Here is a 72,089-nt window from a genome sequence, read left to right on the forward strand (position 1 = left end):
CTAAAAACCAAAAACTCAAAAGATGATCCTATTATGTTTGGGCGTTTATTTATGTGCTTTCAAGCTTTGAGGGATGGTTTTGTTAAGGTGTAACGGCCCATTTTTCTGTGTCTCAAATAGTAAGTTTACCGCTGTGTGAATAGTACCAACAGTCCGGAAGTCGGTATTATTTTGGTCCGGAAAAATTACTATATATGTTTTATATTTTCTTTAATATTTTTGGAGTATGCATACATGATTTTTATGGGTAGAAAGTAAGTAATGAATATTTTTGGAGAATTTAGATAATTAGTGAGTAGTGAATTATGGTGTTATATTAATTAAGGAAATGGGAAAAATTATTTTTATGGAGTAAATTTGAGATGGTGTTATATTAATTAAGGAAATAAGAGGAATTATTTTTAAGGATTAAATTTGAGAATTTTGTGGAGATAAATAATAATTTAAAGAAAATTAATTGGAGAATAATTTTTAGCCATTGGATGAGATTACTAATGACTTAATCTTAGCCTTCCAATGTTGAGAAAAGACTAAAATACCCTTGTTGCTCAATTATTTGAGCAACCACTTTCCCTTCTTCTTCTTCTCTTCAACGTGAATTTCTTTCTTTCTTCTCTTCCTTGGCCGAAACTTACCCTCTCATTTCTTCCCTTATTGTTTTCAATTTCTCATAAGAAATCACTCTAACTAGACCATATGAACTCAATCCAAGACCTTCCTCTTGAAGATTTATGGTTATTCATTGTATTGGAGCTTAAGGATTTGAAGAATTTTTGAGTTTTAGCTAAAGTTCAAGTAAGTAGATTTTGTGATTTTGAGGTTGATTTATAGAATTAATTAGGGATTTTGGATCCTTTCATTCTCATAGTATTTTTCTATGCCTTTTGGTTTGGGTTTTGAGTTTATTTGAGGATTTTCTTTTGTTAGTACAAGGTGAACTATCTAAGTTGGAGAAACTCAAGACTAAAGTTTGATTTGATGATTTTTGGGTGTTCCAAGCTTGATTTTGAGGTAAGTGTTCAAAAACACTCTTACCTTGTTTAAATTTTTAATTTTGTGAAGTTTATACTAATTTGTGAAAATTGGAAATTTTATATGAAATGAGTTGATTATTGAACTTTGGTGGTATAAATGTGTTCTTGGGAGATTTCTAAGCATGCCTATATAGTGAATTGATGAGGAAAATATTTTCTTCTTCATTTTCCAAGAGTGGCAAAACCTATTGATGAATAAGGCCTTAAGTTTTCTTGTTGTTCTTTGTTGGTTTATGCTCTTAAGATGATATTTGATGAGGATTTAGTATGTGGTAGAAATCTCTACCTTGTATTTGACTTAAGTAAGCTGAAATTGGGAAAGAGTGTTATTGGGTGTGATTAAAGACTATTTTTCGATCCTTTTTGTTTTCCATTGATGTCTAAGTCCTTCATGAAAGTTGTAGGTCTACTTCTTAGTTTTCCAACCCATCCTCTTGTGTCCAATTTGGATATCTATAGCTCAACTTATGACTGAAACACCCAAACTGACTCTATTATGACAGGCCACATGCATCATGAGTGAGTGCCCATTTTGACCACTATACTGACAAGATTATGTTCTGAGTTCTCCATGAGAGTTGTTACCCTGTGTCTTGAGACTTCTCTGGTTTTCAATTGGTTCAATTTGAGTGTTTGGTTAAAGAAGAATTCAATAAACATTAGACTTGGTTCTGCTGAATCAAGTCTGGACTGTTGGTCTATGTTCCTAGCTTTTGTTTGCTACCTTACAGATTGATCTAGGCTGTGGTCCCTTCATAATATTTGTATTATTTTGTCGTATCTTTCTAGTGAATCTAATTTCATTCAATTTGGAGCCCTATAACTCAAGTTATGTCTTAATAACACAGCAAAGGTCAAATATATCTTCATGCTGAAAATTTTTCTATGTCTTGAATCACATGTTTATTTGGATAAAAGTATGTATGAATCAGGTGTGAGGAAGTTTCTTTTGATTATTTGTATGTTTTAGGATTTAGTTGACAAAAATAAGACATAAGTTTGAAAAGTGTTGTTGTAGATATGTCTAAATGGATATAAATTGAAAAAGTGTGGCATTGGTTTCGGTAATGCATGATGAGAGTTGAAATGGGTATTTAAGGTCTACGTGCTTTGAATTGTTAATAAGGAAAGTATGATTTTATATGATAAATTTCATTATGACTTTAACAAAGTTTTAAAAGAAAAGGAATTTATGAGAAATTTCATATATTAAGTAATTATGTTTAAATATGAAGTTTTCATGAGTCACTTAAGTTTTAAAGTAAGCTTACATGTATGATTTCCTATGATAAGAAATTTTCTATGTTAAGTAATTATGTTTAAGTATGAATTTTTCATGAGTTCCTGACGTTCTAAAGTAAGCTTACATTATGAATTTAAGAAGACTAAAGAATAAGACAAGTTTTATGAGAAGTGTTATGAATTAAGAATTAAAACAAGGATTTTGGGCTCTAATATACTTGGTGTGAATTTGATGCGTGATTTGATTTTATTATGTATGATGAGCATGCTCGGCATTTGATGCCATTATGATAAGAAGCTATGATCATATGCTAGGCACGTGGGTGTCTTATGTTAGGGCGGACACGCTCTATATGTTATGAAAAGGTTGGCCACCTAAGGCCATTATGAATAAGTTATGAAAACCTATCTGCTTCTCTTTCTCCTAAATGTATGCGAGCCCCTTGGAAAATATTTGTAAGGCAATTAAATGAATGAGATCATATTATTTTAGTAAACCTTACTTTGGAAATTAATGATTATGTTATCAAATGAATTTTCAAAGCATGATATTTTTGTACATGGTTTTATAAATAAATAGTGTATATATTGGTATAATAAATGTTCAAGTAATGAATTTATGATTTGAAAGAATTAAATTATTTATGTTATTAATTATAAGTTTATTTGATATTCTAAGTAAAGAACTTTCTTTGCTATAAATGTAAATGTATGTTGAAATTTAATGATTCTATGATTGTAAATGATTTTATGAAATTTGTGTTTTAAGTAAGTTGCCATCGCAACTTCAGTAAGTATGTGAATTATGAGAACCACTGAGTTTTATACTCAGCGCGTCGATTTTTGTCATGCGTAGATTGAAGATCATGGTTGCTACTTGAAGATTAGAAGAGTAGTATCAAAGTAGAAGTGACTAATTTGGTAGTAGTAGATTGAGATTTATGTAATTAAGAATTATGACATGTATAATTATTACATTTTCGGAGATTTTGTTATTTGAATTATAACTGAAGCATGTATTTATCAATTATGTTGGTGTATATATTTGGAGATAAGCATAAGGTTTATTAAATGATTGAATATAAATTATTTTAAGATAGTTGGTATGATTAGTTCATTAAGACTTGATATATATAATGAATGCATTTAATTGATGATCATTAAAATGCTATTGAGGGTTTCTATAGTTATGAAGGTATAGAAGTGTTATTGTGTTATGATGATTATTTGGAGATGTTGGGAGAGTTCAGAGTTTAATTGGGAGTATTTTGTATTCACATGTTTGGCGAGTTCAGTTTTTAAAGGGAAACTCTTGCAGTTTTTATGTAGGATTTTTCTCAATCTATTAAAAGAAAAATTATTACTCGCTAAACTTGTGAATACTCAATTACTTCTAATTCATAATCTGAATTTATGATTTATATGTTAAGTTAAGACGGTGTCTTCGACACAGAATGTGGCATCCGCTGTTGGGTCTCTCGGGACTGGGCGGTGGGTGTTACATTTAGTGGTATCAGAGCATAGGTTTAGGCGGTTCTAGGTCTATATGTGTATATATGTAGGAATTTATCTATTTTGAAGTGAGAGTATGAGTAATTTAAGTTAAAGACATGCCATATTAGTTTGAATTGGAAACAACCAGCCATTGGAGAATGGTGTCATGGTAAGCGGAGTATATATTGAGGTTACTACTGATGATTAATTGTTATATCATTTTAGACCATTTGAATGAATTATTCATGGAGGAAATTCTTAGGGAATAACAGATAGGGATTCGATGTAGTGGTTATTGGAGATGAAATATTATTGAAGCGTTAAGGATTTGTGTACTTTTCTTGAGTTGATATGAGTTCTAAATGTTATAAGTATATTTGAGATTTATTTCGAAATTGATTTGTATCCATGATATTGATAGCTTGGGAGATTGTGAAAAGGTTTGTTAATTTTGAATTCATAAGAAGCATATTTTTTTTATGTGTTGCTTATGGATAAATGATTTTACTATGAGGATTTTTCCCTTCTATTGAATACTTTGGATATAGAAAAAAAAAATTAAGTAAATTTTCAAGTGTGATTGTATAAGGTTTTGATAAACGAAAATATTATTTTTATAAATGGAAATGAATCACTTGTATAGATTCATGAACTGTGAAGTGTATTGGTTTACAAATTAAACATGAAAATGACATTTATATATAATTTAAGCGTGTAAGATGAAGTGTAACTTGTATTGTTGTGTGCACAAGAAGATATGTTAAGTTATGCATGATTAAGATTATAAGTATTAAGGTGAAGTTAACTGATGAAAGTATGCTATGTTTATTTAATACTTGTTGAATGTGAAATGCATACATAAAATGCATGAATATGTGTATATGTGCCTGTAGAAGGAGTATGGTGAGAATGAGTGCTAGTATTATCTAATAAGAGAATTAAATGATTCCGATCTAAGGACAATAGAACCTATTTAATTAGAGTATTGATTTTAGTATATGTATTTGATGAAGTTAAATTTATTATGACTATTGAGATAAGCATTTTTCTTTAAAGAATATATATGTTAATTGGTGTAGTTACATAAATGATATTTATACGGTTTAAATGATGAATGATTTGATGTGATTTGCTATAATAATGGGTGATGAGTATTTTTCACAAGAAATACTGTTGGTTGAATGAAACATTATTTAAAGCCATTTATGAGAAGTGATTTCTATTTATGAGAAATAATTACTATTTGGTGGAGTAAAGTATATTGTCGTATTCATCAGGGATAATATAAATTACTATGGTTATAAGAAAAGTAAATTGTGATTCTTAGGAAGAAATAAATTACTTAAATCTTTATGAGCCTAGTAGTGGATCTTGTATGAATTGTGGTAGCTTATGGTTTAATATGATATAAGTATGAATTAAATTCAATGAGATTTAGCCCTTTGATGTTTAAAGTATTTAGTGAATTCGAGATGGTATGTAAGTTATAAATAAAGATTTTTGTTTAATGAGAGATTCTATGATCCGAGAAAAAGTAAACGACTCCTACAAAGAAATTAAGATAATTATGTTATATAACTATTGGACCATGATGGTTAAGTGAATTAATGAATGACTTCGAATATGGAGAGATAGTTATCAAACTATTGAATTGATGGTGTCCCAAGAAATTAGATAAGTAAGTATGGATCTAGTCATGTTATTGTATGAATATTAAGAAAAGAATCAATGACCGAAATGTGAAGGAGTATGAATTAGTATGATTGAAATGAGATGAGAGTCATTATTTAGAGTTTTTGAAAAATTAGGAATCATGGTTATTAAGATTTGATGGCAATAGAAATAATGATGCATCATAGTATTTACATGATAACAATTTCTATACTTTGGGATTTTATGAATATGTAAAAAAAAATTGTGGTTCATGTTGATCTCACTATGCTTCTACGAGAATAAATTTTAAGCCAAAATGATAAAGAGTTTATAAGTGATCATTGTAAGATAGAAAAGATTGGTTAATAGTTAATAGAAGTATTTACAAGTCATAGAAGGTTTATGGATTTATGTGAGATATCTATGATTAAAAAAAAAAAAAGTGGAACTGCTATGATTTAGTGAGCTCTATTTGGATGGAACTACCAAATCATTAGGGATAAATGGTCAAGTTGAGATAGTCTATATGGCACATTGCGTGATTTGCATAACTTTGTGATTTTGTTTTTATGTATTGAGATTTGGACCTTTGGTTTAATTTTTTTTCTTGAGTAGAGCTTGCAAGTATGCATGTATGACTAGATATATATATATGCATGATAGTGTTTGAGATTAAGTATCATGATGGACTGAAGTTATTAACACTGTTATGAGAATAAGCTATATAATCTCAGGATATGTTCATAAAATCTCATCATGCTTTATGAGAATTCACTTTATGCAAATCTTTGAATGTGATATTTAAATTAAATTAATATCACCTTACTATATTTATATGTATAGACCTTTGATATTGAATTTAAGTGTATGATACTCCATGAACTTAAACTTTATAAATTGTACATGTCTTGCTATGTGTCTTATATGATAATATGTTTGGTATGTGAGTTATATAGGTCATTGGATTGAGTGCTAGATAGAATAAGAGACGTTTATGGATTTTTCTTGTTAGGGAATTAAAAAGGATATTAAGGATTTAATCGGTTTGTATGCATAATAAGTTTATGCTATAATTATGAGATTAAAATTTTTAAATATGGAATGTTTAAATTTGCTATTATGGGTGTTCATTTGGAAGAATCACGTATACAATATAAGGATAGTAAGTGATAGTTGATTAAGGAAGAATAAATTAAATCGGAAAAATATTATGAGATTTGTAATTGCTTAATTCAAGCGAATTTCGAGGACAAAATTCTTTAAGGGGGGTAGAACTATAACTCTCTATTTTTCTGTGTCTGAAATAGTAAGTTTACTGGTGTGTGAATAGTACCATCAGTCCGGAAGTCGGTATTATTTTGGTCCGGAAAAATTACTATATATGTTTTATATTTTCTTTAATATTTTTGGAGGATGCATACATGATTTTTATGGGTAGAAAGTAAGTAATGAATATTTTCGGAGAATTTAGATAATTAGTGAATAGTGAATTATGGTGTTATATTAATTAAGGAAATGAGAAAAATTATTTTTATGTAGTAAATTTGAGATGGTATTATATTAATTAAGGAAATAAGAGGAATTATTTTTAAGGATTAAATTTGAGAATTTTGTGGAGATAAATAATAATTTAAAGGAAATTAATTGGAGAATAATTTTTAGCCATTGGATGAGATTACTAATGACTTAATCTTAGCCATCCAATGTTGAGAAAAGACTAAAATACCCTTGTTGCTCAATTATTTGAGCAACCACTTTACCTTCTTTTTCTTCTTTTCAACGTGAATTTCTTTCTTTCTTCTCTTCCTTGGCCGAAACTTACCCTCTCATTTCTTCCCTTATTGTTTTCAATTTCTCACAAGAAATCACTCTAACTAGACCATATGAACTCAGTCCAAGACCTTCCTCTTGAAGATTTATGGTTATTCATTGTATTGGAGCTTAAGGATTTGAAGAATTTTTGAGTTTTAGATAAAGTTCAAGTAAGTAGATTTTGTGATTTTGAGGTTGATTTATAGAATTAATTAGGGATTTTGGATCCTTTCATTCTCATAGTATTTTTCTATGTCCTTTGGTTTGGGTTTTGAGTTTATTTGAGGATTTTCTTTTGTTAGTACAAGGTGAACTATCTAAGTTGGAGAAACTCAAGACTAAAGTTTGATTTGATGATTTTTGGGTGTTCCAAGCTTGATTTTAATGTAAGTGTTCAAAAACACTCTTACCTTGTTTAAATTTTTGATTTTGTGAAGTTTATACTAACTTGTGAAAATTGGAAATTTTATATGAAATGAGTTGATTATTGAACTTTGGTGGTATAAATGTGTTCTTAGGAGATTTCTAAGCATGCCCATATAGTGAATTGATGAGGAAAATATTTTCTTCTTCATTTTCCAAGAGTGGCAGAACCTATTGATAAATAAGGCCTTAAGTTTTCTTGTTATTCTTTGTTGGTTTATGCTCTTAAGATTATATTTGATGAGGATTTAGTATGTGGTAGAAATCTCTACCTTGTATTTAATTTAAGTAAGCTGAAATTGGGAAAGAGTGTTATTGGGTGTGATTAAGGACTATTTTTTGATCATTTTTATTTTCCATTGATGTCTAAGTCCTTCATGAAAGTTGTAGGTCTACTTCTTAGCTTTCCAACCCATCCTCTTGTGTCCAATTTGGATATATATAGCTCAACTTATGGCTGAAACACCCAAACTGACTCTGTTATGATGGGCTACATGCATCATGAGTTGAGTGCCCATTTTGACCACTATAATGACAAGATTATGTTCTGTGTTCTCCATGAGAGTTGTTGCCCTGTGTCTTGAGACTTCTCTGGTTTTGGATTGGTTTAATTTGAGTGTTTGGTTAAGGAAGAATTTAATAAACATTGGACTTGGTTATGCTGAATCAAGTCTGGACTGTTGGTCTGTGTTCCTAGCTTTTGTTTGATACCTTACAGATTGATGATCATTAAAATGCTATTGAGGGTTTCTATAGTTATGAAGGTATAAAAGTGTTGTTGTGTTATGATGATTATTTAGAGATGTTGGGAGAGTTTGGAGTTTAATTGGGAGTGTTTTGTATTCACATGTTTGGCGAGTTCAGTTTTTAAAGGGAAACTCTTGCCGTTTTTATGTAGGATTTTTCTTAATCTATTAAAAAAAAATTTATTACTCGCTAAACTTGTAAATACTCAATTACTTCTAATTCATAATCTGAATTTATGATTTATATGTTAAGTTAAGACGGTGTCTTCGGCACCGAATGTGGCATCCACTGTTGGGTCTCTCGAGACTGGGCGGTGGGTGTTACATAAGGGATGCATCTTAATCGACCTTGATGGTTGGCACCTAAAAGGTCCCTATGGTGGTTTTTTTTATGTGTTGTCACTCTTGATGGTAACAGGGGGGTCCTACCACTTGCATGGGCAATAGTGGAATTAGAGTGTAGTGCTTCATGGGGATTTTTTGATGGAATGTCTATATCAATGTATTGGGCCAGGCATAGAGGACCGTCCATGGACCTTCATGTCGGATAGATAGAAGGTAACACCTTTTAATACTTTCACTTTATAGGCATGTGTTTTTTAGAGTGATGTGCATTTGTTGCTTTTATACTATGTCTGCCATTATGCAATAAAACTTATTTTAATATTATGTCATTTTAAACAGGGATTGCTAGGTGCAGTAGCAACTTACTTTCTTGATGCATGTGTTGACGCGTAATTTTATGCCCCCGCCTAACCCGGTGATGATATGAGGATAAGGGATAAAGAATCACGATCAACCAGAAGTGTTTTAACCAAAAATTGAATCGGACTGGTCCAAAGGGGTTTGACCCGTGTTAGGGTTGCGTCACGCAGCTATCACCTGCATGACGGCACTCATAGTTGCGTCACGCAACTCTAACCAAGCTGACACCTCTAGCGCGCGCCCGTGTAATGGCCTGCACTATTTGTATGGATACGCGGCAACTGTACGAAAAGTAAGTTGCGTCACGCAGCTTGCGGTTCCATCACGCAGCTACTACCTGCGTGACGCGGCTACTACCTGCGTGATGCAACTTTGTTCTGTTGCCCTACCCATATAAATACAACATTTTGTCTTAAAAACGGGACTTTTGCTCTCATTTTCTCTGGACTTCAATATTTAGGCAGAAACACTTGATTTACGGCTAGGGTTTCTTCCCCAAGAACTCAAGTGATTAACCTTGAGGAAGATCAAGCCATTAGATACATAGATTTAAAATTAAAAACACAAAAAAGAAACATAAGAAGAGAAAAAGAGAGAAAAGGAAAAAGAAACGTTTATTGTGCAAAACTTGATAACAAACACCTCTGGGATCATGAGGCAGTGTCCCTGAATCAATCAAAGCGCATGCAATCCTCGAATCTGAGGGTTAGGTAATCACTTTAACCTTCTCTTTTCATTTTTAGTCTTTTATTTGTTAAAAAATCTCATTTTCATAGTATTTAGTTAGTTTGTTATTGGTTAAACGTCATTTTGCCCATTTCTGAACATTTTTGAGTTGTGTTAAACTATTGTTAACAAAAAGAACACGTAAAAAGAGTAGTTTGAAAGGTAGTTACGGACCAGAGCAGCTGCGTGACGCAGCTACTACCTGCGTGACGCAACTGTTCATGTCCAAAAGATCTTATCCTGGACTGGACCACTCGCGTGACGCAACTGTTCGTGCGCACAGTCTTTATTTCGTTTTTACATTTTTATTTAATATTATGTTCTGAATAAATAATCAATACATCTGGAGATTTTGATAAAGTCACGAACAGTTCCGTCGCGTAACTAAGAGTTCCGTCACGCGACTGTTCTTCATAGAACAGCTGCGTGACGCAAATGCTTTAAAATTCCAGGATAATAACTAAGAGTTCCGTCACACGACTGTTCTTCATAGAACAGCTGCGTGACGCAACTGTCTTAAATTCCCAGAATACTTTTCTTATCTTATTTTAATTTCATGTCATTAAGTAAATGTTTAATGTTAATTCGGAAAATGATCAATAATGGGCAAATTATGTTCTAATCAAATCAAATCAATTAATTTACTATGATTATAAGATTTTAGGATTTATTGTTTATTGTTGATTATATTATTAAATCTGGTTTGTGGCCCGCCTTTAACCATAAGGCAAGAGCGAGTCTTTTAATAATATTTGCTATATTGTGGATGGATGGTGAATGTGATGATTAATTTATTATGAATGCAATGAATGAACCTAATTGAGACGATTAATTAATTTTCCACATAGAACTTGGTTCGGTTTATTCGGGTTAGGTTTAATTAAATAATTTGGCTTTTCTAAAATAAAATAAATTAGAAATCGTAGGTTAAAAGAGGCCGATTTTCCGGGCGTCGGCTTCCAATGGGCCAACGTACCCAATTCCCTTACCTAGAATCGTACTTAGTGCGCCTGACCAGTTTTTCAAATAATTAGCCTTAAATAAAAAAAAATGGGTTAAATGGAGTCATTTTATAAATTAAAATTAGAAACGGTCCCATTGCCGAAATAATGGGTGGCGACTAAAATAATTTATAAGACCGATTTATCAGCACTGCGATCCCAAAAGGTTTTAACACCACTTTCAATAAAAACAAATAAAAATAGTTTTCCGAGATCCTTTTCCGGGGTTTTAAGGGATCTCAACTCTCTCAAAAAATGCATGAATGGGGAGAGGGGCGAAAATAGCATGCCATAAAGGTTCTATTGTAGGCATATCCTAATGAACTTTAGAAATGAATTTCCTGGTTTGGGATTGAGAAAAGAATTCTGGGCTCCAGCAAAATCAACATATAGTTAGGCTTTTAGGTTGCATATGGGTAATATTTAGAAAAAAAATTGATAGTAAACCACATGCATGGATCTTAAAAATTCCCCTAACACAATGGTGCAGTTATGCATTTTGGCTTGAGGCTAGAAGTGAACATGTTTCCAATAATATGATAGAATCTTTTAACTCATGGGTTGGTGGTCTTAGAGCAATGCCTATCGTGAATTTATTGGACACATTAAGGCAAAAATGTATGGTACAGTTGCACAAAAAGTTTGGAAAAGGACCAACTTGGCAAGGGAAATCAACTCCTACCTACTTAGATGATATTAAGAAGATAATGAGACAGGGTAGGTTGCGTAGAATTGTACCCAGTAGCAATGATGAGTTTGAGGTGAAAGAAGGTGCATTTACATTTGCTGTAGATTTAGGAAGAAAAAGCTGTAGCTGCAACTGGTGGAACATTTGTAGGTTACCTTGTAAGCATGCAAAATGCTTTATATAGGCTACAAGAGAGCAAACATTGAGGACTATTGTGATCCATATTTCACAATTGACACTTATATTAAAGCATATAGTGGTGTAATCCATCCAATTCCTCACTAAAACTATGAACCAATTTTTGAGAATGATCATATTTTATCACATGAGATAAAGAAAAAAGTAGGAAGACCAAAAAATAGAAGGATTAGGCAAGAAGGAAAGGGACCTGCAAGTACAAAAAGCACTAAGACAGGGATTGTTAGGTGCAAGAAATGCAATGCATTAGGCCACAATCAAAGGACCTGTCAGCCTGCAACAACAACTCAACAGGTGATTAATACCCTAACATCCCTTTACTCAGATTTGCTCTATACATGGCTTTCATTAAATTAATGATATTGTCATTTCTTTTTTTTTAGCAGAGAAAAAGAACTCGAGGAGAAAGGAATGAAGCAAAAGTTGGTGGATCAAGCTTCTCAGCAATGTCATCTTGAAGATGAATCTGCAAGTGGTTTTGGGATGTTGGAACATTTTTTGCTTTTTGTTTTATATTTGAAAGCAACTTTGAGTGAATTTATGAAACCCTTTGCTTTGTTATTACAAAAGAACTTGAAATCTCAGAGGATATAATAGTATAGCTACTGAGTCTTATTTTTTGGGTCACATATGAAGTGGCATTTGTGATTAGAAATTTGCTAGTGATGTTGTGAATTTCTAATGGAAAATACATGTTAGAACAATATATGACACAATTGCAATATTTATGAAATGAAATGTAAACAAGTTTTTGTCATATCCCTGACCTGGTCAGTATTGTCCGCTTTAGGCTTTGCAACCCTCACGGATTTGTCCCTCAGGCAGGCTTTGCAACCCGCCCAAAAGCGCGCTAACCAAGTTAGAAGCTACCCCTCTTATGTATAGATCGTTTACCCCGTCCTTAACCGATGTGGGATTTGCCTAAGGTGTGCTGGCCTTGCCACATAAGTTGGGATCTGGGGGAATGTGTCATACGATCTAAAATCCTCAATCAATGAGGCTAGAGTCGGGCTCCCCTCTGAATTATAATTTCTATCTAAATTTATGCTTTCAATGCTTTGTCCATATCACTTATATTGCCATGCATTTTAAGTATGATCATGCACGACAATCTAACATTCATGAAAATAAATATTTTGATTAAATTGATTAAAATCAAAATTAATGTTTCGCACGCACGAAACTGAAAAAATAGTCCCCGAACCCAATGATTTGAGGCTAGTGCATTTTATTCTTTTGACAAATTAAATGGAGTCATACATAGGGTGTTTCCCTTATATTTTTCCCCAAAACAAAAACAAAGTAAAGTGGCGACTCAAACACATCCGAAAGTGTTCTAAGAACCAAACAAAGAAACAATAAGAGTTCTTTCGGTCTGTGAGAAATCGAACAATGAGCCTTTCTGGATCAACTTGTCATTCAAGCGTTCCCATAGCGCTCTGGAGGGGCCTCAAAAATGTAAACTTTCTGTTTTTTCTTGTTTATGGTCTTTGTTTTCTTTCCTATTTGTCATTCTCCTCCTCCTCCTCCTCCTTCTCCTCCTCTACTACCATCAATAACAACCATTCTTGGATCACTATCAACTACTGCATCAACAACGGTCTTAATAACAGTTAGCATTAAGACATGAACTGTTGTAGAAGCTTGAAGAAAGTTGTGCTTGACATGGCAAGTTTGAGAAAATCATTAACAATATTATTAAAACCATTCAAGAATAAGGTAAATGACAAGCCATTTCTTAGAGTATTTTACTCTCTGTCCAATGTTAGTCAATATATCATAACTTTGAGAAAGAAATAATGAGATGAAAGTTAAGCTATTTAATTGGTAGTTTTTGAGTGCAGAAGAAGAATCCTGTTATACTATTTGTAGGGGATTGTCATAAATTTTTAAGACTTATTCTCCAAGGGATAACCTAAAAAGTCATATAGGATTTAATGGATTAAAGTTTTCCAAGTTAGATAAGGTGAATTTTCTTATTTGTTAAGGGTATTGATGGGTTTTACCTTTAGACTTCTAGTTATAGTCTTTGTGTTGGAATAAGTCAACGATTTAATCTAATTTAACAAAAAAAAAAAATAACTCGTTGGTTGGACTGTGGTACATATAATATAGATTTTTTTCCAAATTAATATACGACACTTATTTTTTAAGTGGAATTTGGAGTTACGAAAATTTATAAAGGTGAGAATAAATTATATATAGGTTGAAATAATTTAATAAGAATGATTAATTGTAGATTAATCTTAGTTATTTGAATCCTTTACTTAAAAAAAGTAGATCTTAGTTATTTGAATTCATATATAAATAGATAGCTAGCTTTAGATAAATTATTGTTTCCATTTTAGAAAGCTATATTCTGTTGGTCCATAAATATAAATCATTTAAAATTTTTATACCATGATTAAAAATTAATAAAATTTTTAATTATTTTTAATTTAGAAAAATTTTTGATTTCTTAATTGTCGTATAAAAATTTTAAATGGTTTATATTTCTGGATAATACATACCTAAGATGGAAAGATTTCATACCTTCCAATAGTAAATGGCACAAGCACTTGTCGAGTCACTTTCACCTCCCCACAATCATTCAACCATTGCAACTTATAAGGCTTAGGATGCTTGAGACAAGTTAAGTTCAGTTTGTTTACCATGTTTATACTAGCAACATTAGTGCAACTACCCCCATCAATAATAAGAGTACACACCTTTCCACTAATCAAACATCTAGCGTGAAGTATGTTCTCACATTGCTCAAGGCTTTCTTCTTTAACATGCATATTCAAAGCACGTCTAGCAACCAAAGCTTCATCATGTTCAGGAAGTATTAAATTTTTTGAATCATCATCATTATCATCAATTAAATTAGGCATATCATCACAATCACTACCTTCAGATTCAGAACTAACATTCCCATCATCTTTAACAATCATAACCCTTTTATTAGGACATTGAGATGCATAATGCCCTTTCCCCAAACATTTAAAACATTTAATTTCTCTAGAAGGGGTTGTAGAGTTAGAAGTACCTTTGTTGCTTTTAAATGGAGTTTGGACAGCTTCTTTACCTTTTGAAGTTGAATCTGTCCTTTGAGAATTAGAACCTCTAAATTCCTTCTTCTCACCTTCTTTAGGCCATTTAGATCCCCATGTGTTGCTAGAATAGTTGTTGGTAGATCTCCCCTTTTCTGTCTTTCAAGTTTCATGGCCATATCTACCATCTCCTCCAAGCTATCATACCTATACATCTCTAAAGCATCAGCAATGTCTTTATTTAGACCTCCAAGGAATCGTGACATGGTGATTTGCTCCTCTTCTTCTATCTTGGCTCTAGCTATGCAAATCTCCGCCTCCTTGTAGTACTCTTCCACACTCCTTCCTCCTTGCACCATTCTAGCTAATTTATTGTGTAAATCCCTAAAGTAATGAGTAGAGACAAATTTTTGATGCATTAGTTCTTTCATGATCTCCCATGGTGGTACAGGTCACATCCCTTTCCTCCTTCTTTTTAATAACAATTGTTCCCATCAAAACATAGCATAACCTTTGAATTCAACAGCAACAAGATGGGATTTCTTTTCTTGAGAATAGTTATGGCATTCAAAGATTTGTTCTACTTTTCTCTCCCATTCAAGGAATTCAGCATTGTTGTTGCCTTTGAATTCTGGAATCCTCATCTTAATTGATCCCAAGTCTCCATCAATTTTATTGAAATTGGTTTCTATAGTATCTTCATCATCATGAACTTGAAATCTAGTTTGTGGACGAGCTCTTGTTGTATTAGAGTTTTGTGAAGCTCTTATCTCTTGTAATTCCTCCTTCATGTCTTGGAAAAGATTATTGAAGGTTCTAAACTGTCCATGAATTGCTTCCATGAAAACTCTCATTTGAGGATCGTTAATTGGACTTCCATCTCCAGATTTGCCTGAACTCAATGTTAATATTCAAAGAGAAAACACTAAAATTTGAGTTATTGGTAAATCACTCCCTCACGTGTTTACACTCTTTAATCACTCCTTGCAATTCTTCCAATTGAACTTCAGAATCTTAGCCAACCAATTCAACTCAAAAGCACGTTTACAATCAAGGAATAAAAACTTAACAATGAAAAGCAAGCACAAATTCTAGAAAGAAGACTCAAAACGAGATGGATAGTAGCACAAGAACATAAACAATGCACTACTTTAATTATCAATTAGAGTGTAGTAAACAAGCAAACACACCCTAACAATGTAATAGAAGCAATAGAAAGTTTAAACGAAAATAAAGAAACTAGAATTTAAAAGACAATTACTGGATATAATGTATGAATTTAGCTTACTACAAAGCAAACCAAATATGGACCTAATTAATTCTACCCAAACAAAGCAAGCAATCAAAGAAAACCAAAAGAAAATAATTTTCTTACTAGGGTCAGAATCGAGCACGGGCGTGCTAGATGGAGCACGGGCATGCGTTTAAGGCCTAGTCCAATAAGTGGAAGTCAGGAACTAGCAAGGGTGTGCTTGAGGTGAAGCACGGGCGTGCTGCCTTGTTTCCTTTTTCAATGCAACCCAATTTAAGTAAGATTCTTAGATTTGACAAGGATTGTAGTAGATTTGCTTAATCTCAAAAGATATGGTCAACTAATTCTTGTTATCTTATCCACAAGTAGTTAAGATTAGGTTTTATCACAAGATTATAGTGGATAACTAAATCCCATAAAATATGGTCAAATCCCTTAGGATTAGGAACAATCCCACAAAATATGGTCAAATCTTCTAAGGATTAGGAATAATCCCACAAAATATGGTCAAATCCCACAAAATAAGGTAAAAATCCCTAAAGATTAGGATCAAATCCCTTGGATTCAGGAACAAAATCAAGATCCACACAAGCAAATTTCAATGGTGGACGAAATTTTTTTTTTCTATACTTTTTTTTTTAGTCAACAAGATCTAAGATCTAAACTTCCAGATTTGAACAAGTACGAAATTTATGAAATTTAATTGAAGTAAAACGAATTGAACTAATCAAACATGAAAAACAAACACAAAAGAAACAAGATGAAAAAGAAAACAAACACAAGAACAAGAAGAACAAGAAAACAAATAAACACAAACCCTAGAACTAAGATAAATAAGAATTTACCTTAATCTTTGGCTCTGATACCAAACTGACGCGGAACCCTATGGAAATATATTCCATGAACTCTATGACAAGTTTTGGAAGAGATCAAAGATCTAGAATAAACTCCCCTCTATGGCACCCAAAGCTTAAAGAAGCAAGAACACCAATAATAGAGTAAAAGAATAAGATAAACGCCACAAAGAATTGATAAGTTTACCTTGATTCTTGATGCAATTAGAAGAATGCAATCTCACACTCTCTAAAAACATGAACACGCCAAAGGCATGAAAAAAAAAAAGATCTCTCTTTTATTAATTGATTGAATAATGTGTCAATAATTACAAAATAACAAGCTATTTATACTAATCTAAGAGGTCCAGATCCTTAGAGGATTTAGAGTTAGCTAAGGAGTAGGATTTAGCAAATCTAAACCAACTAAGGATATGACTAACAAAGTCATAACAACTTAAGGATTTGGATATCTAGTCCAAATCTACTAAAGATTGACTAAATCTAAACAAAATGAGGCTAACTAATCAAGGGTGGCCGAAATATTGGAGGCCCAACCCATTAACAAAGCAAAAAACTCAAAATAAGCTAACTAACTTAATGAGAGGCAGAGACTAGCACGGTCTTGGGTGTGCTATTTGGCACAGGCGTGCTTCAATGTAGGAGTTCCCTCGCGAGAGGCAGAGGCAAGCATGGTCTGGGGTGTGCTATTTGGCACGGGCGTGCTTCAAGATAGTTGTTTTCCTCAGCAAGTCAGACGAGGGCATGGCCTGGGTGTGCCACCTTGCACGGGCGTGCTAACTAATTCAGGTTCCCACTCAACATGTGCTTCTATTAATGTGAGAAACTTAGGTGTTCCTTCAAGTTCTTCATAGCACTCGTTGAAAGCAAGGTCATGGAGCTCTTGTGTGATTTGTTCTTGAATGTATAAGGACATGGTTGCTCCATACTTCTTTGCACGGCTCCTTGTAATTGGTCCACTACGAAGCACTAATGGATTGCCATTGATGTGGTCCTTGTTTCCTTGAGTTCCATAGGTGGTTGGTGGTAGTGGATCCGTATCACGACTGTCCAACGGTTAGAAAGTCATAACTGTCTTTTCCATATTCAAATTCAACCCTTCTCCTTCCCAAGGCATTCAAGCCTGCAAAAACTGCAAACACCCTTTTAAAACCAATCAAATCTTTTTTTTTTTCAACTTCCCCATTAACTATTCAACCCTATCTTTCCCTAAAAATGTCTATATAAGAGTTTCTATTCCTCTTTCAAAATCCCCAACTCTATCAGTATAATAAAACTCCTAACCAACCCACTTTTCTTTGTTTTCAACAACAATCCTTCATCAACTCATCACTATGTTGTTCAAACAAAAGGCCAAAAAGAATAAAGAAGGTTCTTCTTCTTCTGCTCCAGCAAAACGAGATTTGGCTTCAAGGTAGAAGGCCCCATTCCCTATCTATACTATAGAGGAGGCTGAACGCTTCACCGGCCTTGCCAAATCCAATTTCACAGGTATGTACCTTCTTGACAATAACTTTTTTGCAGAATACTGGTATTTTAGAAAAAAATCCAAGAATATCTGAAACCCCTTAACTTTGAAATATTTAGTCAATTAAAAATTCCTGAGAATGCTAACTTGAGTTTGGAATTATTGACTACACCATTGAATGGGTTGATGACACTGAAATGGCCATTAAATTTAGAGTAGATGGAGAGGATTTAACTTTGGATTATGATAAAATGCATCAATGGCTAGGATTCCTCAAAAATGGAATTGCTTCTAAATCGAAAGGTTGGAATGCTACTTCCGTTTGGGAAATGCTAACGGGGCAATCATCTTTTAATCCTCACAATGCTGGTAACAAATGGTTTAAAGATGAGAGTATTTTATACCTACATAAATATTTGTGTTACACTTTGTTCGGACAAGTGGAAGCCTCCAGAGTCCAAACAAAGGATTTGTTTTTATTGGAAACTATCTTGCAGGGAAAACGAGTAGATGTTACAGGCATAATGCTAGATACACTCTAAAACGCATCTCGTTATCAAGGCAAAGTTATGTTAGGGATTGGTAGCATGGCACCTATTTTAACATATGCTGCCCGTATGCCTATTCCACCCTATCGTGCCCAGCCTACAGATATTTTCAGGTATATGGATGGTACTTTCTTAAAGAAAACTGGACTAGTCGATGAAGTGAAAACTGGCAACACAGTGGTTTATCGTTGGAAGTTATGGGAAAGAAGAGTCGGGCAAGGTGATAGAGATGAAGGAACCTCTTGTGCGCATGAACAAAGGCAACGGAAAAGCAAGTCACCGGTAACACCTTCTCCTCAAGCGAACGAAGAGGATGAAGAAATCGCTAGATGGAAGCAAGTTTTGAGTAAAGTGGATGCATTACAGTAATCCCAGAAAAATTTGCAGGTAACCGTTTTTTACATGGGACAACAATTGCACAATATCCAGAAAGACCACAAGAGTATGGCACGGAACTGGATGAAATATTTTCAAAAGCAGAATATCGAATTCACTCCGTCACCTCCAGGTTCTCCGAAAGCATAAGGTTTTTCTGCACCTATTTATTTTTATTTAAGTTCTATTTATGTTATGTGTTTTATGCATGTGAATTGCGTGTTATATGCATATCTCCTCTCACAATGCGGACATTGTGTCTTTCAAGTGTGGGGGAGTCATATCTTCATTTCACTCATCTTTAAAAAAAAAAAAAAAAAATTTGACAATTAAAAAAGTCAACTTCTTTGCCTTAGTTCAATGTTTTAGTCTCTACATGTTGATTTGCTTATATTTTACTTGTTGAAATAGAAGTCTTGAATAATATACCATGATTAAGAGATTTAAATGATTATATATTATGAACTTAGGTATTAAGGTATTACATATGACATATGAATTTTTTTTTTTAGCAAATGTTAATCTTTAGTTTAATTATCTAGACATTATTTTTGGCTTAAGAGAAGCATGAATCCTAACTTGAATAAGAAGTAGGAAGAAAAGGGAAACTAAAGCCATAATACTTGTATGTTTCAAGTCAATAAAGGATGAGGGTATTTTAAGAGAAAAAAATAAGATAGAGGGAATAACGGAAATCCGTTCTAAAAAGTGGTACGGAGCATAAAATGCAACCACTTATCATTTATATTCCCACATATATCTATATCATTCGTAAAAAAAAAAAAAAAAAAGTGTGGTATGGAGCATAAAATGCAACCACTTTGTGAGAATAGAACTAGATTACCTAAAAAAGCCTTGAGATGAGAAACAATACATGTGTGCTTACATTATCCTAAGTACTTCCTATTTTGCATTCTAAGGAAGGAGGATTGTCTATCTCATGCTTTAAGTTTGACTAGATTTTTTATACTTTAGATTCTGTTTGCTAGATTGAAATTTCAGATGTCATATTCATTTATACTACTTGGTTCATAAACACATCAATCTCTTATCTATGGTAGATTACTTAAGAAATCCAAATCAATGAGTAAAAATAAACATGATCAACGTGAGTTCAAAAGAAAAGATGAATGTTTTTGCTTAGGGACAAGCAAAGAGTTAAGTGTGGGGGAATTGATAGCCTTGCAAAGCAGGGCAATTCTGTTATGTTATTTTCACATAATTTGCATGATTGCATGTTGTTTTTTATACATTTTAAGTTCTCTCGTGTTGTTTTTGTTTTAAAGTGATTGTAGGAATAAAATATGAGCAAAGGAATGAAAAGGCTTGCTTTTATAGAAAAAGAGGACCAAAAGTTGACTAAGTATGGAAGAATCTGCCTAGCAAAATTCGCGATGCGAATGAGATCGTGCTGGAAAGGAAGGCATCAAATACAAATCGCGAGCGTGACATTCAACTGCGCGAGCGCGAAAAGCACTCCAGAAGAGGCAGAGACTTTATAAGCAAAGATCGCAAGCACGACCTTGAAACTCGCGAGCGCGAGTCGTGTTTCCAGGAGACGTCAATTGCCACCTTTCACTAGAAAATCATGTCTTTCCATGAACAGATCCGAGTTTCTTCCATCAGAAGTCAGTTGAAGCACCTTTTGGCTAGCCAACCACCTTCATAACTGCCATCATCTTCCTCTTCTATAAATTGAAGTCCAAATCAAGAGGAACATATGCACTATGCATTATGCAATATCCATCACGCAATAAGCAAAATGTAGTATTAGAATACAATAGAAAATAATAAAGTAGTACTTAGAAATAAGATGACGAGAGTCACTTACTATTGTTTGTGCAAAGAACATCCAAGAGTTCGTTGAGGTGTGACGCCCTCTGGAGGCTTGAGTTTGATTACTTCTATCTTTCTCTTATTTTATTAAAGACTCTTTGCATGTTGTGCTTCATAATTTTCTATGCAAAGTAACAATATTATTTGGTTTCATTCAGTATAAGTTTCTTTAAGTTATCTTTTGGTCTTTGTTTAACCAAGCTTACTTAATTATATTCTCAGAAAGAAATAATTCAGTAAGGATTAAAGAGATAGAATTCATTTAGTTGGGTTTGCATGTGAATCCTTAACTTGGTTTGTCAAAGTTAAGTCTAACTTATTGAAATAATCAAAAAATAAGAATTAGGTTTAATATTTGACAAAGTAAGGCATTTGTTGTATGTAGAGATACATATAATAAATAGAGTAATTCGGTACCGAGAGGTTGTATTATACTTTACCATATGTGATTAAAGAATCATTTATTGCATGTTACACGTTTTGCTATAGAAAAAGAAAATCTAATGCATGATCAATTCTTCTAAGTATTCTACTATATCTTTATCTATAGAATTAAGTAGTATATTTAATTATAGTTTAAATAGGATTATAGTTTAATTATTTTATGTTTTATTGCTGTAAACATAAGTGTTAAGGATAAGTAGTAGAGTGGACATAACCCGTTCCTCGTGGGATCGATCTTTTTACTACTATGTTGCGATACATATACTTGCGGGTAACTCAAAGAGATGCAACAGATGGGATGATGTAGAACTTATATCTTCCTGCCTTATTTGTTGTTTAGTTAAAATATTAATAATTAGGGATGGAAGACGGTTAGATTTTTAAGGGTACTCGACCCATAAAAATCCATTTAAAACAGGTTTGAATATGAGTGTGCGTGGATCGGGCGAGATGGAAATTACATAATACCTAGTCCCATCTCAAAATACCGGAACATAGAAAATTTATGTATATAGCCCATCTCATTCAGTCTCGTTTTTTGGAACGAGAGGAGATGACATGGGATTCCGGTCTACAGGACAGGACAGAATGGATCAGCTCAGGAATCAATCAGGATTTTTTTAGTCTTACTAAATTATTTTTTTCATTACAAAAGATAAAATTACTACGCTCATAAATTACAATTACAAAACTCACATATAAATTTGAGATAAAAAAGAATAAACCAAATAATTAATTCAATCATCGTTGATTTACTATTAAAATTATAATAGAAGGTTCACTAATAATTACTTTCAATTTAATAAGAGCATTAAATATAATATAATAAAATAAATAATTAAAAAATTTTATATAATTTAACTTTATATGTAACTAATTATTATTTTTTTATTATTTCTTTTGAACTGTTTTAAATTTGATACTCACTCGATTTAACCCTGAATATTATCTAAATAAATAATAATATAATTAACCATAACCAATAATCTAATAATCAAAAATTACTATTATTATTTTCTCTTTTATTATTTAATCTTTTCATTTTTTTTTTGTTTAACAAAAAAAATTTATCTAGAAAGATTTACTTAATACATGTAGTAACACAACATAGGAAAAATCTATATGTTTAATTAATTAATTCATTTTATATTTAGAAAAATGCATCATATTATTATTACCTTAACAAGTAATTGGTGTTATAAAAAAATGCTAAAAAAATAAAAGGATGAAATGATTTTTATGGACATGAGTTGAAATTCATAAAAAAAAAATGAAGCACTTAGAGTTTAAAGAAAAAATATTTAATATAATAAATTAAATGCATATTGAACTCAATATTTTATTAAAACTAAAATAAATTAAAGCTAAAATCAAAACTCCAAATCCTAATATCATTAAATACTAAAAGAATTAATTACTTAAAAATATAGAACTTTAAAATTGATTCTTTATTCTCATTTTTTCTTTTCTAGTCTCACAGTTTATTTTCATTTCATCGACCAAGGCTCGCTGAGTATTAATTATCATGGACTTGGTAAGGTACTATAAATACAGTGAATTTTCCTAGGTATATTTTACCACCCCAACTCATTTAAACCGAATTTGTGCATTAATTAAGTGGGTGTAAAATTAGTGCGAGCCTTATAATTTTAAACGGGTATGAATATGGTTATTTAAAAAAATAAAAATTTAATCCGATTGGAGATAGATGTGTGTGTCAAAATTTTTAAATGGTTTGAATGTGAATAGTGTTAATTTTACCCATACTCACTCCACTTTCATTCCTATCAAAGATTAATTAATGATTTATGCGTTTATAATTTTATTTTGTTAACTTTAGTCTACAGATATAAATATATTTTTCTATTTTATATTTGAATATACAAGTATATTCAGATTAATGAAAATTACAAGAGAGATATTTATTTCATTTTACCTTATAACATGATATCATATTATGTTGTTTTACTCAAATAATTTTTCTAATGATTTAAATCCATTTATGTTTATGTTTCATTAAATTCAATTTTTGGGATTTTTATCATAATTCTTCAATCGGCTTGTTTCTTAACTGATTTTATGAATTAAAATTCTGGTTAGTCACATAATTCAATTGATTTCGATATATCCATCACAAGTCTGTTTTGAATTAATTATTCTTAATTTTTAGGGTTTCATTCAAAATATCTAATTTAAAACCAGTGATCATTTTAGTCAATTTTTTTTAAATTTCACGAGCCCTTCCCACGTGCCATAAATGACCTACGAATAGGAAGAACCCTAGAACAAAATGAGATTCAATAGCTGTAATGTCCTACTTCGGTTTTCCTATCGATGATCAATACATGGTGTAATCTACTGATAACCCAACATAATAGCTGTAAAAAGATTAAAGATCTCCAGGAATAGAGATCCAAAAAAGATTAAGGATGCCATCAGGTTAGAGAATTCTAGGGAAGAATTTATTACATCAGCAAGTTTGTCGCAGAACTCTCATCATTTCAAGCTTTTAAAGAAGAATTAACTAGTGATTTGGAACAAGCTTTTGATAAAATTAAAGAATATATGGTAACCTCCGATTCTGCGACCCCTGAATCCAGATAGAACTCTAATTTTATATTTCACAAGAGAAAAAAAAAAAAAAAGCCTAAGGAGCAATGCTAGCGCAAGCAAATTAAAAAAAAATGTAGAATTTGTAGAATTACTTATTAAAAATTTAAGAAATTGAAATGTTTTCAAAAAATTTTAATGAATTTTAAAAAAATTAAAAAGTATCATTAATGGTATTAATTCTAACTCCATCAATGTTTATAATGATATTTAAAAAATAATTCTTAAATAAAATAATTACATTTTAGAAGTTTTGTACGCCAACAAATTTACTTTTCCTTTTATAGATAAACTAGTAGTCCTTCCACACTTTACTTGCGGATATTGTTTAAATGATAATTATCATTATACTTTATGGTAATTTGAAACCTTTTGATGTGGATGACAAAATAAAATTATTTTATTATTCTAGCCAAATTTAAAATTTTAAAGTATATTTCTTTTGAATAATTATGATTTAAAAATCAAAATTTTATTATAATAAATAATTATTTTAAGAATCCATATCTAATGTATTTGTACTTATTAATGAACAATAAAAAATAATCTTTTTAGATACTTTCAAAAGGATTAACATATGGATATACGTATAATCTCATGAATCAATTTATAATTTTAATGATTATTTTACATGATCATTTCACAAATATGAGGTTAAAATTTTTACTTTCCAAAAACATCTTAACAAATTTTACAATTAATATATACAATATCACTTATTTTTAAATAGATAATCTGAAATCTAAGCATAAGCCAAACAAATATTAAAAATATAAATAAAAAAGTTCATTAAAGTTTGCCTTGAATTGAAATAGGTTGAGAAGTACCGTCATTTCCCTGCACAAAACAAAATACAAACATCAATTCTTTCATAAAACTTTTCCTATTTCACACTTACATGATCACACTAGAAAGCAAACTTTAATTTTAATTTCATTAAAAAGAATAGCACCAAAAAAATGAATTTTATTGTAACGCCTCAAAATCACGGGTCTTAATTAGTGGCATTTGCAGATCACCATCAATGGTTAGAAAAGTGGCGTATGATTTTTGACCCGTAGATAACATTTATTATTTTGTGTCTATGTGATTTATTTAGTATGAAACCCATGCATTCAACTGGGAGTTGGATTTAAATAATATTATTTAAAAAGATTCCATATGCATGCCAGTGACATTTTGTAATATTGAAAATATGAATATTATTGCAATTCTACATACTTGTGGTATTGTTGTAATATTGAAAATAGGATATTATTGAAATTTTTTACAAGCCAGTGATATTTTGATAATTTGAGTGCATAAGGTTATAGTTGTAAATAAGGGTATAGAGATGTGGAGATAATAATTATTAGAAGATGAATTTAAATGGTGATTAAAAAGAAACTCAAAGTGGAGAAAAAGTGCACAGGAGTTTTTAATGAAAAAGAATAAGGTCGTTGGATTAAAATCAGATTTAATCCTAACTCTTGATTTGATTAGAGAATATGATGTGTTTGCAAAGAAAATCCTAGCCATCACATTTCTTCCATCTTGGCCAAACACATCAAAGTTGCCTTCTCCACCATTTTTTTCTTCTTCTTCTACTTCAAATCATCATCTAAACCCTATTACATGAAGATAACTGATAAACATATGAACTGTTGAGTTTCAATATCAATAATATGCAACAGAATAAGATAATTATAACAAAATAATTGTACCAACAGAGATCTGTTTAAATGATTAAAATAATAAAATTATTTAGAAGAATACCTCTTTTGCTGATTCTTCGAAACTTCGATCTACGCGGCTAGGTTGTCTCAAACCATAAGCCGTCCAAGTGTCCGGCCTCTAGTAGTATCCACACGAATAGACAATCGAAAAACTCTAAAACTATTTTATAGGGTTGAGAGATTAGAGTGTATGATGGTGCTATCTTATACTCTATATTTAGTTTTGTGGCTATGAGCAACAACTAACAGTTAGACTGTATCTTAAACTTTATATATGAAAACTCTAAGTCATAGATAAACTAATTATAATTATTTATTTAAACCTTTTAAATAAATAAATTATAACTAAACTATATATTTGCCTATTTATTTATTTAAACAATTCAAATAAATAAATCATAATACATATAGTAATAGGATTTTCAATTTAATCAATTATATTTATTTATTTAACTATTTAAATAAATAAATCATAGTTAAAATATTAGGTTTATTTAACATAAAATTTATCTTAATAAATTTTAGACATAAATCAATGAAGTCAATATTTAATAATTTAGGTAAAATTGTAATTAAATATAAATTATAATTTTGCCCTTAATGTCCCAAAACTAATTTATCATCAAGTCATACTTGATTCGATTTCTCGTTTTCACTTTCTCATACACATTCTTATGTTTGTGACCTTAGGTTCCGAATATGTTGGCAACAAATATAAATTTAATTAATTAATTAATATTTGAAGGTCAAGTACATTGTCTAGCAACATGTCAAGACTACTCAAATATTTGAAAAGTCAAAGTGGTTTAACTTAACCTTTCAGTGCATGATTTATCTGTAAAAACTTTAATGCTACCTAGATCGTTTTGTCCAAAAATTATTTAATAGAAAAACTGTTAGCAGAAGCGTACCTTAATCCATAGCTATCGATTACCTCGTTGCGGCAATTCGATTCTCACCGTAACAGTAGATATATGTTTCTTCACTCTGGCCTTTTGTCCGTAAGTTCTCTCTTAATGGTTAGAGAATTATCAACAGCAACGGGAGTTTACTTTTCACGTTCTCTCAAACAACCTATCACCACTATGTGTTTGAGGTAGCCGTCACACTCTCTTAACCTACGGTGTTGATTTCCTTGATCTTTTATAAGGCAAAGGAAGGGTATTAAAACCCTAACTGGTCCTCATCCCATTAAACCCAATAACTATCATCTTGGGCCACCTTAATTAGAACCAACCCTTTAATTACATGGGCCACATAGATTATTAAAATAATCTAACAATCTCCCACTTGGCCTATGTGCTTTTCTTGAATTATTATATTAGCTTTAATTAGAATTGAAGTGATTGGATTATGGCGGTCACAAGTCATTAATCGACATGATTCCTTCCATATATCACAGACCATCTCAATTCATAAATCCTTAATTAAGAAATGATGCAACAAATAATACATTGTTACAATCAACATTATTGTTATCTCACTTAAACCATTCTTGTATACATTTATAATGTGGATAACAAATAAATAAGCAAAACACATCTTTAATTGAATTCCAAAGTGTTACAATAATATGAGCAAAATAACCATATGTATTTATATATATATATATATATATATATATATATATATATATATATATACAAGTTTGAATATCATGCTAACAAGGACTTATCCATAACACCCATCCTTTCAACATGGCCAGTGAAGATTTTGGGTGGTAATCCTTTAGTTAGCGGATTCGCTATCATCAGATCAGTACCGATATGCTCAATTGACACCTTGTGTTTTTGCACTTCTTCTTTCACAGATAGGTATTTTAAATCCATGTACTTTGCACCCTTAGAATACCTATCATTCTTAGAGAAGAAAACAGCTACAGAATTATCACAGTAAATTCTCAATGGTCTAGCTATACTGTTGACAATGCCTAGACCTGAGACAAAGTTCTGCAACCACAATGCGTGAATAGTGGCCTCAAAGCGTGCCACAAATTCAACCTCCATTGTGGAAGTAGCAATGACAGACTACTTTCCACTTTTCCATGAAACTGCTCCTCCAGCTAGACCAAATGTAGGTTTTCTCGAATCTACACAACTGGCATAGTCTGAATCCGAGTATCCCACCACTTCGAGATGGGTGGACTTTCTACAGGTGAGTATATGATTCTTAGTGCCTTGTAAATATCTAAGTACTTTCTTTACAGCTTTCCAATGGTCCATCTTGGGATTACTTTGATATCGCCCTAACATTTCGACAGCAAAACTAATATCCAGTCGAGTACATGTTTGAACATACATTAAGCTCCTAACTACTAATGCATAGGGAATAGACTCCATCTCTTTACGTTCCAAATCATTTTTAGGACATTGCATTTCGCTGAACCTATCTGCTTTCTGAATTGGAACTGTTCCTGCGGAGCACTTTTCCATTCTAAATCTCTCTAAAACCTTGTCAATATAAACTCTTTGAGACAATCCTAACAATCCTTGTGACTTATCATGGAATATTTCTATTCCTATCACATAGAATGCCTCACTCATATCTTTCATTTCAAAGTTCTTAGAGAGAAAACCCTTTACATCATGTAACAAGCCAATATCATTTGCAGCAAGAAGGATGTCGTCAACATGCAGGACTAACATAATGAACTTGCTCCCACTGACATTCATATAGATACACCGATCAACAGTATTTTCTGTAAACCCATATGAAGTGATGGTATTATTGAACTTAAGATACCATTTACGAGAAGCTTGCTTCATGATAGCCTCACAAAGCGGGCAATTTTTGTTATATTATTTTCATATAATTTGCATGATTGCATGTTATTTTTATACACTTTACGTTTGCTCATGGTGTTTTTATTTTAAAGTGATTTTAGGAATACAATTTGAGTAAAGGAATGAAAAGGGCTTGCTTTTATAGAAAAAGAGGACCAAAAAGTTGACTAAGTATGGAAGAATTTGCCTAGCAGACTTCACGACGCGAATGAGGTCGCTTTGGAAAAGAAGAACTGACAAAGTCGCGAGTGCTACCTAAAGTCGCGAGCGCAACCTATGTACCAGAAGACTCAGAAGGCATCAAAACACAAGTCGCGAGCGCGAGAAGCACTCTAGAGAGTCAGAAAGTTTAAAAGCAAATATCGCGAGCGCGACATTAAACTGCGCGAGCGCGAGAAGAACTCAAGAGAGGCAGAGAGTTTTTAAGCACAAGTCGTGAGCGAGACCCTGAAACTCGCGAGCGCGAGTTGTGTTTCCAGGAGACGTTAATTGCTGCCCTTTCACCAGGAAATCATGTCTTCCCATGCATAGGTCGGGACTATTCCCAAGAGAAGTCACCTGAAGCACCTCTTGGCCAACCAATCACCATCATAACAAACATCATTCTCCTCTTCTATAAATAGCAATCTAAGTGAAGGCAGAAAACATTCAGATACAGATTTGAGAAAAAGAAATCATTAAGAAATACTCAGAAAAGAGAAAGTTAGCAGTAGACAAGTGTGATAGTAGTACTTAGAAGTAAGTTGATGAGAGTCACTTATTATTGTTTGTGCCAAGAACATCAAGAAGTTCCTCGAGGTGTGATGCCCTCCGGAGGCTTGAGTTTGATTATTTCTTTCTCTTATTTTTAAAGACTTGTTGTATGTTGTTCTTCATTACTTTTCTATACAAAGCAACAATATCAATTGGTTTCATTCAATAAAAGTTCTTTAAGTTATCTTTTGATCTTTGTTTAATCAAGTTTACTAGATTATATTCTCAGAAAGAAATAGTTTAGTAAAGATCAAAGAGATAAAGTTCACTTAGTTGAATTTACATATGCACATTTCACTTGTTTTATCAAAGTTAAATCTATCTTATTGAAATAATCAAAGAATAAGCACTAGGTTTAATATTTAACAAGATAAGGTATTTATTATAAGTAGAAATACATATAATAGATAGAGTAATTCTATACCGAGAGGTTGAATTATATTTTACTATATGTGATTAAAGAATTATTTATTGTATGTTACATGCTTTGATATAGAAGAAGAAAATCCTGTGCATGATCAATTTTTCTAAGTATACTACTACACACTTATCTATAGAATTAAGTAATAATTAGTTTTAATATAACTAGAAATATAGTTAAATCATTTCACATTTGTATTTTTGTAAACATAAAATTAAGAATAAAGTAGTAAAATAGACTTAACCCGTTCCTCGTGGGATCGATCTTTTTATTACTAGGTTGCGATTCGTATACTTGCGGGCACTCAAAAGAGACGCAACAAGTTTTTGGCGCCATTGCCAAGGAACGGTGTTCTGACATTTAACGAAATATTCTTATATGTGATTTACAGCTTATTTTATTTAAAATACTCACTTACTTTTGATTCAAAATTTTGCAGGAGCACATAAATTAAATAACTTATATGCTAAGTACAAGATCTTCGAACAGTGAATTAGAGGATTATCAGCCTGAGATTGAACAGTTTCTTTCAAGACAAAAAAAGAAAAAGAAGAGAAGAAATTCAAGAATTATGGCTGAGGGAAATCCACCACAGAGGTTGATGGATTACGTTACTCCAAGTCTAAATGGTTCACAAAAAGGAGTAGTGCGTCCACCGGTAAATGCTAACCAGTTTGAGATTAAACCTGCTTTATTACAAATGATCCAAATAGTGTCCAATTTTACGGATTACCGAATGAGGATCCTAACTCTCACATAGCCAGTTTTCTTGAGATATGTGATACATTTAAAATGAATTCAGTGCCAGCAGATGCTATTAAGCTACGTCTATTTCCTTTCACTTTGAAAGATAAGGCAAAAGCTTGGTTGAATTCATTGCCACCAAATTCTATCACTACTTGGGAACAACTAGCCCAAGCATTCTTGTCTAAATACTTCCCATTAGTAAAAACCGCTAAGCTTATCAAAGAAATAACCTCATTCACCCAAAATGAAAATGAATCCCTATATGAGGCATGGGATTGTAATAAAGAACTTCAACGAGTTTGCCCACACCATGGCCTTCCCTAAAATATATTGATTCAAACCTTCTACAATGGGGTTACTCCTTCTACAAGAGGAACTATAGATGCTATGGCAGGAGGATCATTAATGAAGAAGACTACTAATGATGCAATTGAGTTACTGGAGGAGATGGCTAACAATAATAGCATATGGCAAACCGAAAAGGCTTAGGTAAGTCATTCCACTGTTAATCATGAGTCATCTTCTACTTTTTCTTCAAAGAATTCTATTAAGAAAGTTCATGAATTAGATCCCTTAACTATGATGCAAGCACAAATTTCTACTTTATCATATAAAATTGATAACTTGAATGTGAATAAATCAACATATCTTATTTGTGAAAATTGTGGTCAAAATGGGCATATATCGAATGAATGTAATTATAAGCATCCGGTTATGGAGGAACAAGTGAATTATGTTCAAGGACAAGTTTGCGGACCATACTCGAATAATTATAATGCTGAAAATCGTAATTATCCTAATTCTTTTTAGAGAAACCATGATAATCAAGATAGGGGAAATCAAGCTAATCAATCTTAAGATAGACTAGGACCATTGATTAGTAAAATTGATAGATTCTTGGATGGAATCAACTAGAAAATGAGCAGTCAAGATGATAGTTTTAAATGGTTAGAATCAAAGTTTGACAAGCTATTCAAAAACCATTCGTCATCCATACATAACTTGGAGGTACAAGTAGGGCAACTTGCTAATGCTATTTCCTCACGTGAAGTGGGAAATCTCCCTAATAATACAGAAAAGAATCTTAGGGAAAATGTAAGTGCCATTGCTTTACGAAGTGCAAAAATAGTAGATAAAATAGTTCCTTCGGGTATTGATGCTAATATTTTAAATAATGAAACTGTGGAGTCGGTTTGTAAATCGAGCATTGAAGTAATGTTGCAGGATCAAAAGAACAGGAAAAGGAAAGGATAAGGAAAAGGATAATGTCAAAGCTTATCAACCTAGGCCATCTTTTCCACAAAGGCTAAAGAAGCAAGATCAAGATGAGCAGTTCTTAAACTTTATTGATAAATTGAAACATTTGCATATTAACATGTCACTCATGGAAGCTATTACACAAAGTCCAAACTACGGGAAGTTTCTTAAAGATTTGATCTCAAAGAAACGTAGTTGGGAAGATGTGTCAACATTTACCCTGACTGAGGATTGTAGTTCCATAATCTCAAGTAAATTACCTACTAAACTCAAGGATCCAGGAAGCTTTACTATACCATGCAAGTTAGGTAAAGTAGGTTTTCCTAGATTTCTTTGTGATTTAGGAGCAAGTATTAACTTGATGCCATTATCTCTTTTTAAGAAATTGGGTTTAGAAGATGAAGTTAAATGAACTAATATGGTTTTACAACTTGCTGACCAATCTATTAAAAGACCCTATGGTATTATTGAAGATGTACTTGTTAAAGTTGACAAGTTTATTTTTCCAACTGATTTTGTCATACTTGATTTTGTTTATGATAAAAATTGTCCTCTTATTTCAGGAAGACCATTCATGAACACAGGGAGGGCATTAATTGATGTTTCAGAAGGAAAATTAGTCCTTAGGATAGGTGATGATATCATTGAATTTCATTTAGATAAAGCCATGAAATATCCTATGGATGAAGGTAATTGCATGAGAATTGACATAGTTGATGCATGTGTACAGGAAATATTTGCATTGGAAAATGATGATAAATATGAAGATGATAGTATAAATAATGAAGGAGAGGATTTTATAAATTTAAGACCTGAAATGTTACTTAGAGAACATGAGCCTTTGCCTCCATCAATTGAAAGTTCACCAATAGTAGACCTTAAAGAGTTACCTAATCATCTACGATATGCTTTCTTAGGTAAAGATCACACCCTTCCCATAATTATTTCTAACAAATTAACTATAGATCAAGAAAATGACTTGTTAAAAATTGTTAGAAATAAGATTAAGAGTATAGGATGGCAAATTTCTGACCTTAAAGGGATAAATCCAAATCGAGTCATGCATTACATCAATCTTGAAGATGGGCATATACCTAGGCAGAAAAACAAAGGAGACTTAATCCTAATATGAAAGAAGTAGTGAAGAAAGAAATTATAAAGTTGCTATATGCAGGAATAATATACCCAATTTTAGATAGCCAATGGGTTATTCCAATTCAATGTGTTCCTAAAAAGGGAGGAATGACTGTAGTAAAAAACGAAAATGGTGAACTAATTCCTACTAGGACCACTATGGGTTGGAGGGTATGTATTGATTATAGGAAACTCAATTCAGCTACAAGGAAAGATCATTTTCCATTACCATTTATAGATCAAATGTTAGAAAGAATTGCTGGTCATGCCTTCTATTGTTTTCTCGATGGATATTCTGGATATTTTCAGATTTATATATTTCCAAATGACCAAGAGAAAACCACATTTACTTGTCCATTTGGTACATTTGCATATAGACGCATGCCTTTTGGATTATGTAATGCACCCGCAACATTTCAACGTTGCATGACCAAAATTTTTAATGATTACATAGAGGAAATTATGGATGTATTCATGGATGATTTTTCTGTTTATGGTGATTCATTTGAAAGTTGTTTGAAAAATTTGGACCTAGTGTTGTCAAGATGTGAAAGTGTTAATTTGGTTTTAAATTGGGAGAAATGCCACTTTATGGTTGATGAAGGCGTTGTTTTAGGGCACAAAATAAGTAAGGAAGGAATCCAAACAGATAGGGCAAAGATATAAGTCATAGAAAAGTGACCTCCTCCTACTACGTTTAAGGGTATTAGGTCTTTTCTAGGCCGTGCAGGATTTTATAGGAGGTTTATAAAGAATTTCTCTATCATTGCTAAACCTTTAACTAACTTACTTGTTAAAGATGCATCCTTTGATTTTTCTCCAGATTGTTTGAAAGCCTTTAACACTTTGAAGAATGCATTAGTAAGTGCACCTATTATGGCAAAACCTAATTGGGGATTACCATTTGAAATAATGAGTGATGCTAGTGATGTTGCTGTTGGTTGTGTTTTAGGACAAAGACATGATAAGAAATTGCATGTGATATACTATGCTAGCCATGTTCTAACTAGTACGCAAATAAATTATACAACTACTGAGAAAGAAATGTTGGCTGTGGTATATGCATGTGATAAGTTTAAATCATATTTGTTAGGAGCCAAAGTCATAATCTATACTGATCATTCTACATTGAAATACCTATTTGCTAAGAAAGATGCAAAACCACGTCTTATTATATGGGTATTATTATTGCAAGAATTTGACATTGAGATTAGAGACAAAAAGGGTTTTGAAAATTTAGTTGCTGATCATTTATCACGTCTGGAAAATGAAGAAGGTCCAATAGGAGAATTCACAGTTTGTGAACCCTCCCCCGAAGGCAAAATTATGCTAGAACGAGGTATGCTCACGTGTGTGTTTTATGAAGTCGCCACCTAGTTTATTTTTATAACAGAAAACTAAGAAAGAACCCTAAATGACTCCAATTTTAATTAACCTAAGTCTAGATTAATTATCCCAAAGTTTAAGGCACAATCTACGAACCCGAGGTGGATCCCGAGACTATGTCATGCTGATTAACTAACCTAAGAGGTAATGCTTTGCAAGGTAATTTGATGCAATTGGACCAATAAAGTGTTTTGGTGGTTTCGACTTGCCGCTCGGGGTTAAATCCCGAACGTGCCTACGTACTCTCATTTGAATGAGAGATCAAAGTCGACGTAGTTCGATAGGCCTTTTTTAAAGGGCTTTGAATGGGTATCCTTAATGCATGAGTGTGTGCATGCTTCGTGCATTTTGTTTAGGCATTTTGCCAAAGAATTGATTGATTTGATTAGGCGTTTGTTGCCAAAAGTGTTGATTTAAAGCTTTTAGCCAAAAAGATTGATTTAGGCAATTTGTTGCCAAAAGTTGATGTGATTTAGGCGATTTGTTTCCCAAAAGTGATTATTTGAAGGCTTTTAGCCAAAATGGGTTGATTTAGGCAATTTGTTTGCCAAAAGTGTTGATTGGGCGATTGTCGCCAAAATTAATTGATCGGGCAATTTATTGCCAAAAATTGATATTTGGGCTTTTTGTCGCCAAAATGGTTGATTGGGCAATTTATTGCCAAAAATTGATGTTTGGGCTTTTTGTTGCCAAAAATTGATGTTTGGGCTTTTTGTTGCCAAAATGGTTGATTTAAGCAATTTGTTTGCCAAAATGATTGATTTAAGGCTTTTAGCCAAAAAATTGATTAATTCAAGGCATTTTGCCAAAGCTTCGATTTAAGCGATTTGTCGCTAAAAATGGCTAATCTTATTTATAGGCAATTTGTTTGCCAAAAAGTGATCAATTGAATTGCAATATAAGCAATTTATTGCCAAAAAAACGTGGTTAATTAAGGCTATTTAGCCACAATTATTGATTAATTGGACTTAAGTCGGACTGTTCGAAATAAAGGCGATTATACCGTAGTCATTAATTGACCAGATACTTTAGCCAATATTGTCTGATTTAGGCTTTAACACCACGATTATTAATTAACCGGGCATTTAAGCTTAATCATATTTAATTGAGGCAGTTTATTTGCCAAATTGATGACGTGAATGCATTTATGCAGTAGTTTAATTCAGAATTGGAGTAGAAGAGAATATGCACAGGATGCTGAAATTAAATGGGCAGAGTTTCGTTATTACTTGAGTTAATCGGCGGCCGCTTCTTAGCTTCAGCTTGAAAATTCCAGATTAAGCTCCTCGTTTGGGGAATATTTAATTAAAATTAATTCAATCAAGTGACCAGATATCACAACAGCAGAGTAATAAAAGCCTACACTAAATGCAGAAAAGCAGTAAAAGAACCGCAAGGAGCGTAGGGGAGAAGAGAGCGTCTGTCAACACAGACCGAGTGCCTAAAAATGACGAATCGGGGCTGTATTTATAGGAAAACCCGAGCTGGAGGGCGGGTGCCGCCGCCGTGGAGGGCAGGCACCGCCGCCTTAGACGGCGGCTGCCGCCACCGCGGCCGGCGGACTTGCTAGTTTTTTCGTTCCAAAAGATTTTTCGGGAGTTCCGTACCTCCAAAAAATATTCCGGGACCAGTTCTGCGATCCTCTTAATTTTTCGGACGTTTCAAGTACCATATTGGCATACTTTCAGTGAACTTTTTCGAATGGCCTCCGGTTCGGCCGGACTGTTTGCAGTTCGGGAAAACAGGCTTTTTGAGCCTCAAATTTGAGTATTCACAGTTGCCCCCCACCGGCAACCATAAAAATGATTTATGGGCGTCGGTGGTTGTCTGAAAAATAAATTTTGAAGGCGAAAATCGGACGTGTCCAGAAGACCCGCCTTTTGGCTATTTCCTTATAAATAGCTGAAGTTTCACTTCTACATTCATTTTAAACTTTCCAACTCAAAGATCTCTCTCAAAATTCTCTCAATTTCGAAAGCTTCAAAGCTTCCTTCCTCCATGGTTTCCTCAGATCTTAGCGACGAGGATTTTCTGGAGTCTCTGGGGATTTCCCTCGACGAAGTCAATGTCACGGCGGACGCTGACACTCACGCCTCCGTAACTGGCGTCTACGCCCAGGTAAGCTCCCTTTCACTTTTATTTGTTTATTTGTTATTTTTTCTTTTTTTTTTTGGGCCTTAGGGGCCAAAATGTGAATTTTTAGGCCTTAGGGACCAAAATGTGAACTTTTGGGCCTTTGTGGCTAAATTGGGCATTTTTTGGGCCTTTGGGGCCAAATTGGGAATTTTTGGGCCTTAGGGGCCAAAATGTGAACTTTTGGGCCTTTGGGGCCAAATTGGAAATTTTTGGACCTTAGGGGCCAAAATGTGAACTTTTGGGCCGTTGTGGCCAAATTGCGAACTTTTGGGCCTTTGGGGCCAAATTGGGAATTTTTGGGCCTTTGTGGCCAAATTATGAACTTTTGGGCCTTTGGGGCCAAATTGGGAATTTCTGGGCCTTAGGGGCCAAAATGTGAACTTTTGGGCCGTTGTGGCCAAATTGTGAACTTTTGGGCCTTTGGGGCCAAATTGGGAATTTTTGGGCCTTAGGGGCCAAAATGTGAACTTTTTTTTTTTATGTTTCTGCACTTACTGTTTTATTAGCATGCATGCTAGGATAGAATTAAGATATTACCCTTAGTAAGGAACCAAGGAGTAACTCTTAGACTGCTTTACCTTTTAGAATCCACACATTAGATTGGACGTAAGCGAGACCTCTGTTGCTGAAATCCTGGTCGAGATACTCGACCACAACAACTCGGTCGGAGCCATTATCAGTCCCTCTCATCTGGACTTTTTAAGACATCTTGAGATGGCTCGGCACAATTACAAGGACTTACTGGGCGCGTTGGCCGAGAGATGGTGGGACACCACCAATACTTTCCATTTCCCTTGGGGTGAGATGACAATGACCCCCATTGATTTTTCGGTGATCTCCGGGATTCCTTTTGACATTCGGCGATCGAGCTGTATAATGACTGGAGGACTGAGGTCTCTCCTGATCGGATGGTTGAGCTGATAGGGATCGACCTGCCCTGGATTGTCGGGCCAAGCTCTACTACTCCAGTTTTGAGCGTTTCTAAACGTTGGTTATCCCTCCAGGCCCCCGACATTTATGCTAGATACAGGCAGGGAGAGCTGACGGCTACTCAGGTGGCCAGATTCACTTTGTTGCTGCTGTTCGCTTCGACCTTCTGGTCCAACAGGAAGGATAATTTTAATCCTTCCATCTTGAAGAGTTTGGAAAATCTGGCCCATCTTGAGGAGTACGACTGGGCCGGTGCTATTCTGAGCCGCATGTATGATGACATGTGTGATATGAGTCGGGGCCACTGTAAACTCAGCGAGACCTACTACTTTTGGGAGGTAATGTAAAGAACATTCTCCTTTTTTGTGTCTTTCTGTTTATTTATTGATTTTTCCTCACTGATTCTTGCTTCTGTTTTGCAGACTTGGGCATTTGAGTACTTTCCTTACACTTGCCCGGAGCTGATTCATGCTGATCTTGGATTAGGGCTGGTACCTTTGGCTTGGAGGTGGTACCGAACAAACCTCCAAACTGTTCAACACAGAAAGTCGTTAAGGGACCTGCGGACCTTCTTCGATACTTGCACCGTGGAGAAGGTAATTGTCTTGTAATTTTTTTTAAGTATGTGAAAATAAAAAGAATTTATTAACACATTTGCTTCTTTCATAGGTTGAGGCAGGGGCGATGAATGCCCGTCTTCAAAGTTGGATTGAGGCTAACCCCCATTTCAAGCGATCAGAGGCCTTGTCTCGGCGGAGGGTTGTCTTGTCACATCCCGTCTTGAGAAGCTATTATCTGGGTGAGAGAGTAGACTTTCAGATCATAGGCTGCCGCTCCATCCCTCATCCCCCTCCCGAGGACATGTGAGCGGGAAAGCAGATGACGCTTACCGACGCTCATATTGAGGGCTTCCCACATGTGGGGTTCATTCTGGGAGGAAATTATGATGAGTTCTGCAAGATGTTTCTGATGCAGCCTATCGGATCTCGGTTTGATGATTTTCAGGCACCTTCCTAGCCTCCTAACACACATTCTTCTCGGGCTTCAGGCCCCTCGACCAGGACTCCAAGGAGGAGGCCCCAGACTGATCCTTATTCTTCCACTCCGGTTGAGGGCCCGTCTTAGGCTGGGCCTAGTCGCCCGTCAGGTCCTTCCAGGGCTCCCCGGGCCATCTCAGAGGCTACCGGGTCGTGTCATCCAAGCCTGGCCAACCTACGTCTTCCATACAGCATTTCCTACCATACTCTTGTCGGCACTCTAGCTTTTCGGAAGGTCTCCCTGGAGAATGTGGATCGCTTGGATCTTCCTCCCGAGGACATTAATGAGGTAATGACTGATAAATCTCTCACAAAAAGGATTCATAAGAGATTTGATATTGACTTGTGTTTTTTGTATGATTTCCAGGTTCCTAACGGCTTGGTCAGTCAGATGATGGAGCTGATGCTTGGGATGCAGCAAGAACTTTCTTCGTCCTGGACTCTGAGGGCCTTTGATGATCAGAGGAGGAGGAGGCCCCGTCGCTGATGCCATGGTTGCTAGATTTTTCCTGTTTTTTTTTTTTGCCTGTATTTCTGTACTGAACTTTGACTGTACCTGCACTTGGTTAGTATTGAAAATTTTATATGTATGCATGATTATCCACTTTGATTTGTAAGAAAACGGGATTTTTTTTTTCAATTTCAACTTTCAATTCTTTTCAATTTCTGATCTTTTTTTCAAAAATGAATCCCTTTTATAACCACAGCATGCACAATTGGACTAAGAGTCTCTCCAAGGTAGAAAAGATCAATTTGGGGAGGTATGATCTATCTCCTATTGCTTATTGTCTCTTCTTTCTTTGGGTTTATTCCTTTGTAATAGAAAGGATCCATTACTCAGGTTTGGTTAGAGGACCACCTCCAAGTGGTTGCTGCTCCTACTTTCTTGCCTTATAGCCCCGCTCAGTACCGTACAAGGAGGATCTTGATCACACACCCATCTACTGATGCATGGGCCTCATGGCTGATTGAGTTGGGTCCAAACGAGGTACTGTGGTTCATTTCCTGGTATGACATCACCCGCTTTATCCAGGTTAGCTCCCGCCATACTCGGGTTTACCTTTTAGGCCTTACACACTGTACTTGGTACTGCGCTTTGCGCGTTTTAAGGCAGATGGGGATAGACCAGATTGTCCCAATTGTAGATGGCACTTCAGCTGATTCAGTCATCATTCCGGGTGTTACCCGAGCCGTCCTTAGGGCTTGGGTTAGAGACCATCACATGGTTAGGCCTTCACCTAATCTTGCCGGTGTTCAGACTTCTCGTGAGTATTGAACCTGGTTCATTGCCGTTGTCTGGCCGGTTGAAAGGCCAAGGAGGAACGCACTGCTGAGTGCACTTGAAGGTTGGGCTTAGGCTGACGCTGATAATGAGATTGGGACTGATGAGGAGATTGTGTTGGCTCCTCGGACAAGCGAGATTGGAGAGAGTTCAGCGGCTAGGGATGACTCGGAAGATGTTGCCCCACGGAGGCGACGGGACACCTAGACTCTTATAGGCTTTTGGACTTTTGTTGTTTTTCCCTTATTTTGACTTTTTTGACTTTTTATTTGGGACTTTGACTTTGGATTTTGGATTTTGTTCTTTAGCTTTGGATGTATGCTTTGTTTTTTTTTTTTTTTTTTTTTTTGACTTGGACTTAGACTTCATTATTTATTTATTTTTCTTGGATTCTTTTGCTTTCTGATTGACTTCGGACTGTTTGACTTTATTGCTTTAATTGGGAATGTCATTTGACTTTTAAGCTTTCCAAGCATTTTCCAACTTTATTTATTCAAGCTCTAATTTTTGCCTAAGTCGCCCTTTCAGGTTTTCAGCTTAGCGGGCCCCGACTTTTGCCGCCCTTTTCGGGTTTTCAACTTAGCGGGTTTTTTTTTCACTTTTTTTTTCTTTTCTTTCCTCTTTTTTTTTTTTTTTTTTTTTTTTTTTTTTTTTTTTTGGCAAAGAAGAATGAATGATGAAATGATTTTTTCATTAATGTTTAGATCGCGCCCAAAGAGGGTTGCCTACATATCTCCGATACATAATTTCTTTTTTTTCGAGGAGAATCAGGTCTAATGTAGCTCTTTTTTACATCATGCAATGATTATAATTACACATAATATCTTTTTAATTGATCTAAATTACATGGATTCGTGAACTCCAAACCATCTAAATCAGTCAAAATGACGGCTCCGCCAGACAGTATTCTCTTTAGAATGTAGGGCCCAGCCCAATGAGGACGAAACTTCCCACGTGGGTCTATGACTGGTTGTCTAATTTCCTTCAAGACCCAACAACCTTCTTCCAATTTTCGGTCTTTGACCTTCTTATTAAAATACCGTGCCATTCTTCTCTGGTAAACTTGAGTTTGGTGGATCGCTTGCAATCGTTTTTCATCCATACCCAAGAGTTGCAAATGATAATTCTTAGCCCAATCTGCTTCGCTGATCTGGCTTTCCCGGATAATCCTCGCTGATTGAACTTCCAGCTCAATAGGCAACACTGCTTCCATACCATATACTAAGGAATACGGGGTTGCCCCAGTAGGCGTTCTGATTGAAGTCTTGTATCCCCATAAGACATTTGGTAATTGTTCGTGCCAAGCTTTATGCTTTTGAACTGTCTTTTGTTAAATGACCTTTATAGCCTTATTTGCAGCCTCCACAGTCCCATTTGTTTGTGGCCGATAGGGTGAAGACTTGTGATGCTGAATCTTCTTTTGCTTCAGCAGGTCAGAAAATTCACTTTGAAAGTGGGACCCGTTATCAGTAATGATCTCGAATGGCGTTCCGTACCGACAAAGGATGTTAGTACGAACGAACTGTGCTGCCTTCTTGGCATTCAAGACCGAATAGGAGGCTGCCTCAATCCACTTAGTGAAATAATCAACAGCAACCAGGATAAATTGATGACCATTGGAAGCCTTTGGGTGGATCTTTCCGATCACATCTATGCCCCAAGTTGCGAAGGGCCAAGGTGAAGCAATGGGATTTAAATTGACCGGAGGCTGTTTTTGCAGCTTAGCAAAAATTTGACACTCATGGCACTTCTGCGCATGCCTCACTCTATCTGCATTCATAGTTGACCAGTAATAACCCAGGTTCATGATTTTTTGAGCCAGAGCTATCCCGTGCATGTGTGGACCGGACTCCCCGTTGTGTAAGGAATCCATAATGGTTTGAGCTTCCCCTTCATCTACGCATCTTAGGTGCAAACCGTTCCAACTTCTTTTATATAGAACTCCCCCAGTAAAGAAATATCCGGATGCTAACTGTCTCAATATCCGTTGATCAGTCTTGGTGGATCCCTCCGGGTAGGCTTCATTCTGAAGATAATTCTATATATCCCAATACCAGGGCTTGTCATCCACCAAATTCATGATATGTGCTGGCTGTTTCTGTAGCCGAACTGTCAAAGGTCGAATGACTTGGTCTCCCCCTACATTAACCATGGAGGCCAAAGTAGCCAGAGCATCAGCAAACTGATTTTTGGCTCGCGGCAAGTAGTGGAAGGATAAATCCTCAAATTGCTGAGCCAATTCGTCCAAGCGTTGTAGGTAAGGAACCAAACGCTTTTCCTTAATTTTCCATTTTCTCAAAGCTTGGGAGACTATTAAATTGGAATCCCCGAAAACCCTGAGGACCTTTATTTCCTTTTCCAGGGCTGCTTCTGACCCCTTTATGCAAGCTTCATACTCGGCTTCATTGTTGGTGCAGTCGAAATCTAATTTGACTGCAATTGGGACGTATTCTCCACAAGGAGTTTTGAATACGACTCCAACCCCATTTCCATGGTAGTTTGAAGCTCCATCGAAGTACATTTCCCAGACTTCACTTTCCAAGCTCAACAAGTCTTCATCAGAAAATTCTACCTCCGGCATTTGGTCTTTGACTGGTAATTCTGCTAATTGATCAGCCAAGGCTCCGCATTTCACTGCCTTCCGTTGTACAAATTTTAAATCATAGGCTGCAAGCACCGACACCTACTTAGCCATCTTACTGTCAAGAACCGGCCTCTCCATAAGGAATTTCAAGGGGTTCGATTCAGAAATAACGTATGTGGTGTAGGACGAGAGGTAGTGCTGCAGCTTTGTACAAGCCCAAACTAGAGCCAGACACAACTTCTCTATCTTATTGTATTTTAGCTCGTAGTCTAGCATCCTTTTGCTGAGGTAATACACGGCATTTTCTACCCTTGTATCTTCTGCTTGTTGAGCTAGCATTGCACCCATCGCTTCTTCTGTCACTGATAGGTACAATAGCAAAGGCTTTCCTAGCCTTGGTGGCTGTAAAACTGGCGGGGATAACAGATATTGCTTGACTTGGTCGAAAGCTTTCTGACAATCCTCATTCCATTTGATGGCTACTCCTTTCCTGAGTAATTTGAAAATCAGACCACAAGTATTGGCCAATTGATTGATGAACCGGCTGATGTACTGTAGCCTTCCCAAGAAACCCCAAACTTCTTTTTCCGTCTTCGGTGCTGGCATTTCCAGAATGACTTTAGCTTTTGAAGGGTCAATCTCTATGCCCTTCCGACTGACCATATGCCCCAGAAATACTCCGGATGTAGCTCCAAACAGACATTTTGTCGGGTTGAGCTTTAAATTGTACTTTCAAAGTCTAAGGAAGAACTTCTCAAGTGCTGTTGTATGTTCTTCAGCTGTTTTTGATTTAACAACCATATCGTCAACATACACTTCTACTTCTTTGTGAATCATGTCATGGAAGATGGTCGTTGCCATTCTTTGATAGGTTGCCCCGGCATTTTTGAGCCCAAAAGGCATGACCCTATAGCAGTAGGTTCCCCACTCTGTGATGAATGCCATCTTCTCTTTGTCTGGCAAATGCATCATTATCTGATTGTACCCGACAGCGAGATCAGTCAAGGAGACCAACTCGTGTCCAGCCATTCGGTCAACCAACAAGTCAATATGAGGCAAAGGAAAATCGTCCTTCGGACATGCTTTATTCAGATCCCGGTAGTCGACACACATTCGCACCTTTCCATCCTTCTTAGGAACCGGCACTATGTTTGCTAACCATGTTGGGTAGGCAATGGGCTCTATGAACTTGTTTTCCAATTGCTTAGCTACTTCCTCCTTGATTTTCAAGGACCATTCTGTTCTCAGCCTCCTTAGCTTTTGTTTTACTAGCTTAGCCTCGGGGTACACTGGAATCTTATGTACTGCTATTGCCGGGTCAATTCTCGTGATGTCACTTGCCTTCCACATGAAGCAATCAGCAAACTTTTTCAAGCATTCAATGACATGTTTCTTGTTCACACAGTCAGATGCAATGTATGAATGTTCATTTTCTTCTTTGCCAATTATTATTTTTTCTTTTTCACTTTTTATTTCATTTATTTGATTTTCATTATTTTTGCTTGGAAATGCTTGGAAAGATAGACACGCGGGGTAACCAATAATTTGCAAGCTCTTATTGATTAGGACGGAATCGCCCTAAAAAATTACATCAAATTTGAAGTCTGGATTTTCTAAATCCGACACAGACGACTCAGAACTGAAACTGGACTCTGACTCGATTTCAGACTCGGGGTCAGACTCAGTATAGGACTTGATTACAGACTTTGACCCTAGGTTTGACTCGGGAGGGGGTTTATCAGCAGCGTGCTTCTCATCGGCGGACCATGTAACACCCCTTCCCGGTCCACCCGTTAACCCGAATGAACCGAGTCGAGATGCTACAACACTGGTTGACTGTATGATTAGACGTGCTGATATCATAATACTGAATATTTATATATATATACCGATGCCGTTTACATTACTAGTGTACTGAATATTTATATACATTATACAAGTGTTCAAAATGAGATGGGCCCAACTGTGTGCCCTGTACATGCCATGAAAGAATAATAAAAGATACATATCAAAATAGGGAGCTACCCTGAAGACCGTGTCTTCTACAGATGAACTGCTGCAGTTGTACGCTGTCGCTCTATAGACCAGTCTCAAAACCTGCGAGTTAAACAGGTAACTGGCTGAGCTATTACAGCTCAGTGGATATCTCAATATAGAAAGACATAATTAAGCACACATATATGCAGAAAGAATTATGTAAGTACATATAATCACACATAACATACGGCTTTCATTTCACCTTGATGATCTTTCTTACTGTTTATTTTACTGTCTGATTCATGCAATAGCAAGTTAAAATATCTGTATGGCTCCATAAGGTTATAGTGAAACCGAAGTGATAATATAAACTGTATGAAACTGGATGAAACTGTATGCTATAGGCCCCGAACCGGATTCGCCTATGCCAATATTGTCCGTTTTGGTGCCCCTAACCGGATTTGCACCGCACGGTTTAATCATATCCACTCAACGGCCTGTAGCCGGAGTTCCAAACTGTATGGGGCGCAGATCTGCTATTCTATGTCGCGACATAGCCTTATCTACATGGTTTCTACCTAACCTCAATGGAGCTTAAGATTAGCATGTCAACAATGTAACACAATAGCACATAAATGGTTTCACAACGTCATAGTTCATCATATTGATTTGATTTCACACCATATAAATGCTTACATGTTGTTTTAATCCATGTTCTTATATTATATTTTTGTTTTACAATGATTGGATGCATGCATGTTGAGCAAAGGAATGTAATTGTATAGAAAATGAAGTCCAAAATGCATGAAAACACAAGTCGCGAGCGCGCAGGGAAGAGTCGCGAGCGCGAGATGCTTCCCAGGGAGAAGTCGCGAGCGCGTCTTCAAACCTCGCGAGCGCGAGAAGTGCAATCGAGAGTCAGAGAGGTTTCTGGCTCAAGTCGCGCCCGCGCAGCACAAGTCGCGAGCGCGAGATGAAGTCGCGAGCGCGCTTGTGGAGTTCGCGAGCGCGAAATGCGCAAACTGAGAGTCAGAGAGCTTCTGGCCGAAGTCGCGACCGTGCATGTGAAAGTCGCGAGCGCGAGATGTGCCATTTGAGAGTCAGAGAGTTTTTGGCCAAAGTCGCGACCGCGCATGTGAAAGTCGCAAGCGCGACTTGCTTTGCAGACCGCGCGGGCGCGCGACGTGTTTCCAGATTGTGCAGTCTGTGTTCTTTTGGCCATAACTCTCAATATACAACTTCAAATTGAGTGATTCAAAAGCCCACGTAAAGATAACACATAGAGGAACAAATAACTCTTGTATGACAATTCCTAGTTCCATCATTTACTGGGGTCAAAATCAAGATGAAGTTGCTGGTAAAATTTCCAGCAAACTCTGGTTCATAAACTCATTCCATCCCCTGTTTTCACATCATTTTCAATCCTCTCACTCCACAATAAGCAACATATGATCTCATGAGCAACACTCCACACAATGTTTCATGCAAAGAACATGGGAAATAACAAGAGATATCAAACCTGTCTTGCCACAAAGCTGGGGCTCTGTTTTAGCTTCTCTTTTCTGCACCTTTTGAACTTTCTTCTCCTATACACAAGAATTCTCATAACTCATCTCCAATATAACTCAATTAAAGAGTGAATAACATATAACTTCAAGGAATTCTACTTACTTGGAGCGGACTTACTGCGTAACTTGCATGAAAAGTGCAAGGAAATGGAAGGGAAACATAAGAGGAAAATGAAAAACGTGAAAATAGGAAAGTGAAAATGATAGGAACGGGTAGACTCTAGAAGAAGTGATTTGGCTGTGTAAACTCTCTAATTGGTACCTTAAGTATACAAAGGCTACAACTTACTACCCAAGCTATATGTTTGGAGGCAAACAAGTCCTAAACTTTCCATGCAAATAAGTCCACTTATCATCCATTCTACCCCAACCAGGTTTGGTTCAACCCGACTCAACTCAAGAGGATGTTACAGTTCTCCCCTTCTAAATAAAAACTTCGTCCCGAAGTTTACCTGTTGTAAACAAATGCGGATATTGTTGTCGCATGGTTTCTTCTGATTCCCAAGTTGCTTCTTCTGTCTTATGATTCCTCCAAAAAACTTTCACCAATGCTATTTTCTTGTTTCGCAATTCTTTAGTTTCTTTGGCTAGGATCTGAACTGGTTCTTCTTCATACGTGAGATCCGGCTGAATTTCAATCTCGTCTGCTGATAACACATGTGAGGGGTCTGATCTGTATCTTCTCAACATGGATACATGAAATACATTATGGATTCGATCTAAGGTTGGAGGTAATGCTAGGCGATAGGCTAATGGTCCTACGCGTTCAACAATCTCGTATGGACCAATGAACCTAGGACTTAGCTTACCCTTTTGTCCAAACCTTAGGATCTTCTTCCATGGTGAAACCTTCAAAAATACTTTATCCCCAACTGAATACTCAATGTCTTTTCTCTTTAAATCTGCATAGGATTTCTGTCGATCACTTGCTTCCTTCAGCCGTCTTCTGATGATTTCTACTTTCTCTTCTGTGTCTCTCACCAAATCTGGACCCAAAATCTTCTTCTCACTAAGTTCTGTCCAACATACAGGTGTTCTGCATCTTCTACCATACAATGCTTCATAGGGTGCCATCTTGATGCTCGCTTGATAGCTGTTGTTGTAGGCAAACTCCATGAGAGATACATATTTGTCCCAACTGCCTTCAAATTCAATAACACATGATCTCAACATGTCTTCCAGGATTTGAATCACTCTCTCTGATTGCCCATCTGTCTGCGGATGAAATGCAGTGCTGAAATGCAGTTTCGTTCCTAATGCCTCTTGAAGTTTACCCCAGAACTTCGATGTAAACCTTGGATCACGATCAGAGATAATGGATGATGGAACTCCATGTAGTCGAACTATCTCACTAACATAAATTTCTGCTAACTTGTCCAGAGAATAGTCCGTTTTAACTGGTAGGAAATGAGCAGACTTGGTTAATCTGTCCATAATTACCCATACTGCATCATGCTTCCACTGTGTCTGAGGTAAGCCAGTAACAAAGTCCATCGTGATCTGATCCCATTTCCATGTTGGCACTATTATGGGATGAAGTAACCCGGATGGCAGTTGATGTTCTGCTTTTACTTGTTGACATGTTAAACATCTTGTTACAACATCTCCGATGTCTCTCTTCATGCCTGGCCACCAGTAGCCTTTCTTCAAATCTTGATACATCTTGGTGCTACCTGGATGCATTGTATATGGACTGTTATGAGCTTCATGCAGAATCTTTTGTCTGACCTCCCCTGTCTGTGGTACAACAATTCTATCTGCATAAAACAAAACTCCATTGCTATCCAATCTAAATTTCCCACCATGATCTGCCTGGACTTGTTTAACCCATAGGGCTATTTGTGCATCTTTCTTCTATGCTTCTGCAACTTCCTGAAGCCAAGATGGTTGTACTTGCATCTGTGCGAGAATAGCTCCTTGCTGTTGTAACTCCATACTAATTCTCATTAAGCTCAAAGCATACAAGGATTTCCGGCTAAGGGCATCCGCTACCACATTAGCCTTGCCCGGATGATAATTAATGACATAATCATAATTAGCCAGAATCTGCATCCACTTCCGTTGTCTTGAATTCAAGTCCTTCTGTGTTGGTAAGTACTTTAAACTCTGATGATCTGTGTAAATGTAACACTTTTCACCATACAGATAATGCCGCCATACTTTGAATGCTAGAACAATGGCTGCCAGTTCTAAATCATGGGTTGGATAATTCAACTCATGTGGTTTCAATTGTCTGGAGACATAGGCGACCACTTTCTTATCTTGCATGAGTACACATCCCAACCCAGTATGAGAGGCATCACTGTAAATCTCAAAGTCTTTACCTGACACTGGCTGAGTTAACACTGGTGCTTCAGTCAACTTTCTCTTCAAAGTGTCAAAACTCTGCTGACATCTAGCATCCCATTGAAATACAACCTCTTTTTTCAATAGTCTTGTTAAAGGTGATGCAATGATGGAGAATCCTTTTACAAACCTTTTGTAATAACCGGCTAAACCCAGAAAACTTCGAACTTCTGTGACATTTCTGGGTGGTCTCCAATCAACAATAGCTTCAATCTTCTTAGGATCCACTCTGATACCCTCCGATGACACCACATGTCCTAAGAAAGAAACTTCTTCTAGCCAAAACTCACACTTACTGAGCTTAGCATATAGCTGTTTATCTCTCAATGTCTGAAGTACAATCCGTAAATGCTTATCATGTTCTGCCCTGTCTCTGGAGTAGACCAAAATATCATCTATAAACACCACCACAAACTGATCCAGGTATGAATGAAATACGCGGTTCATGAGATCCATGAAAACCGCTGGTGCATTTGTGAGCCCGAATGGCATGACTAAAAATTCATAGTGACCATATCGGGTCCTGAATGCAGTCTTAGCGATATCTTCTTCCTTTATCCGCACCTGATGGTATCCCGACCTGAGGTCGATTTTAGAAAACATACCTGCACCCTTTAATTGATCAAACAAATCATCAATGCGAGGCAATGGATACTTATTCTTGATTGTCAGTTTGTTCAGTTGTCTGTAGTCTATGCACAATCTGAATGATCCATCTTTCTTCTTTACAAATAATACCGGTGCTCCCCAAGGTGATACACTGGGTCTGATAAAGCCTTTATCCAATAACTCCTGCAGTTGAATCTTTAACTCTTTTAACTCTGCTGGTGCCATTCTGTAAGGTGCAATAGATACTGGTGCTGCTCCAGGATAGACATCTATGGTAAACTCCACTTCCCTCCTTGGTGGTAACCCTGGTAACTCATCTGGAAATATATCTGGATAATCACACACTGTTGGTATGTCTTCCACTTTCGACTTTTCTTTCTCTGCGTGTAATGCACATACCAAGTATGCTTCACAACCCTTCTGAATTAATCTCTTTGCTGTTATGGCTGATATCACATTACTCAAAAAATCTCGCCGCTTCCCAACTACTGTAATCTCTTCCCCTGCTGGTGTATATAATGTCACCCTTTTCTTTGCACAATCAACTAGAGCATTATGTCTAGATAGCCAATCCATACCCAAAATAACATCAAATTCTCTAAATGGCAACTCCATAAGATCTCCTGGAAATTCCTTTCCATGAATAACAATTGGACAGTCTTTGATCACTGTATGAGTTGTTACTACATCTCCTAATGGATTGGTAACCAACATACCCTGACCCACATGTGCAACCGCTAACCCTTTAACCCAGGGTGTAGGCACACTAATGTATGAATGAGATGAGCCAGGATCAATTAAAGCATAAACTCCATGATCACATAAAGAAAACTCACCAACTATGACATCTGGAGCTTCCTCATCTTCTCTGGCTCGCATGGCATAAACCCTGGCTGGACCCCTGGTCTCAGGCCTGTCCACAGTCTCTGACTGCTGTCTCTGCACTCCGGAGGTCTCGCCTCGACCTCGGCCTGCTATGAACGGTGTAGGAACTCTTGCCCTTTTAGGACAATCCTTCTTCTGATGGTCTGAGGCTCCGCATGTCCAACATTTACCAGTCACCAACCAACAATCTCCACCATGTCGTCTGCCATAATGCTCACAAGGTGACGAAGTATAACCGGCTGACTCTGCACCTCTACCAGTGCCTCTACTAGAACCTCTGCCTGAACCTCGACTCCCACTGGTAGAACTAGCCACCACTGATGCTGCTGGCATATTAGTGCCCCTGACTAAGCCTTGACTAAAAGGAGGCCTAGAACCAGATGAACTACTTGCACCTCTGAATTTCTTGCTCTCCGGCTGATGTGTACTGGGTGCACTCTGAGTCTGATCTCTTCTTTGCTGAGACCGCTGGCGTCTAGTACGCTGATTAGCCTGAATTCGCTCTATCTCCTGAGCTGCCTCTACCAAGGCTGAGAATTCTCTGAATCTGGAAGCTACCACTCCCATCTGAATCTCATCATTAAGGCCTTCTTGGAACTTTTTACACCTTTCGGCTTCTGTAGCCACTATCTGTTTACCATACCTGCTTAGTCTAGTAAATTCTCTTTCATATTCAGTTACAGACATTCTATTCTGTCGCAGGTATAAGAACTCCTTCCTTCTCGCATCTAGGTAAGCCTCGGTGATGAACTTCTTCTTGAATTCATCCAAGAAGAATTGCCAAGTCCGCTGATCTGCTGTTACTCTCTGTTGCACAGTGGTCCACCATGTATATGCCTCTTCTATCAGCAATGAAGTGGCACAAACCAAATTGTCTTCTGCTGTACACTGCAATTGTTCCAGAACTCTCGCTGTCCCATCTAGCCAGTACTCAGCTACTTCGGGACTATCATCTTTGCTCGCTTTGAATTCCTTTGCACCATATTTTCTAAGCTTCTCCAGTGGGGGCTTTCTGTCTCTTTCTATTATGACTGGTGCTTGAGGTATCACTCCTGCAATCTGTCTGAAAGTATCTGCAAGTTGTTTTAACAGCACCTCTTGACCTAGTGCTCTTGAAGCCTCACCCTCCACTGTTCTAGCTTGACCTGGTGCTGCTGGAGCCTCACCCTCCACTGCTCTGGAGGCGTGTGACTCACTTTCACCTTCCTGAGACATCCTCCTAAAATAATAACAATTGCTTAGTTCATCAGGGTAGTCATGGCATGTACATATACTGACTTATGCATTCAAGCCCGGGGAAATTAAACCGAGGGCTCTGATACCAAAATTTGTAACACCCCTTCCCGGTCCACCCATTAACCCGAATGAACCGAGTCGAGATGCTACAACACTGGTTGACTGTATGATTAGACGTGCTGATATCATAATACTGAATATTTATATATATATATATACCGATGCCGTTTACATTACTAGTGTACTGAATATTTATATACATTATACAAGTGTTCAAAATGAGATGGGCCCAACTGTGTGCCCTGTACATGCCATGAAAGAATAATAAAAGATACATATCAAAATAGGGAGCTACACTGAAGACCGTGTCTTCTACAGATGAACTGCTGCAGTTGTACGCTGTCGCTCTATAGACCAGTCTCAAAACCTGCGAGTTAAACAGGTAACTCGCTGAGCTATTACAGCTCAGTGGATATCTCAATATAGAAAGACATAATTAAGCACACATATATGCAGAAAGAATTATGTAAGTACATATAATCACACATAACATACGGCTTTCATTTCACCTTGATGATCTTTCTTATTGTTTATTTTACTGTCTGATTCATGCAATAGCAAGTTAAAATGTATGGCTCCATAAGGTTATAGTGAAACCGAAGTGATAAGATAAACTGTATGAAACTGGATGAAACTGTATGCTATAGGCCCCGAACCGGATTCGCCTATGCCAATATTGTCCGTTTTGGTGCCCCTAACCGGATTTGCACCGCACGGTTTAATCATATCCACTCAACGGCCTGTAGCCGGAGTTCCAAACTGTATGGGGCGCAGATCTGCTATTCTATGTCGCGACATAGCCTTATCTACATGGTTTCTACCTAACCTCAATGGAGCTTAAGATTAGCATGTCAACAATGTAACACAATAGCACATAAATGGTTTCACAACGTCATAGTTCATCATATTGATTTGATTTCACACCATATAAATGCTTACATGTTGTTTTAATCCATGTTCTTATATTATATTTTTGTTTTACAATGATTGGATGCATGCATGTTGAGCAAAGGAATGTAATTGTATAGAAAATGAAGTCCAAAATGCATGAAAACACAAGTCGCGAGCGCGCAGGGAAAAGTCGCGAGCGCGAGATGCTTCCCAGGGAGAAGTCGCGAGCGCGTCTTCAAACCTCGCGAGCGCGAGAAGTGCAATCGAGAGTCAGAGAGGTTTCTGGCTCAAGTCGCGACCGCGCAGCACAAGTCGCGAGCGCGAGATGAAGTCGCGAGCGCGCTTATGGAGTTCGCGAGCGCGAAATGCGCAAACTGAGAGTCAGAGAGCTTCTGGCCGAAGTCGCGACCGCGCATGTGAAAGTCGCGAGCGCGAGATGTGCCATTTGAGAGTCAGAGAGTTTTTGGCCAAAGTCGCGACCGCGCATGTGAAAGTCGCAAGCGCGACTTGCTTTGCAGACCGCGCGGGCGCGCGACGTGTTTCCAGATTGTGCAGTCTGTGTTCTTTTGGCCATAACTCTCAATATACAACTTCAAATTGAGTGATTCAAAAGCCCACGTAAAGATAACACATAGAGGAACAAATAACTCTTGTATGACAATTCCTAGTTCCATCATTTACTGGGGTCAAAATCAAGATGAAGTTGCTGGTAAAATTTCCAGCAAACTCTGGTTCATAAACTCATTCCATCCCCTGTTTTCACATCATTTTCAATCCTCTCACTCCACAATAAGCAACATATGATCTCATGAGCAACACTCCACACAATGTTTCATGCAAAGAACATGGGAAATAACAAGAGATATCAAACCTGTCTTGCCACAAAGCTGGGGCTCTGTTTTAGCTTCTCTTTTCTGCACCTTTTGAACTTTCTTCTCCTATACACAAGAATTCTCATAACTCATCTCCAATATAACTCAATTAAAGAGTGAATAACATATAACTTCAAGGAATTCTACTTACTTGGAGCGGACTTACTGCGTAACTTGCATGAAAAGTGCAAGGAAATGGAAGGGAAACATAAGAGGAAAATGAAAAACGTGAAAATAGGAAAGTGAAAATGATAGGAACGGGTAGACTCTAGAAGAAGTGATTTGGCTGTGTAAACTCTCTAATTGGTACCTTAAGTATACAAAGGCTACAACTTACTACCCAAGCTATATGTTTGGAGGCAAACAAGTCCTAAACTTTCCATGCAAATAAGTCCACTTATCATCCATTCTACCCCAACCAGGTTTGGTTCAACCCGACTCAACTCAAGAGGATGTTACAGTTCTCCCCTTCTAAATAAAAACTTCGTCCCGAAGTTTACCTGTTGTAAACAAATGCGGATATTGTTGTCGCATGGTTTCTTCTGATTCCCAAGTTGCTTCTTCTGTCTTATGATTCCTCCAAAAAACTTTCACCAATGCTATTTTCTTGTTTCGCAATTCTTTAGTTTCTTTGGCTAGGATCTGAACTGGTTCTTCTTCATACGTGAGATCCGGCTGAATTTCAATCTCGTCTGCTGATAACACATGTGAGGGGTCTGATCTGTATCTTCTCAACATGGATACATGAAATACATTATGGATTCGATCTAAGGTTGGAGGTAATGCTAGGCGATAGGCTAATGGTCCTACGCGTTCAACAATCTCGTATGGACCAATGAACCTAGGACTTAGCTTACCCTTTTGTCCAAACCTTAGGATCTTCTTCCATGGTGAAACCTTCAAAAATACTTTATCCCCAACTGAATACTCAATGTCTTTTCTCTTTAAATCTGCATAGGATTTCTGTCGATCACTTGCTTCCTTCAGCCGTCTTCTGATGATTTCTACTTTCTCTTCTGTGTCTCTCACCAAATCTGGACCCAAAATCTTCTTCTCACTAAGTTCTGTCCAACATACAGGTGTTCTGCATCTTCTACCATACAATGCTTCATAGGGTGCCATCTTGATGCTCGCTTGATAGCTGTTGTTGTAGGCAAACTCCATGAGAGATACATATTTGTCCCAACTGCCTTCAAATTCAATAACACATGATCTCAACATGTCTTCCAGGATTTGAATCACTCTCTCTGATTGCCCATCTGTCTGCGGATGAAATGCAGTGCTGAAATGCAGTTTCGTTCCTAATGCCTCTTGAAGTTTACCCCAGAACTTCGATGTAAACCTTGGATCACGATCAGAGATAATGGATGATGGAACTCCATGTAGTCGAACTATCTCACTAACATAAATTTCTGCTAACTTGTCCAGAGAATAGTCCGTTTTAACTGGTAGGAAATGAGCAGACTTGGTTAATCTGTCCACAATTACCCATACTGCATCATGCTTCCACTGTGTCTGAGGTAAGCCAGTAACAAAGTCCATCGTGATCTGATCCCATTTCCATGTTGGCACTATTATGGGATGAAGTAACCCGGATGGCAGTTGATGTTCTGCTTTTACTTGTTGACATGTTAAACATCTTGTTACAACATCTCCGATGTCTCTCTTCATGCCTGGCCACCAGTAGCCTTTCTTCAAATCTTGATACATCTTGGTGCTACCTGGATGCATTGTATATGGACTGTTATGAGCTTCATGCAGAATCTTTTGTCTGACCTCCCCTGTCTGTGGTACAACAATTCTATCTGCATAAAACAAAACTCCATTGCTATCCAATCTAAATTTCCCACCATGATCTGCCTGGACTTGTTTAACCCATAGGGCTATTTGTGCATCTTTCTTCTATGCTTCTGCAACTTCCTGAAGCCAAGATGGTTGTACTTGCATCTGTGCGAGAATAGCTCCTTGCTGTTGTAACTCCATACTAATTCTCATTAAGCTCAAAGCATACAAGGATTTCCGGCTAAGGGCATCCGCTACCACATTAGCCTTGCCCGGATGATAATTAATGACATAATCATAATTAGCCAGAATCTGCATCCACTTCCGTTGTCTTGAATTCAAGTCCTTCTGTGTTGGTAAGTACTTTAAACTCTGATGATCTGTGTAAATGTAACACTTTTCACCATACAGATAATGCCGCCATACTTTGAATGCTAGAACAATGGCTGCCAGTTCTAAATCATGGGTTGGATAATTCAACTCATGTGGTTTCAATTGTCTGGAGACATAGGCGACCACTTTCTTATCTTGCATGAGTACACATCCCAACCCAGTATGAGAGGCATCACTGTAAATCTCAAAGTCTTTACCTGACACTGGCTGAGTTAACACTGGTGCTTCAGTCAACTTTCTCTTCAAAGTGTCAAAACTCTGCTGACATCTAGCATCCCATTGAAATACAACCTCTTTTTTCAATAGTCTTGTTAAAGGTGATGCAATGATGGAGAATCCTTTTACAAACCTTTTGTAATAACCGGCTAAACCCAGAAAACTTCGAACTTCTGTGACATTTCTGGGTGGTCTCCAATCAACAATAGCTTCAATCTTCTTAGGATCCACTCTGATACCCTCCGATGACACCACATGTCCTAAGAAAGAAACTTCTTCTAGCCAAAACTCACACTTACTGAGCTTAGCATATAGCTGTTTATCTCTCAATGTCTGAAGTACAATCCGTAAATGCTTATCATGTTCTGCCCTGTCTCTGGAGTAGACCAAAATATCATCTATAAACACCACCACAAACTGATCCAGGTATGAATGAAATACGCGGTTCATGAGATCCATGAAAACCGCTGGTGCATTTGTGAGCCCGAATGGCATGACTAAAAATTCATAGTGACCATATCGGGTCCTGAATGCAGTCTTAGCGATATCTTCTTCCTTTATCCGCACCTGATGGTATCCCGACCTGAGGTCGATTTTAGAAAACATACCTGCACCCTTTAATTGATCAAACAAATCATCAATGCGAGGCAATGGATACTTATTCTTGATTGTCAGTTTGTTCAGTTGTCTGTAGTCTATGCACAATCTGAATGATCCATCTTTCTTCTTTACAAATAATACCGGTGCTCCCCAAGGTGATACACTGGGTCTGATAAAGCCTTTATCCAATAACTCCTGCAGTTGAATCTTTAACTCTTTTAACTCTGCTGGTGCCATTCTGTAAGGTGCAATAGATACTGGTGCTGCTCCAGGATAGACATCTATGGTAAACTCCACTTCCCTCCTTGGTGGTAACCCTGGTAACTCATCTGGAAATATATCTGGATAATCACACACTGTTGGTATGTCTTCCACTTTCGACTTTTCTTTCTCTGCGTGTAATGCACATACCAAGTATGCTTCACAACCCTTCTGAATTAATCTCTTTGCTGTTATGGCTGATATCACATTACTCAAAAAATCTCGCCGCTTCCCAACTACTGTAATCTCTTCCCCTGCTGGTGTATATAATGTCACCCTTTTCTTTGCACAATCAACTAGAGCATTATGTCTAGATAGCCAATCCATACCCAAAATAACATCAAATTCTCTAAATGGCAACTCCATAAGATCTCCTGGAAATTCCTTTCCATGAATAACAATTGGACAGTCTTTGATCACTGTATGAGTTGTTACTACATCTCCTAATGGATTGGTAACCAACATACCCTGACCCACATGTGCAACCGCTAACCCTTTAACCCAGGGTGTAGGCACACTAATGTATGAATGAGATGAGCCAGGATCAATTAAAGCATAAACTCCATGATCACATAAAGAAAACTCACCAACTATGACATCTGGAGCTTCCTCATCTTCTCTGGCTCGCATGGCATAAACCCTGGCTGGACCCCTGGTCTCAGGCCTGTCCACAGTCTCTGACTGCTGTCTCTGCACTCCGGAGGTCTCGCCTCGACCTCGGCCTGCTATGAACGGTGTAGGAACTCTTGCCCTTTTAGGACAATCCTTCTTCTGATGGTCTGAGGCTCCGCATGTCCAACATTTACCAGTCACCAACCAACAATCTCCACCATGTCGTCTGCCATAATGCTCACAAGGTGACGAAGTATAACCGGCTGACTCTGCACCTCTACCAGTGCCTCTACTAGAACCTCTGCCTGAACCTCGACTCCCACTGGTAGAACTAGCCACCACTGATGCTGCTGGCATATTAGTGCCCCTGACTAAGCCTTGACTAAAAGGAGGCCTAGAACCAGATGAACTACTTGCACCTCTGAATTTCTTGCTCTCCGGCTGATGTGTACTGGGTGCACTCTGAGTCTGATCTCTTCTTTGCTGAGACCGCTGGCGTCTAGTACGCTGATTAGCCTGAATTCGCTCTATCTCCTGAGCTGCCTCTACCAAGGCTGAGAATTCTCTGAATCTGGAAGCTACCACTCCCATCTGAATCTCATCATTAAGGCCTTCTTGGAACTTTTTACACCTTTCGGCTTCTGTAGCCACTATCTGTTTACCATACCTGCTTAGTCTAGTAAATTCTCTTTCATATTCAGTTACAGACATTCTATTCTGTCGCAGGTATAAGAACTCCTTCCTTCTCGCATCTAGGTAAGCCTCGGTGATGAACTTCTTCTTGAATTCATCCAAGAAGAATTGCCAAGTCCGCTGATCTGCTGTTACTCTCTGTTGCACAGTGGTCCACCATGTATATGCCTCTTCTATCAGCAATGAAGTGGCACAAACCAAATTGTCTTCTGCTGTACACTGCAATTGTTCCAGAACTCTCGCTGTCCCATCTAGCCAGTACTCAGCTACTTCGGGACTCTCATCTTTGCTCGCTTTGAATTCCTTTGCACCATATTTTCTAAGCTTCTCCAGTGGGGGCTTTCTGTCTCTTTCTATTATGACTGGTGCTTGAGGTATCACTCCTGCAATCTGTCTGAAAGTATCTGCAAGTTGTTTTAACAGCACCTCTTGACCTAGTGCTCTTGAAGCCTCACCCTCCACTGTTCTAGCTTGACCTGGTGCTGCTGGAGCCTCACCCTCCACTGCTCTGGAGGCGTGTGACTCACTTTCACCTTCCTGAGACATCCTCCTAAAATAATAACAATTGCTTAGTTCATCAGGGTAGTCATGGCATGTACATATACTGACTTATGCATTCAAGCCCGGGGAAATTAAACCGAGGGCTCTGATACCAAAATTTGTAACACCCCTTCCCGGTCCACCCATTAACCCGAATGAACCGAGTCGAGATGCTACAACACTGGTTGACTGTATGATTAGACGTGCTGATATCATAATACTGAATATTTATATATATATATATACCGATGCCGTTTACATTACTAGTGTACTGAATATTTATATACATTATACAAGTGTTCAAAATGAGATGGGCCCAACTGTGTGCCCTGTACATGCCATGAAAGAATAATAAAAGATACGTATCAAAATAGGGAGCTACACTGAAGACCGTGTCTTCTACAGATGAACTGCTGCAGTTGTACGCTGTCGCTCTATAGACCAGTCTCAAAACCTGCGAGTTAAACAGGTAACTCGCTGAGCTATTACAGCTCAGTGGATATCTCAATATAGAAAGACATAATTAAGCACACATATATGCAGAAAGAATTATGTAAGTACATATAATCACACATAACATACGGCTTTCATTTCACCTTGATGATCTTTCTTACTGTTTATTTTACTGTCTGATTCATGCAATAGCAAGTTAAAATATCTGTATGGCTCCATAAGGTTATAGTGAAACCGAAGTGATAAGATAAACTGTATGAAACTGGATGAAACTGTATGCTATAGGCCCCGAACCGGATTCGCCTATGCCAATATTGTCCGTTTTGGTGCCCCTAACCGGATTTGCACCGCACGGTTTAATCATATCCACTCAACGGCCTGTAGCCGGAGTTCCAAACTGTATGGGGCGCAGATCTGCTATTCTATGTCGCGACATAGCCTTATCTACATGGTTTCTACCTAACCTCAATGGAGCTTAAGATTAGCATGTCAACAATGTAACACAATAGCACATAAATGGTTTCACAACGTCATAGTTCATCATATTGATTTGATTTCACACCATATAAATGCTTACATGTTGTTTTAATCCATGTTCTTATATTATATTTTTGTTTTACAATGATTGGATGCATGCATGTTGAGCAAAGGAATGTAATTGTATAGAAAATGAAGTCCAAAATGCATGAAAACACAAGTCGCGAGCGCGCAGGGAAAAGTCGCGAGCGCGAGATGCTTCCCAGGGAGAAGTCGCGAGCGCGTCTTCAAACCTCGCGAGCGCGAGAAGTGCAATCGAGAGTCAGAGAGGTTTCTGGCTCAAGTCGCGACCGCGCAGCACAAGTCGCGAGCGCGAGATGAAGTCGCGAGCGCGCTTATGGAGTTCGCGAGCGCGAAATGCGCAAACTGAGAGTCAGAGAGCTTCTGGCCGAAGTCGCGACCGCGCATGTGAAAGTCGCGAGCGCGAGATGTGCCATTTGAGAGTCAGAGAGTTTTTGGCCAAAGTCGCGACCGCGCATGTGAAAGTCGCAAGCGCGACTTGCTTTGCAGACCGCGCGGGCGCGCGACGTGTTTCCAGATTGTGCAGTCTGTGTTCTTTTGGCCATAACTCTCAATATACAACTTCAAATTGAGTGATTCAAAAGCCCACGTAAAGATAACACATAGAGGAACAAATAACTCTTGTATGACAATTCCTAGTTCCATCATTTACTGGGGTCAAAATCAAGATGAAGTTGCTGGTAAAATTTCCAGCAAACTCTGGTTCATAAACTCATTCCATCCCCTGTTTTCACATCATTTTCAATCCTCTCACTCCACAATAAGCAACATATGATCTCATGAGCAACACTCCACACAATGTTTCATGCAAAGAACATGGGAAATAACAAGAGATATCAAACCTGTCTTGCCACAAAGCTGGGGCTCTGTTTTAGCTTCTCTTTTCTGCACCTTTTGAACTTTCTTCTCCTATACACAAGAATTCTCATAACTCATCTCCAATATAACTCAATTAAAGAGTGAATAACATATAACTTCAAGGAATTCTACTTACTTGGAGTGGACTTACTGCGTAACTTGCATGAAAAGTGCAAGGAAATGGAAGGGAAACATAAGAAGAAAATGAAAAACGTGAAAATAGGAAAGTGAAAATGATAGGAACGGGTAGACTCTAGAAGAAGTGATTTGGCTGTGTAAACTCTCTAATTGGTACCTCAAGTATACAAAGGCTACAACTTACTACCCAAGCTATATGTTTGGAGGCAAACAAGTCCTAAACTTTCCATGCAAAAAAGTCCACTTATCATCCATTCTACCCCAACCAGGTTTGGTTCAACCCGACTCAACTCAAGAGGATGTTACAGACCAGTTGGTGAGAGGCCCTTTGTACGGCTTGATCAGGCTCAGCAGGTCTTGGTTCCTATCATTACTAGTAATAACTGCAACCTCATCAAAGAGACTGGGCTGCATGAGATCTTCTATCTCCAGCTCGATTATTGCCTCTGGCTTGTTGTTCCAGACGTCAGCAAATATTTCCAGCCCGGGCAGCACTTTCTTAGCTGTCGGGAAGTAGAATGGTTCCTGGAAACCACAATAAGGAATTGTTTCTCCCGGTTTGTAGAAATGACCATTCAAAGTCAAAGAGTAAGGCCGCATCTGTATACCCTTTTTCTTTCTATTACATCGACCTCTTCAGATAAGTCATTCAGGTCCAGGACACAGATGTCATTCATTTCTAGAAATAGTTCGAAAGGATCGATCAATTCCTAGTCAGCAATGATAGCATTTATCCCGTGATTTGGTAAAGGATTAGTGCTAATAATTGGCAGCACTAGTCCGAAAAGGGCGGTTCTCTGGGCAGCTAATGCTTCATTCATTCTAGCCTCCATTCTGGCTTCCAGTTGTTCCATGAGATTTTGGATGTCAGAAAGTGATGCCATTGATGCAGGTGAAGTTGGTGAGATTGGTGAAGCTGGTGAGGTTGGTCATAGTACTGTAGGTGTGACTGGAACTTGGATAGGCACTCGAACAGTGGGTACTTGCTAGGATAAGGGTAGCTGGATTAGGGTACGTTGGGTAGTATTGTGTATCAGGGTAGCTGAATGTGAGGTAGATCGACTCCTTTGTCCAATTGTGCATGACTAAAAAGAATATTTTGTGTTCTTTTTAATGTTTTTAATGTTTATGATATGTCATGAATACGCGCAATATCACGTCATAATTCGTTTCAATGATATGATTTACATCATTGGGTGCATATAGCCCTAAAGGATAGGTTCTATAGGCTATGACACAAATAGAAAATTGGCTTATTAAGGGACCCTTGAACCTTGAGTAAGGATATACCTAACCACATGTGAAACAAAGAGTTTCACGTGGGTCCAACAGTACGCATACTCATGGGCCACCCCCAAAAGGATTAGGGATGGTTTGCGGTAACAGGGAGGACGCTTTGGTTGTCCGTCGACATAATCAAGGAGACTTGCCGATCAGCGCTACTCGCTATCCAGACTCAGAAGTTTGAATAGAAGAGAAGAAATTCATTTGAAATTCGTTTTTTATGCAATGGAGAAAAAGATTCTCAATCGTGCAAATAAATCAACAAATTTAAATGTTTTCATTAAATTTTACAATTAAGTCCAAATTTCCTTATCAAATATTCTTAAAGAAAGAACACTTGATTCGTGTTAGGGTACCTGTACAAAACAAAGCACAACAAAATAGTACCCTAAAGAAGGGCAGGTTAGTTGATGCAGCAATTGTAGTCCACTTTATGCAAAATGATTACATAAGTCCCCAGCAAAGTCGCCAAACTGTGAACCCTCCCCTGAAGGCAAAATTATGCTAGAACGAGGTATGCTCACGTGTGTGTTTTATGAAATCGCCACCTAGTTTATTTTTATAAGGGAAAACTAAGAAAGAACCTTAAATGACTCCAATTTTAATTAACCTAAGTCTAGATTAATTATCCCAAAGTTTAAGGCACAATCTACGAACCCGAGGTGGATCCCGAGACTATGTCATGCTGATTAACTAACCTAAGTGGGAATGCTTTGCAAGGTAATTTGATGCAATTGGACCAATAAAGTGTTTTGGTGATTTCGACTTGCCGCTCGGGGTTAAATCCCGAACGTGCCTACGTACTCTTGTTTGAATGAGAGATCAAAGTCGACGTAGTTCGATAGGCCTTTTTTAAAGGGCTTTGAATGGGTATGCTTAATGCATGAGTGTGTGTATGCTTCGTGCATTTTGTTTAGGCATTTTGCCAAAGAATTGATTGATTTGATTAGCCGTTTGTTGCCAAAACTGTTGATTTAAGACTTTTAGCCAAAAAGATTGATTTAGGCAATTTGTTGCCAAAAGTTGATGTGATTTAGGCGATTTGTTTGCTAAAAGTGATTATTTGAAGGCTTTTAGCCAAAATGGGTTGATTTAGGCAATTTGTTTGCCAAAAGTGTTGATTGGGCGATTGTCGCCAAAATTAATTGATTGGGCAATTTATTGTCAAAAATTGATATTTGGGCTTTTTGTCGCCAAAACGGTTGATTGGGCAATTTATTGCCAAAAATTGATGTTTGAGCTTTTTGTTGCCAAAAATTGATGTTTGGGCTTTTTGTTGCCAAAATGGTTGATTTAGGCAATTTGTTTGCCAAGAGTGTTGATTGGGCAATTGTCGCCAAAATGATTGATTTAAGGCTTTTAGCCAAAAAATTGATTAATTCAAGGCATTTTGCCAAAGCTTCGATTTAAGCGATTTGTCGCTAAAAATGGCTAATCTTATTTATAGGCAATTTGTTTGCCAAAAAGTGATCAATTGAATTGCAATATAAGCAATTTATTGCCAAAAAAACGTGGTTAATTAAGGCTATTTAGCCACAATTATTGATTAATTGGACTTAAGCCGGACTGTTTGAAATAAAGGCGATTATACCATAGTCATTAATTGACCAGATACTTTAGCCAATATTGTCTGATTTAGGCTTTAACACCACGATTATTAATTAACCGGGCATTTAAGCTTAATCATATTTAATTGAGGAAGTTTATTTGCAAAATTGATGACGTGAATGCATTTATGCAGCAGTTTAATTCAGAATTGGAGTAGAAGAGAATATGCACAGAATGCTGAAATTAAATGGGTAGAGTTTTGTTATTACCTGAGTTAATCGGCGGCCGCTTCTTAGCTTCAGCTTGAAAATTCCAGATTAAGCTCATCGTTTGGGGAATATTTAATTAAAATTAATTCAATCAAGTGACCAGATATCACAACAGCAGAGTAATAAAAGCCTACACTAAATGCAGAAAAGCAGTAAAAGAACCGCAAGGAGCGTAGGGGAGAAGAGAGCGTCTGTCAACACAGACTGAGTGCCTAAAAATGACGAATCGGGGCTGTATTTATAGGAAAACCTGGGCTGGAGGGCGGGTGCCGCCGCCGTTGATGGCGGGCGCCGCGGCCACGGCCGGCGGACTTGCTAGTTTTTTCGTTCCAAAAGCTTTCCGGGAGTTCCGTACCTCCAAAAAATATTCCGGGACCAGTTCTGCGATCCTCGTAATTTTCCGGACGTTTCAAGTACCATATTGGCATACTTTCGGTGAACTTTTCCGAATGGCCTCCAGTCCGGCCGGACTGTTTGCAGTCCGGGAAAACAGGCTTTTTGAGCCTCAAAATTTGAGTATTCACACAGTTATAAATGAAAATTTTCCTGATGAAAATTTAATGTTAGTACAACATGTTCATACAGCTTGGTATGCTGACGTTGCAAATTTTCTAGCTTCTAACATAATACCTCCAGATATGACGTATGCACAATGAAAGAAATTTTATTCAGATGCTAAAAATTTCTTATGGGATGAACCATTCTTGTTTAAGATATGTATGGATGGTATGATTAGAAGATGTGTAGGGGAAACAGAAATACAAGATATACTTATGCATTGTCATTCAAGTCCATATGAAGGGCATCATGGAGCAAATAGAACTGCTTCAAAGGCTTTAGAAAGTGGCTTTTATTGGCCTACCTTACTTCAAGATGCACGTATATTTGTCTCTCATTGTGACAGGTGTCAAAGGGTTGGCAACATAAGTCGGAAAGATGAGATGCCTTTATCCAACATACTTGAGGTAGAAATATTCGATGTATGGGGGATCGACTTTATGGGTCCCTTCCCTATTTCACAAGGTAAAAGTTATATCTTAGTAGCTGTCGACTATGTTTCCAAATGGGTGGAAGCACAAGCTTATATCACAAACAACGCCAATACAGTGGTAAAATTCTTAAAAGCACTATTTACCAGATTTGGAGTCCCAAGTGCAATAATAAGTGACGGAGGTACGCACTTTTTAAATAGATTTTTTGAAATCCTTTTGAGAAAATATGGAGTACACCATAAAGTATCTACCCCATATCATCCACAAACTAGTGGTCAAGTGGAAATTTCAAATCGTGAGCTTAAGTGGATTTTGGAAAAAAACTGTCAATTCATCTCGTAAAGATTGGTCACTTAAGTTAGATGATGCACTTTGGGCATATAGAACGGCATTTAAGACACCAATTGGGATGTCCCCATACCGTTTGATTTATGGTAAGGCATGTCATCTACCCTTAGAACTAGAATATAAGGCATATTGGGCAATAAAAGCTCTAAATTTTGATTTGAGCAAAGCAAGCTACAAAACGAAACTTCAGTTAAATGAACTTGATGAGATTAGATTGTTAGCATATGAAAATGCTAAGTTGTATAAAGAAAGAACTAAGAAATGGCATGATAATCAGATTCGAATCAAATCATTTAAAGAAGGAGACAAATTGTTATTATTTAATTCAAGACTACGCCTATTTCCTAGAAAATTGAAGTCTAGATGGAGTGGACCATTTGAAGTGATCAAAATTTCAGATCATGGAGCATTAGAGTTGAAAAATCTATCCAATGGTTCCACATTTATGGTAAATGGACAAAGGTGTAAGCTTTATTTGGGTGATAAGATTAATAATCCACCACAAGTAACATTTTGAATCAGCACAGTGGGTATGTATAATATCGATATCTAAATAAATATACTTTGTTTGTTTTGTTTTGTTTTACTTTCTTTTATTTGCTATTTGAAAAAAAATATAAAATATATATATATATATAGGGAGAAGAACTCATTTCAAGTCAAGTATGCAGGAATCTGAATTCGCGAGCGTGAATAAGGAAAGCGCGGGTGCGATTTCTGTGAAAAAGAGACAGAAGGTTTTAGATCAACGTTTGCGATCGCGATAATATAAATCGCGAGCGCGATTTCATCACAAAGGAAGTCAAAAACTTTGAGATCCACTTTCACAATCGCAACAATATAAAGCACAGGCGCGATTGGGTACAACAGAAGTCAGATAGATCGGAGAAAGCCATTCGCGAGACGCGAATTTCAAACGCGCTCGCGACAACAAGAATTGAAGGCGCGACTGTCCAACGGTCAGAAAGTCTCAACTGTCTTTTCATATTCAAATTCAACTCTTCTCCTTCCTAAGGTATTCAAACCTGCAAAAACTGCAAATACCCTTTCAAAACCAATCAAATCTCTTCTTTTTCAACTTCCCCATTAACTATTCAACCCTATCCTTCCCTAAAAACATCTATATAAGAGTTTCTATTCCTCTTTTAAAATCCCCAACTCTATCAGTGCAATAAAACTCCCAGCAACCCACTTTTCTGTGTGTTTTCACCGATAATCCTCCATCAAAGTTATCACTATGCCGTTCAAACAAAAGGCCAAGAAGAACAAAGAGGGGTCTTCCTCTTCTGCTCTAGCAAAAAGAGATTTGGCTTCAAGGTGTAAGGCCCCATTCCCTATCAATACTATAGAGGAAGGCGAACGTTTCACCCGCCTCGCCAAATGCAGTTTCACGGGTATGTACCTTCTTGGCCATAATTTTTTGCAGAATACTGGTATTTTAGAGAAAATCCAAGATTATCTGAAAACCCTTAACTTTGAAATCTTTAGTCAATTGAAAATTCCTGAGAATGCTAAATTGAGTTTAGAATTATTGACTACTATTGAATGGGTTGATAACACTGAAATGGCCATTAAATTTATAGTGGATGGAGAGGATTTAACTTTGGATTATGATAAAATGCACCAATGGTTAGGATTCCCTAGAAATGAATTTGCTTTTAAACCGAAAGGTTGGAATGCTGCTTCCGTTTGGGAAATGCTAACAGGTCAATCATCTTTTAATCCTCGCAATGTTGGTAATAAATGGTTTAAAGATGAGAGTATTTTATACTTGCATAAATATTTGTGTTACGCTTTGTTCGGACAAGTGGAAGCCTCCAAAGTCCAAACAAAGGATTTGTTTGTGTTGGAAACTCTCTTGTAGGGAAAACGAGTAGATATTGCAGGCATAGTGCTAGATATACAATCTACAATGCATCTTGTCATCAAGGCAAAGTTAAGTTAGGGGTCGGTAGCATGGCATCTATTTTAACATATGCTGCCCGTATGCCTATTCCACCCTATCGTGCCCAGCCTACAGATATTTTCAGGTATATGGATGGTGTTTTCTTAAAGAAAACCGGACTAGTCGATGAAGTGAAAACCGGCAACACAGTGGTTTATCGCTGGAAGTCATGGGAAAGAAGAGTCGGGCAAGGCAGTAGAGATGAAGGAACCTCTCATGCGCAGGCACAAAGACAACGGAAAGGCAAAGCACCAGTCACATCGTCTCCTCAAGCAGATGAAGAGGACGACGAAGTCGCTGGATAGAAGCAAGTTTTGAGTAAAGTGGATGGATTACAGTAATCCCAGGAGAATTTGCAAGTCACAGTTTTTAACATGGGACAACAATTGCACAAGATCCTGAAAAACCAAACGAGTATGGCACGAAAGTGGATGAAATATTTTCAAAAAAAAAACATTGAATTCACTCCGTCACCTCCAGGTTCGCCGGAGGCATAAGGTTTTTCTGTCCTTATTTGTTTTTCATTTTTATTTTTAGTATTTTATTGTGTGTTTTATGCATGTGCATTACGTGTTATATGCATATATCCTCTCACAATGTGGACATTGTGTCTTTCAAAGTGTGGGGGAGACCTATATCTTCATTTCATTTCATTCCACTTATAAAAAAAAAAAAATTGACAATTAAAAAAATCAACTTCTTTGCCTTAGTTCAATGTTAGTCTCTACATGTTGATTTGCTTATATTTTGCTTGTTGAAATAGAAGTCTTGAATAATATACCATGATTAAGAGATTTAAATGATTATATATTTTATGAACTTAGGTATTAAGATATTAAATATGACATATGAAATTTTTCTTTAGCAAATGTTAATCTTTAGTTAACTATCTAGACATTACCTTTGGCTTAAGAGAAGCATAAATCCTAACTTGAATAAAGAATAGGAAGAAAAGGGAAACTAAAGCCATAATACTTGTATGTTTTAAATCAATAAAGGATGAGGGTATTTTAAGAAAAAAAACAAATAAGATAGAGGGAATAACGAAAATCCGTTCTAAAACAAAGTGGTACGGAACATAAAATGCAACCACTTACCATTTACATTCCCACATATATCTTTAAAAAAAAAAAAGAGAGAGAGAAAGAAAAATGTGGTATGGAGCATAAAATGCAACCACAAAAGAAATAAAAAGTGAGAAGTGGTATGGAGCATAAAATGCAACCACTTTGTGAGATAGAAATAGATTACCTAAAAATGCCTTGAGATAAGAAACAATACATGTGTGCTAAAATCGTCCTAAGTGCTTCCTATTTTGCATTCTAAGGAAGGAGGATTGCCTATCTCATATTTTAAAATGATTAGATTTTGTATACTTTAGATTTTTGTTTGCTATATTGAAATTTTAGATGTCATATTCATTTATACTACTTGGTTCATAAACACATCAATCTCTTATCTTTGGTAGATTACTTAAGAAGTCTAAATCAACGAGTAAAAATAAACACGATCAACATGAGTTCAAAAGAAAGATGAATGTTTTTGCTTAGGGACAAGCAAAGAGCTAAGTGTGGGGGCATTGATAGCCTCGCAAAGCGGGCAATTTTTGTTATGTTATTTTCGTATAATTTGCATGATTGCATGTTATTTTTATACACTTTACGTTTGCTTGTGTTGTTTTTGTTTTAAAGTGATTGTAGGAATACAATTTGAGTAAAGGAATGAAAAGAGCTTGCTTTTATAGAAAAAGAGGACCAAAAAGTTGACTAAGTATGGAAGAATTTGCATAGCAGACTTCGCGACGCGAATGAGGTCGCGTTGGAAAAGAAGAACTGACAAAGTCGCGAGCGCTACCTGAAGTCACGAGCACAACCTATGTACCAGAAGACTCAGAAGGCATCCAAACACAAGTCGCAAGCGTGACATTAAAATGCGCGAGCGCGAGAAGCACTCCAGAGAGTCAGAAAGTTTACATGCAAATATCGCGAGCGCGAGAAGCACCCAAGAGAGGCAGAGAGTTTTTAAGCACAAGTCGCGAGCACGACCCTGAAACTCGCGAGCGCGAGTCGTGTTTCCAGGAGACGTTAATTGCTGCCCTTTCACCAGGAAATCATGTCTTCCCATGCATAGGTCGGGACTCTTCCCAAGAGAAGTCACCTGAAGCACCTCTTGGCCAACTAATCACCATCATAACCAACATCATTCTCCTCTTCTATAAATAGCAATCCAAGTGAAGGAAGAAAACATTCAGATACAGATTTGAGAAAAAGAAATCATTAAGAAATACTCAGAAAAGAGAAAGTTAGCAATAGACAAGTGTGATAGTAGTACTTAGAAGTAAGTTGACGAGAGTCACTTATTATTGTTTGTGCCAAGAACATCAAGAAGTTCCTCGAGGTGTGATGCCCTCTGGAGGCTTGAGTTTGATTATTTCTTTCTCTTGTTTTTAAAGACTTGTAGTATGTTGTTCTTCATTACTTTTCTATACAAAGCAACAATATCAATTGGTTTCATTCAATAAAAGTTCTTTAAGTTATCTTTTGATCTTTGTTTAATTAAGTTTACTAGATTATATTCTCAGAAAGAAATAGTTTAGTAAAGATCAAAGAGATAAAGTTCACTTAGTTGAATTTACATATGCACATTTCATTTGTTTTGTCAAAGTTAAATCTGTCTTATTGAAATAATCAAAGAATAAGCACTAGGTTTAATATTTAACAAGATAAGGTTTTAATTATAAGTAGAAATATGTAACACCCACCGGCCAATCCCGGAGAACCAGACGGCGGATGCCACAATCGGTACCGGAGCACCGTCTTATGTCACTTATTAAAGCTAAATCACAAATTAGAAGTGGTTAAATTTTCATAAGGAGGCAAGTAATTAACATTTTGTCTTTTTTTTTTTTTTTTTTTTTTGTTAACGAAAATAATATTTAAGGAAATTCCTACGAAAATTTCGCAAGAGTTTCCCCTAAAAATTAACTTGCCACACAAAGAAAATATACACACTTCCAATTTTCTCCAAACCCCAAAACTCCAATTCAACATAACATACCACAAGCACTTCTAAATATTCATCAACATACGCATCATAGTCTAAACACATTCTTTTCAAGGAATATATAATTATCATACACCAAAAATATAATAAAATGTTATTTCCTTCAATAATCATAACTCTTAATACATTATAAACTTATTATATACAACCTCCATAATACAATTTTTATATACATGCCAAAAATCACCATTTACAAAATATCCTACCCAAAATGTGATCTCTACTCTGATGCTTGTCCTCTGGTCTTGAAGAACACCCTCCGCTCCTAACCTGCGCGTGATAAAAATCAACGCGCTGAGTGGAAGACTCAGTGGTGCTAAATAACCAACAATTTAATTAACAATAATAGCCAAGGCAAAACTTAAATTACTCAACTATATAAATACCGAAATCGCATTCATTTAATTCAAATACTTTGAAAGCAATGAGAATATTATAAATACAAATATGTCTTCATTCTTTTATAGCAACAATAAAATTTCATTTTTCGTTAAGGCTCATACTCATGCAGAATGAACATAAGTAGATTTGATCGTGGCCTATGTTAGCGCCACCCCCATCACATACTCGTGGCCTATGAAAGCACCACCGTGGCCTATGAAAGCACCACCCCCATCACACAATCGTGGCCTATGAAAGCACCACCGTGGCCTATGAAAGCACCACCCCATCACACAAATAAGCGCGTCCGCCTATTTATAAGGGCTGATAACCCTAGCATATGATCATAGCTTCACAATAAGAAAATCCATCTCATCATACCACGTCTCAATCATGCATAGTAGAGCCCAAATCAAAATCATTCTTTCACAAAAGCAATAATTCTTAATCAAAACCTCTTCATTTAGTACTCATCAGTTCAAAATTTTTACTCAAAACACTATAAATGTATATATACTTAATATAGTATAAAAGTACATAAATCAAGAACTTTTCAGCATTTTCATAAACTTGACCTCTGCTGGGTTTTTAACACATAATTTGAGTTATGGGTCTCCAAATTGAATGAAATTAGATTCATTAGAAAGCTAAGACAAAATTCTACAAATGTTCAGAAGGGACTACAGCCCAGATCAAACAGTAAGATAGCAAACAAAAGCTCAGAACACAGACCAACAGATCAGACCTGATTCAGCAGAACCAAGTCCAATGTTTCTTGAATTCCTACTTCACCAAACACTCAAATGAAACCAATCCAGAACGAGAGAATTCTCAAGACACAGAGAAACAACTTTTATGAAGAACTCAGAACCTAATCTTATCATTATAGTGGTCAAAATGGGCACTCAATTTAGTAATACATGTGGCCCGACACAACAGAGTCAGTTTGGGTGTTTCAGCCATAAGGTGAGCTATGTATCTCCAATTTGGACACAAGAGGATGGGTTGGAAAGATAAGAAGTAAATCTATAACTTTTATGAAGAACATAATACATTATTTTGCCATTTGAGTGGTCAAAATGGACAATAATTTCGGATATACAGGTAAGACATCATAACAGAACCAGTTTTGGTATTTAAATCATAAGTTGAGCTACAAGTATTGGAATTAGACATAAGAATATGTTTTGGAAAGCTGAGAAAGAGAGCTACAACTTTCATGAAAAAGTCAGAAACAAATGGGAAGTATAAAGGGGTCAAAAATGAGTTCCAAACCCACGGCAGAACACATCTCACATTAAAATTCAGCAATTTAACCAAAACATACAAAGTTCCCAAAATATATTCAAAACCCTAACCATGTAAAAACAACTTAAACAAGTGAAATTATGATTGCACTAACCTTATTAACAAGCTTGAATAAGCTTGGAAAGCCTTACTCCTTGGCTTTCTCTTTCCCCTTTGAGGATGGTTCTCCAACCTCTTCAAAGCATGAAAAATCAACATTACAAGCAAAACTTGACAAAAGAAATAGTTGGAGCATAATTTAATGCATCAATAACATGTCTAAACCATCAATTCTACTTAACAATTCACAAAACTCAAAAACCACAACTTACTTGCTTCAATTGTAACTTCACTTCTCTTTGCTTTTAATCACCAATCTCAACTTCTACTCCTTAATTCTTAAGCATTAAGTCCTATTCTATGGTTTAATTAGGTAGTTTGGTGGTAAATTTGGAGGTAAGAAAATGAAGAAAATGAAAGAAGAAGGAAGAAAATGGAAATGGCGTGGAGAAGAGAAGAGAAGAAAGACAAAAATGTTGTGGTGTTTACTTTTAAGTGCCAAAGTCAAATTTGACTTCCTAAAATCATGCAAAATGTGTGGCTAAGATCAAGTCCTAAATAATCTCATCCAATGGCTCTAAATATTCCTCAAATAATTCTCTTCTACTTATTATTTAACTCCACCAATTAATTAAATTAACTCCACTAAAATAATTCCTCTAGTATACCACACTAGAAATATTATGCATTTAATACATAAACTCTCCAAAAATATTCATTAAATATTTTCTACCCACCTAAATCATGCAAACATGCTCCAAAAATAGTAAATAAAATATTAACTGTGCATAGTAATTTTTCCGGACTAAAATAATACCAAGTCCCGGACCGATGGTACTATTCACAGACCGGTAAATCACTATTACCGACACTAAAAGAAAAATCAGTCTGTTACAAAATACATATAATAGATAGAGTAATTCTATACCGAGAGGTTGAATTATATTTTACTATATGTGATTAAAGAGTTATTTATTGTATGTTACATGCTTTGATATAGAAGAAGAAAATCCTGTAAATGATCAATTTTTCTAAGTATACTACTACACACTTATCTA

The 72,089-nt window shown here is 36.5% G+C and overlaps 1 protein-coding gene and 1 non-coding gene across 2 annotated transcripts; one reads left to right on the forward strand and one right to left on the reverse strand.

Annotated features, from left to right (window-relative positions):
• Window positions 1–30,770: 30,770 nt before the first annotated feature.
• LOC149494606 (small nucleolar RNA R71) lies at window positions 30,771–30,877 on the reverse strand. Its single transcript, XR_016321909.1, has one exon. It is a non-coding gene; the product is annotated as a small nucleolar RNA R71 (small nucleolar RNA).
• Window positions 30,878–31,478: 601 nt separating this feature from the next.
• Window positions 31,479–32,229, forward strand: LOC149494607 (uncharacterized). Its single transcript, XM_089724375.1, has 2 exons — window positions 31,479–31,710; window positions 31,799–32,229. Exons 1-2 carry the CDS (start codon window positions 31,479–31,481, stop codon window positions 32,227–32,229), a joined length of 663 nt encoding a protein of 220 aa, XP_089580501.1.
• The last annotated feature ends 39,860 nt before the right edge of the window (window positions 32,230–72,089 follow it).

The sequence above is a fragment of the Jatropha curcas genome, chromosome 7 (assembly GCF_041381405.1).
Source record: "Jatropha curcas cultivar XTBG-Jc1 chromosome 7, XTBG_Jcur_1.0, whole genome shotgun sequence".
NCBI classification, from domain to species: Eukaryota; Viridiplantae; Streptophyta; class Magnoliopsida; order Malpighiales; family Euphorbiaceae; genus Jatropha; species Jatropha curcas.

Bases quoted from the DNA above. Each gene is read 5' to 3' on its own strand.
- LOC149494607 (XM_089724375.1), top strand. From the start codon at position 31,479: ATGAGCAGTCAAGATGATAGTTTTAAATGGTTAGAATCAAAGTTTGAC. The intron at 31,711-31,798 runs GTATTGATGCTA...TCAAAAGAACAG, and splicing joins AGATAAAATAGTTCCTTCGG to GAAAAGGAAAGGATAAGGAA.